The sequence below is a fragment of the Delphinapterus leucas genome, chromosome 5, assembly GCF_059928025.1.
Source record: "Delphinapterus leucas isolate spDelLeu-1000000601 "Yukka" chromosome 5, BTC_Dleu_Yukka2, whole genome shotgun sequence".
NCBI classification, from domain to species: domain Eukaryota; kingdom Metazoa; phylum Chordata; class Mammalia; order Artiodactyla; family Monodontidae; genus Delphinapterus; species Delphinapterus leucas.
In genome coordinates this window covers 6,530,691-6,602,779 of record NC_143133.1, presented here as the reverse complement: position 1 = coordinate 6,602,779, position 72,089 = coordinate 6,530,691, and the positions used below count along the sequence as shown (strand labels likewise).

Genomic DNA, 72,089 nt, shown 5'->3' with positions numbered 1-72,089 from the left:
TCATAGAGTGTTCTGCCTATGTTTTCCTCTAAGAGTTTGATAGTTTCTGGCCTTACATTTAGGTCTTTAATCCATTTTGAGCTTATTTTTGTGTATGGTGTTAGGGAGTGATCTAATCTCATACTTTTACATGTACCTGTCTAGTTTTCCCAGCATCATTTATTGAAGAGGCTGTCCTTTCTCCACTGTACATTCCTGCCACCTTTATCGAAGATAAGGTGTCCATATGTGCGTGGGTTTATCTCTGGGCTTTCTATCCTGTTCCATTGATCTTTCTGTTTTTGTGCCAGTACCATACTGTCTTGATTACTGTAGCTTTGTAGTATAGTCTGAAGTCAGGGAGCCTGATTCCTCCAGCTCCTTTTTTCATTCTCCAGATTGCTTTGGCTATTCGGGGTCTTTTGTGTTTCCATACAAATTGCGAAATTTTTTGTTCTAGTTCTGTGAAAAATGCCAGTGGTAGTTTGACAGGGATTGCATTGAATCTGTAGATTGCTTTGGCTAGTAGAGTCATTTTCACAATGTTGATTCTTCCCATCCAAGAACATGGTATATCTCTCCATCTATTTGTATCATCTTTAATTTCTTTCATCAGTGTCTTATAATTTTCTGCATACAGGTCTTTTGTCTCCTTAGGTAGGTTTATTCCTAGATATTTTATTCTTTTTCTTGCAATGGTAAATGGGAGTGTTTTCTTGATTTCACTTTCAGATTTTTCATCATTAGTATATAGGAATGCCAGAGATTTCTGTGCATTAATTTTGTATCCTGCTACTTTACCAAATTCATTGATTAGCTCTAGTAGTTTTCTGGTAGCATCTTTAGGATTCTCTATGTATAGTATCAGTCATCTGCAAACAGTGACAGCTTTACTTCTTCTTTTCCAATTTGGATTCCTTTTATTTCCTTTTCTTCTCTGATTGCTGTGGCTAAAACTTCCAAAACTATGTTGAATAAGAGTGGTGAGAGTGGGCAACCTTGTCTTGTTCCTGATCTTAGTGGAAATGCTTTCACTCTTTCACCATTGAGGATGATGTTTGCTGTGGGCTTGTCATATATGGCCTTTATTATGTTGAGGAAAGTTCCCTCTATGCCTACTTTCTGGAGGGTTTTTATCATAAATGGGTGTTGAATTTTGTCGAAAGCTTTCTCTGCATCTATTGAGATGATCATATGGTTTTTCTCCTTCAATTTGTTAATATGGTTTATCACATTAATAGATTTGTGTATATTGAAGAATCCTTGCATTACTGGAATAAACCCCACTTGATCATGGTGTATGATCCTTTTAATGTGCTGTTGGATTCTGTTTGCTAGTATTTTGTTGAGGATTTTTGCATCTATGTTCATCAGTGATATTGGCCTGTAGTTTTCCTTCTTTGTGACATCCTTGTCTGGTTTTGGTATCAAGGTGATGGTGGCCTCGTAGAAGGAATTTGGGAGTGTTCCTCCCTCTGCTATATTTTGGAAGAGTTTGAGAAGGACAGGTGGTAGCTCTTCTCTAAACGTTTGATAGAATTCACCTGTGAAGCCATCTGGTCCTGGGCTTTTGTTTGTTGGAAGATTTTTAATCACAGTTTCAATTTCAGTGCTTGTGATTGGTCTGTTCATATTTTCTATTTCTTCCTGATTCAGTCTTGGCAGGTGGTGCATTTCTAAGAATTTGTCCATTTCTTCCAGATTGTCCATTTTATTGGCATAGAGTTGCTTGTAGTAATCTCTCATGATTTTTTTTATTTCTGCAGTGTCAGTTGTTACTTCTCCTTTTTCATTTCTAATTCTATTGATTTGAGTCTTCTCCCTTCTTTTCTTGATGAGTCTGGCTAGTGGTTTATCTATTTTATCTTCTCAAAGAACCAGCTTTTAGTTTTATTGATCTTTGCTATTGTTTCCTTCATTTCTTTTTCATTTATTTCCGATCTGATTATTATGATTTCTTTCCTTCTGCTAGCTTTGGGGTTTTTTTGTTCTTCTTTTTCTAATTGCTTGAGGTGCAAGGTTAGGTTGTTTATTCGAGATGTTTCCTGCTTCTTAAGGTGGGCTTGTATTGCTATAAACTTCCCCCTTAGAACTGCTTTTGCTGCATCCCATAGGTTTTGGGTCGTTGTGTCTCCATTGTCATTTGTTTCTAGGTATTTTTTTATTTCCTCTTTGATTTCTTCAGTGATCACTTCATTATTAAGTAGTGTATTGTTTAGCCTCCATGTGTTTGTATTTTTTACAGATCTTTTCCTGTAATTGATATCTAGTCTCATGGCGTTGTGGTCAGAAAAGATACTTGATACAATTTCAATTTTCTTAAATTTACCAAGGCTTGATTTGTGACCCAAGATATGATCTATCCTGGAGAATGTTCCATGAACACTTGAGAAAAATGTGTATTCTGTTGTTTTTGGATGGAGTGTCCTATAAATATCAATTAAGTCCATCTTGTTTAATGTATCATTTAAAGCTTGTGTTTCCTTATTTATTTTCATTTTGGATGATCTGTCCATGGGTGAAAGTGGGGTGTTAAAGTCCCCTACTATGAATGTGTTACTGTCGATCTCCCCTTTTATGGCTGTTAGTATTTGCCTTATGTATTGAGGTGCTCCTATGTTGGGTGCATAAATATTTACAATTGTTATATCTTCTTCTTGGATCAATCCCTTGATCATTATGTAGTGTCCTTCTTTGTCTGTTTTAATAGTCCTTATTTTAAAGTCTATTTTGTCTGATATGAGAATTGCTACTCCAGCTTTCTTTTGGTTTCCATTTGCATGGAATATCTTTTTCCATCCCCTTACTTTCAGTCTGTATGTGTCTCTAGGTCTGAAGTGGGTCTCTTGTAGACAGCATATATAAGGGTCTTGTATCCATTCAGCCAATCTGTGTCTTTTGGTGGGAGCATTTAGTCCATTTACATTTAAGGTAATTATTGATATGTATGTTCCTATTCCCATTTTCTAAATTGTTTTGGGTTCGTTATTATAGGTCTTTTCCTTCTCTTGTGTTTCTTGTCTAGAAAAGTTCCTTTAGCATTTGTTGTAAAGCTGGTTTGGTGGTGCTGAACTCTCTCAGCTTTTGCTTGTCTGTAAAGGTTTTAATTTCTCCATCAAATCTGAATGAGATCCTTGCTGGGTAGAGTAGTCTTGGTTGCAGGTTTTTCTCCTTCATCACTTTCAGTATGTCCTGCCACTCCCTTCTGGCTTGTAGGGTTTCTGCTGAGAGATCAGCTGTTAACCATATGGGGATTCCCTTGTGTGTTATTTGTTGTTTTTCCCTTGCTGCTTTTAATATGCTTTCTTTGTATTTAATTTTTGACAGTTTGATTAATATGTGTCTTGGCGTATTTCTCCTTGTATTTATCCTGTATGGGACTCTCTGTGCTTCCTGGACTTGATTAACTATTTCCTTTCCCATATTAGGGAAGTTTTCAACTATAATCTCTTCAAATATTTTCTCAGTCCCTTTCTTTTTCTCTTCTTCTTCTGGAACCCCTATAATTCGAATGTTGGTGCGTTTAATGTTGTCCCAGAGGTCTCTGAGACTGTCCTCTGTTCTTTTCATTCTTTTTTCTTTATTCTGCTCTGCAGTATTTATTTCCACTACTTTATCTTCCAGGTCACTTATCCGTTCTTCTGCCTCAGTTATTCTGCTATTGATCCCTTCTAGAGTATTTTTAATTTCATTTATTGCATTGTTCATCGTTGCTTGTTTCATCATTATTTCTTCTAGGTCCTTGTTAACTGTTTCTTGCATTTTGTCCATTCTATTTCCAAGATTTCGGATCATCCTTACTATCATTATTCTGAATTATTTTTCAGGTAGACTGCCTATTTCCTCTTCATTTGTTAGGTCTGGTGCATTTTTATCTTGCTCCTTCATCTGCTGTGTGTTTTTCTGTCTTCTCATTTTGCTTATTTTACTGTGTTTGGGGTCTCCTTTTTGCCGGCTGCAGGTTCGTAGTTCCCGTTGTTTTTGATGTCTGTCTCCAGTGGCTAAGGTTGTTTCAGTGGGTTGTGTAGGCTTCCTGGTGGAGGGGACTAGTGCCTGTGTTTTGGTGGATGAGGCTGGATCTTGTCTCTCTAGTGGGCAGGTTCACGTCTGGTGGTGTGTTTTGGGGTGTCTGTGGCCTTATTATGATTTTAGGCCGCCTCTCTGCTAATGGGTGGGGTTGTGTTCCTGTTTTGCTAGTTGTTTGGCATAGGTTGTCCAGCACTGTGGCTTGCTGGTCGTTGAGTGAAGCTGGGTGCTGGTGTTAAGATGGAGGTCTCTGGGAGATTTCCGCCGTTTAATATTATGTGGAGCTGGGAGGTCTCTTGTTGACCAGTGACCTGAATTTGGCTCTCCTACCTCAGAGGCAGAGCCCTGCCTCCTGGCTGGAGCACCAAGAGCCTTTCATCCACACGGCTCAGAATAAAAGGAGAAAAAGTAGAGAGAATTAGTAGAAGTATGAGGAAAGAAAGAAGGAAAGGAGGAAAGGAAGGAAGGAAGAAAGAAGCAAAGAGGGAAAGAAAGGAGGGAGGGAGGGCAGGAGGAAGGAAGGAAGGAAGGAGGGAAAGAAGGAAAAAAGACAGAAGATACAGTAAAAATAAAATAAAGTATAATATAGTTATTGAATTAAAAAATATTTAGAAAAAAAAAAGGGACGGGTAGAACCTTAGGACAAATGTTGGAAGCAAAGCTATACAGAGAAAATCTTACACAGAAGCATGCACATACACCCTCACAAAAAGAGGTAAAGGGGGAAAAATCATAAATCTTGCTCTCAGAGAGCACCTCCTCAATTTGGGGTGATTCGTTGTCTAAAGGAGGGAAGGAAGGAAGGAAAGAAAGAAAGAACGAAGGTAAAGTATAATAAAGTTATTACAATTAAAATTAATTATTAAGAAAAAAAATTTTTTTTTAAAAACCATGGACGGATAGAGCCCTAGGACAAATGGTGGAAGCAAGACTATACAGACAAGATCTCACACAGAAGCATATACATACACATTCACAAAAAGAGGAAAAGGGAAAAAAATCATAGATCTTGCTCCTGAAGTCCACCTCCTCAATTTGGGATCATTCCTTGTCTATTCAGGTATTCCACAGATGCAGGGTATATCAAGTTGATTGTGGAGCTTTAATCCGCTGCTTCTGAGGCTGCTGGGAGAGATTTCCCTTTCTCTTCTTTGTTCTCACAGCTCACAGGAGCTCAGCTTTGGGTTTGGCCCTGCCTCTGCGTGTAGGTCGCTGGACGGCGTCTGTGTTTTGCTCAGACAGGACGGGGTTAAGGGAGCCACTGATTCGGGGGCTCCGGCTCACTCAGGCCGGGGGTGGGGGGCGGAGGGAGGGGCACTGCGTGCGGGGCGGGCCTGCGGCGGCAGAGGCCGGCATGACGTTGCTCCAGCCTGAGGCCCGCCGTGCGTTCTCCCGGGGAAGTTGTCCCTGGATCCCGGGAACCTGGCAGTGGCGGGCTGCACAGGCTCCGCGGAAGAGGGGTGTGGAGAGTGACCTGTGCTCGCACACAGGCCCCTTGGTGGCGGCAGCAGCAGCCTTAGCGTCTCCCGCCCGTCTTTGGGGTCTGTGCTTTTAGCCGCGGCTCGCGCCCGTCTCTGGAGTTCCTTTAAGCAGCGCTCTTAAACCCCTCTCCTCGCGCACCAGGAAACAGGGAAGAAAAACTCTCTTGCCTCTTCGGCAGGTGCAGACTTTTCCGCGGACTCCCTCCCGGCTAGCCGTGGTGCACTAACCCCTTCAGGCTATGTTCAAGCCGCCAACCCCGGTCCTCTCCCTGCGCTCCGTCGGAAACTGAAACCCGAGCCTCAGCTCGCAGCCCCGCCCGCCCCGGCGTGTGAGCAGACAAGCCTCTCGGGCTGGTGAGTGCCGGTCGGCACCGATCCTCTGTGCGGGAATCTCCCCGCTTTGCCCTCCGCACCCGTCGCTGTGCACTCCTCCGCGGTCCCGAAGCTTCCCTCTCCTCCTCCCGCAGTCTCCGCCTGCGAAGGGGCTTCCTAGTGTGTGGAAACTTTTCCTCCTTCACAGCTCCCTCCCACTGGTGCAGGTGCCGTCCTTATTCTTTTGTCTCTGTTTTTTCTTTTGCCCTACCCAGGTACGTGGGGAGTTTCTTGCCTTTTGGGAGGTCTGAGATCTTCTGCCAGCCTTCAGTAGGTGTTCTGTAGGAGTTGTTCCACGTGTAGATGTATTTCTGGTGTATCCGTGGGGAGGAAGGCGATCTCCGCGTCTTACTCATCCGCCATCTTCAAGCCGTCCTTAACACTCTATTAATACTATTTTTGAGCCTGTAGATGCCCTTCACTATGCCTTACATTATGTCACTTAATTGCCGACATTATATGATTGCCATTATTATGAACTCTATTTCATAGATGAGGAAATCAGTTCCTAAAGAAATTAAATGACTAGCCTGAAATCGTAGAGCAAGTCAATGGCCTAATGCAATTTAAAGCCAGCTCTGTCCAACCCAAGAGCCTTTGACTTTAATCCCCATATTGTACTGCCTCAACGTTTACTCATTTACGCCACAGAAAACCTGGATGTGTTAGGAGGTGGAGATCCATAGTGGTTACAGTGTAGTTTCATTGTCAGGTTCAAGTTGCTCTTTGTGAACATAAGCCTGATGGTTTACTTCTGCCAGTTTCATTTTCCTCTTGGTAAAGTGAAAACAATAGGAATACATTTCTTCCCCCAAAGGATTGTTGTGGGGTTTAAAGGTATAAAACTTGTCATTTGCTCAATCTATTCAGCCAGTACTCATTAAACAGCTACTTTGAACCAAGCCTTCAGGGAGGGCCTAAAGATACAAAGATGAATCAGTGTAGGAAGAGAGAAAAACATTAATTAATACTTATGTAAATACTTATGTAAATCAGTGCATGATTACCAAAAGTGTTAAGTACCATGAAAAGAAAAATAAAAAGGGGGAAGGATCTTAAATAGTTCAGGGGGTAGAGAAGTCCTCCCCAAGAAAGTATTGCATCATCTGGTATCTGAACTATGAGTAGATAATTGTTAAACAGAACGTGTGAGGGAGATCTCCTGGCAAAGAGCAGCATGTGTTAAGAGCCAGAAGCAGGAAGAAGTGTGTTTGAGGAATCAAAATAAGGCAAATAAGTGACATTTTGCCCCTGAAGCTGAGAAGCTGAGTAAAATGATACTTGAGAGAGAAGCAAGGGTTAGATAATGACGAGTCCTTTAGACCCTTTAAAAGATGTTGTTCTTTTGCCTAAGAGTAATGATAAGCTATTCAAAGGTTTTGAGTAGAGGAGGGACCTATTCAGAATTGGGTTTAAGAAGAGTTGAGGAACTGTGGGAGATGGATGTAGGGAGCTAAAATTGCAGACACAGGGGTTGAAGTAAGAGATACAGGTAGTTTGGATTAAGGCTAAATTCTGAGGATTTCCAATATTTAAATGTTGGCTAGAGGAGAATGAGCCAAACAAGCCCCTTGACAAAGAGCAGCTGAGAGGTGAAGGAGCTTCAAGGCTGGCCAGGGCAGTTAAGCCAAGGGCGGGGTTTCAAGGAAGCAGTGGTTAATGCTGCCAAGTGCAGTTTAAATGTCAAGTGAGACTGGAAATAAAAAGTGCCGTTGGATTTAGGGATGTTGAACTTATTATAATGGAAGATGACTTCTTTGTTTTTATTATTCCCAAGGATTTAGGTTTTGGCTCTGTTAAAAGATAAATTGATGCATAAAAAGTTTTAAGTATCTGTTTCAGCAAACATCGATTCCAATCAGGCAGTGCCAAACTGTAATTGGTTCACAGCTCTCCACCAACAGGAGTGAGGGGCAAGGTGTTTTAGAGAAGATGCAAAAGCAAAGAGAGGAAATTATTTGATTGGTTTTAGCTTAAGGAGTTGCATGATTCGGGAAAGCCTAGTGGGCTACTTGTGATTGGTTGTTCTTCTCAGCCTTGAGGCTTTTACAGGAATTGACTGTGGTTTAGGTTTCAGTTTGCTTACTCAGGGTACCAAAGTACTAGAGCCACCTCAGTCTGATGGCCTTCTTGTTAGATTACTTCAACAGTTCTGCTTCTGATCTAAGTTGTTTATTTCTTCCACACTATTAAGTAACAGTGGACTGTCACCACTGAACTTTGGAGTAACTTACAAGGGCATTCCTTTTTTAGAATTTTTTTTTTTTTCGGTGCGCGGGCCTCTCACTGTTGTGGCCTCTCCCGCTGCGGAGCACAGGCTCCGAACACGCAGGCTCAGTGGCCATGGCCCACGGGCCCAGCCGCTCCGCAGCACGTGGGATCTTCCCGGACCGGGACACGAACCTGTGTCCCCTGCATCGGCAGGCGGACTCTCAACCACTGCGCCACCAGGGAAGCCCCGTTTTTAGAATTTTTAAGCCTTTCAAGAAGTAATGAAAATAAAAGGCATTTGGTATTAGCAAAGGCAAATCAGTTTCTACTGAGAGTTTGGATTTTCCCTGTAATTTGCCAGCTAGACACATTATTATTTTCAAGGATGACTAGCTATTTACTACTGTGGAAAGGGAATGTTGCCTGTCATCCCAGTAAATGAAGAATTTTGCCAGCCATTCCAGTCCTTCAAGGATCAAGCCACCAGCCCCTGCAGCCTCCCCACTACTTCCCTAGGAGGGGCCCTGATGGGAATTCAGAATGGAGAAAAACTGGAAGCATTCTGTGTTTTGGATACTGGCCCTAGATAGCTAAGATGCATATCTAAGGAATAATTTCAGTGAGCGCAGACTCTTGCATCTTCCCGTACATAGATAAAACCTTAAATCATTAACTTGAGATGGCTGCTTCTTGTGATTAGCAGCAATCTTTTGATGTTTGACTACATTTTTTTTTTTTCCCCAGCAAAAACCTCCTATAAATCCTGGCTTCTCCCTTAACCCTGTGGAGCAGTTCCTCAGGGCTGAGAGGCTGTCTCCTGGACGACAGTCCTCAGTAAGATCCCTCAGCAAAACTTAACTTGCAACTTTTAGGTTGTGCATTTTTCGTTAGTCACATTACTTACAAAGATGACTCCAAAGCTTTCAGTATATGAACTAAGATGACTGAGATTTAACTCCAGAAATTTAGGCCAAGGACACTGAACTGAGCAAAGTTCCTTTGTTCTCACTTATTTTCAAAATTAGCTCTCAGGTTACTTTATAACTCCTGAAATGAAATGCAGTCTTATGACCAGATGGATAAATTAAATTCAAACTGATATCCGTGCTTTCTTTTCTGGGAATTCCAATCCTTAAAAGGTTTTTATAACACTTACATTTGATTCTATTGTTTGGTTCTAAGAAATATTGTTTTCTGAAAAGAAACCCCATACCTCTTATCTATAGAGACCATCACTTATTTCTTTACTCTCTGAGTTAATAATTAACCAAGTTAGCAACTCTTTATGAGTTTTTTAATCTTATTTTCCCTGTTTGTACAATTGCTTACCAAAACCAGGGTGTTTTTCTTCCCATTTTAATTCTCTGAAGAAAAGTATCCCCCAAATCATAAGTGAATTCAAATTTTCTTTGCAAAAACATTTTAACAGAGGGAGACCTTCAAGATGGTGGAAGAGTAAGACGTGGAGATCACCTTCCTCCCCACAGATACATGAGAAATACATCTACACGTGGAACAACTCCTACAGAACACCTACTGAATGCTGGCAGAAGACCTCAGACCTCCCAAAAGGCGAGAAACTCCCCATGTACCCAGGTGGGGAAAAAGAAAAAACAGCCAAAAGAACAGGGACAGGACCTGCACCAGTGGGAGGGAGCTGTGAAGGAGGAAAGGTTTCCACATACTAGGAAGCCCCTTTGCGGGCGGAGACTGCGGGTGGTGGAGGGGGGAAGCTTCGGAGCCACGGAGGAGAGCACAGCAACAGGGGTGCGGAGGGCAAACGAGAGAGATTCCCGCACAGAGGATTGGTGCCAACCAGCACTCCCCAGCCTGAGAGGCTCGTCTGCTCCCCCGCTCGGGCTTCGGTCAGAGCGCAGGGAGAGGACTGGGGTTGGCGGCGTGAACACAGACTGCAGGGGGTTAGTGCGCCACGGCTAGCCGGGAGGGAGTCCGGGAAAGAGTCTGGACCTACCTAAGAGGCAAGGGGTGCGCGAGGAGAGGGGATTCAGAGCGCCGCTTAAAGGAGCTCCGGAGACAGTCGCGAGCCACGGCTAAAAGCGCGGACCCCAGAGACGGGCGTGGGACACTAAGGCTGCTGCTGCCGCTGCCAAGAACCCTGTGTGTGAGCACAGGTCACTCTCCACACCTCCCTTCCGGGGAGCCTGTGCAGCCCGTCACTGCCAGGGTCCCGGGATCCAGGGACAACTCCCCTGGAAGAACGCACGGCGCGCCTCAGGCTGGTGCAACGTCACGCCGACCTCTGCAACCGCAGGCTCGCCCCGCATCTGTGCCCCTCCCTCCCCGCCGCCTGAGTGAGTTGGAGCCCCCAGTCAGCTGCTCCTTTAACCCCATCCTGTCTGAGCGAAGAACAGATGCCCTCAGGCGACCTAAATGCAGAGAGGGGGCCAAACCCAAAGCTGAGCCCTGGGAGCTGTGCGAACAAAGAAGAGAAAGGGAAATCTCTCCCAGCAGCCTTAGAAGCAGCGGATTAAATCTCCACAGTCAACTTGATGTACCCTGCATCTGTGGAATACCTGAATAGACAACAAAGCATCCCAAAATTGAGGTGGTGGACTTTGGGAGCAAAGATATATATTTTTTTCCTTTTTCTCTTTTTGTGAGTGTGTATGTGTATGCTTCTGTGTGTGATTTTGTCTGTATAGCTTTGCTTTCACCATTTGTCCTAGGGTTCTATCTGTCCATTTTTTTTGTTGTTTTTTTTTTTTAGTATAGCTTTTAGCACTTGTTATCATTCGTGAATTTGTCTTTTGGTTGGGGTGCTCTCTTCTTTCTTTCTCTTTTTTCTTTATTTTTATATATTTAATAATTATTTTTTATTTTAATAACTTTATTTTATTTTATTTTTTTTCCCCTTTTTTTCTGAGCTGTGTGGCTGACAGGGTCTTTGTGCTTCAGCTGGGTGTCAGGCCTGTGCCTCTGAGGTGGGAGAGCAGAATTCAGGACATTGATCCTGAACAGACATCCCAAAACACACCACCGGACTCAGACCTGCCCACTAGAAAGATAAGATCCAGCCTCATCCACCAGTACACAGGCACTAGTCCCCTCCACCAGGAAGCCTACACAACCCACTGAACCAAAGTCACCCACTAGGGGCAGAAACCAAAAACAACAGGAACTACGAACTTGCAGCCTCCGAAAAGGAGACCCCAAACACAGTAAGTGAAAAAAATGAGAAGACAGAGAAACACACAGCAGATAAAGGAGCAAGGTAAAAACGCACCAGACCAAACAAATGAAGAGGAAATAGGCAGTCTACCCGAAAAAGGATTCAGAGTAATAATAGTAAAGATGATCCAAAGTCTTGGAAATAGAATGGAGAAAACACAAGAAATGTTTAGCAAGGACCTAGAAGAACTAAAGAGTAAAGAAGCAATGATGAATAACACAATAAATGAAATTAAAAATTCTCTAGGAGGAATCAATAGCAGAATAACGGAGGCAGAAGAACAGATAAGTGACCTGGAAGATAAAATAGTGCAAATAACTACTGCAGAACAGAATACAGAAAAAAGAAGGAAAAGAATTGAGAACAGTCTCAGAGACCTCTGGGACAACATTAAATGCACCAACTTTCGAATTATAGGGGTCCCAGAAGAAGAAGAGAAAAAGAAAGAACTGAGAAGGTATTTGAAGAGATTATAGTTGAAAACTTCCCTAATATGGGAAAGGAAATAGTCAATCAAGTCCAGGAACTGCAGAGAGTCCATACAGGATAAATCCAAGGAGAAACACCCCAAGACACATATTAATCAAACTATCAAAAATTAAACACAAAGAAAAAATATTAAAAGCAGCAAGGGAAAAACAATAAATAACATACAAGGGAATCCCCATAAGGTTAACAGGTGATCTTTCAGCAGAAACTCTGCAAGTCAGAAGGGAGTGGCAAGACATATTTAGGTGATGAAAGGGAAAAACCTACAACTGAGATTACTCTGCCCAGCAAGGATCTCATTCAGATTAGATGGAGAAATTAAAACCTTTACAGACAAGCAAAAGCTAAGAGCATTAGGCATCACCAAACCAGCTTTACAACAAATGCTAAAGGAACTTCTCTAGGCAAGAAACACAGGAGAAGGAAAAAACCTACAGTAATAAACCCAAAACAATTAAGGAAACAGTAATAGGAGCATACATATCGATAATTGCCTTAAATGTAAATGGATTAAATGCTCCAACCATGAGACATAGACTGGCTGAATGGATATAAAAACAAGACCCATATATATGCTGTGTACAAGACACCCACTTCAGACCTAGGGACACATACAGACTGAAAGTGAGGGGTGGTAAAAAAGATATTCCATGCAAATGGAAATCAAAAGAAAGCTGGAGGAGCACTTCTCATATCAGACAAAATAGACTATAAAATAAAGAGACAAAGAAGGACACTACATAATGATCAAGAGATCAATCCAAGAAGAAGATATAACAATTGTAAATATTTATGCACCCAACATAGGAGCACCTCAATACATAAGGCAAATGCTAACAGCCATAAAAGGGGAAATCAACAGTAACACAATCATACTAGGGGACTTTAACATGCCACTTTCACCAATGGCCAGATTATCCAAAATGAAAATGAATAAAGAAACACAAGCTTTAAATGATACATTAAACAAGATGGACTTAATTGATATTTATAGGACATTCCATCCAAAGACAACAGAATACAGTCTTCTCAAGTGCTCATGGAACATTCTCCAGGATAGATCATATCTTGGGTCACAAATCAAGCCTTGGTAAATTTAAGAAAATTGAAAATGTATCAAGTACCTTTTCCGACCACAATGCTATGAGACTAGATATTATTATAGGAAAAGATCTGTAAAAAATACAAACACATGGAGGCTGCACAATACATCACTTAATAACCAAGAGATCACTGAAGAAATCTAAGAGGAAATCAAAAAATACCTAGAAACAAATGACAGTGAAAACACGATGACCCAAAACCTCTGGGATGCAGCAAAAGCAGTTCTAAGAGGGAAGTTTATAGCAATACAATCCTACCTCAAAAACAGGAAACATCTCAAATAAACAACCTAACCTTACACCTAAAGCAATTAGAGAAAGAAGAACAAAAAACCCCAAAGTTAGCAGAAGGAAAGAAATCATAAAGATCAGATCCAAAATAAATGAAAAAGAATTGAAGGAAACAATAGCAAAGATCAATAAAACTAAAAGCTGGCTCTTTGAGAAGATAAACAAAATTGATAAACCATTAACCAGACTCATCAAGGAAAAAAGGGAGAAGACTCTAATCAATACAATTAGAAATGAAAAAGGAAAAGTAACAACTGATATTGCAGAAATACCGAGGATCATGAAAGATTACTACAAGCAACTATATGCCAGTAAAATGGACAACCTGGAAGAAATGGACAAATTCTTAGAAATGCACAACCCTCCAAGACTGAACCAGGAAGAAATAGAAAATATAAACAGACCAATCACAAGCACTGAAATTAAGACTGTGATTAAAAATCTTCCAACAAACGAAAGCCCAGGACCAGATGGATTCACAGGCAAATTCTATCAAACATTTAGTGAACAGCTGACACCTGTGCTTCTCAAACTCTTCCAAAATATAGCAGAGGGAGGAACACTCCCAAACTTATCCTACGAGGCCACCATCACCCTGATACCAAAACCAGATAAAGTTGTCACAAAGAAAGAAAACTACCGGCCAATATCACTGATGAACATAGATGCAAGAATCCTCAACAAAATACTAGCAAACAGAATCCAACAGCATATTGAAAGGATCATACACCATGATCAAGTGGGGTCTATCCCAGGAATGCAAGGATTCTTCGATATACGCAAATCAATCAATGTGATACACCACAGTAACAAATTGAAGAATAAAAATTATTTGATCATCTCAATAGATGCAGAAAAAGCTTCTGACAGAATTCAACACCCATTTATGATAAAAACCCTCCAGAAAGTAGGCATAGAGGGAACTTATCTCACCATAATAAAGGCCATATATGACAAACCCACAGCCAATATCATTCTCAATGGTGAAAAACTAAAACCATTTCCTCTAAGATCAGGAACAAGACAAGGTTGCCCACTCTCACCACTATTATTCAACGTAGTTTTGGAAGTTTTAGCCACAGCAATCAGAGAAGAAAAGAAATAAAATGAATCCAAATCAGAAAGAAGAGGTAAAGCTGTCACTGTTTGCAGATGTCATGATACCATACATAGAGAATCCTAAAGATGCTACCAGAAAACTACTAGAGCTAATCAATGAATTTGGTAAAGTAACAGGATCCAAAATTAATGCACAGAAATCTCTTTCATTCTGATACACTAATGATGAAAAATCTGAAAGAGAAATTAAGGAAACACTCCCATTTACCATTGCAACAAAAAGAATTACATACCTAGGAATAAAACTACCTAAGGAGACAAAAGACCTGTATGCAGAAAACTATAAGACACTGATGAAAGAAATTAAAGATGATACAAACATATGGAGAGATATACCAGGTTCTTGGATTGGAGGAATGAACATTGTGAAAATGACTATATTACCCAAAGCAATCTACAGATTCAATGCTTTCGTATCAAACTACCAATGGAATTTTTCAGGGAACAAGAACAAAAAATTTCAAAATTTGTATGGAAACACAAAAGACCCCAAATAGCCAAAGCAATCTTGAGAAAGAAAAACAGAGCTGGAGGAATCAGACTCCCAGACTTCAGACTATACTACAAAGCTACAGTAATCAAGAGAGTATGGTACTGGCACAAAAACAGAAATTTAGATAAATGGAACAGGATAGAAAGCCCAGAGATAAACCCACGCACATATGGTCACCGTATTTTTGATAAAGGAGGCAAGAATATACAATGGAGAAAAGACAGCCTCTTCAATAAGTGGTGCTGGGAAATCTGGACAGCTACATGTAAAAGAATGAAATTAGAATACTCCCTAGCACCATACACAAAAATAAACTCAAAATGGATTAAAGACCTAAATATAAGGCCGGACACTGTAAAACTCTTAGAGGAAAACATAGGCAGAACACTCTATGACATAAATCACAGCAAGCTCCTTTTTGACCCACCTCGTAGAGAAATTGAAATAAAAACAAAAATAAACAAATGGGACCTAGTGAAACTTAAAAGCTTTTGCACAGCAAAGGAAATCATAAACAAGATGAAAAGACAACCCTCAAAATGGGAGAAAATATTTGCAAATGAAGTGACTGTCAAAGGATTAATCTCCAAAATTTATAAGCAGCTCATGTAGCTCAATATCAAAAAAACAAACAACCCAATCCAAAAATGGGCAGAAGTCCTAAATAGACATTTCTCCAAAGAAGATATACAGATGGCTATCAAGCACATGAAAGGATGGTCAACATCATTAATCATTAGAGAAATGCAAATCAAAACTACAGTGAGGTTATCACTTCACACCAGCCACTATGGAGAACAGTATGGAGGTTCCTTAAAAATTAAAACAGTATGGAGGTTCCTTAAAAATTAAAACTACTACCTCACACCAGTTTGAATGGGCATCATCAGAAAATCTACAAAATACAAATGCTGGAGAGGGTGTGGAGAAAAGGGAACCCTCTTGCACTGTTGGTGGGAATGTAAATTGATACAGCCACTATGGAGAACAGTATGGAGGTTCCTTAAAAAACTAAAAATAGAACTGCCATACGACCCAGCAATCCCACTACTGGGCATATACCTGGAGAAAACCATTATTCAAAAAGACTCATGTACCACAATGTTCATTGCAGCTCTATTTACAATAGCCAGGGCATGGAAGCAACCTAAGTGTCCATCAACAGATGAATGGATAAAGAAGATGTGGCGCATATATACAATGGAATATTACTCAGCCATAAAAAGAAACAAAATTGAGCTATTTGTAGTGAGGTGGATGGACCTAGAGTCTGTCATACAGAGTGAAGTAAGTCAGAAGGAGAAAAACAAATACCTTATGCTAACACTTGTATATGGAATCTAAAAAAAAAAGTGGTTCTGAAGAACCTAGGAGTAGAACAGGAGTAAAGACGCAGATGTAGAGAATGGACTTGAGGACACGGGGAGGGGGAAGGGTAAGCTGGGACCAAGTGAGAGAGTGGCATGTACATATATATACTACCAAATGTAAAACAGATAGCTAGTGGCAAGCAGCCACATAGCACAGGGAGATCAGCTCGGTGCTTTGTGACCACTTAGGGGTGGGATAAGGAGGGTGGGAGGGAGACACAAGAGGGAGGATGAACTACTACATGAATATGTATATGTATAGCTGATTCACTTTGTTATACAGCAGAAACTAACACACTTTTGTAAAACAATTATATTCCAATAAAGATGATTAATAAATAAATAAATAGAGAGATAGATAAATAAAAACCATTTTAACATCCGAACTATACTCTCAGACCTGTGAATATATTCTCATAGCCAGTCGTTGTCCTATGGGCAAGTAGTAGTTATTAGGATTTGTGAGCAAATAAATGTATAATGAACACTATAGTAAGAGGTTTCTGATTTCAAAGTGGTTTTACCTTGTATCTTCTATATAATGTCAAATGTTAAAGAATAAACTGCTAAAGTAGAAAGAAAACAACAAAAAGAGGACATGAATTTAATCATTCAGACATTTTAGTGCCTTGAGGAACTAAATTATCTCATCCTTCATGAACTGAATGATATTTGTGAAAGTGCTGCTCTTTCTTTGGGTCCTAACTGTTTTTCCTCATCAGCTTTCCAAGTTTTGAAGAAACTGGTGCTTTTGTTGTTGTTGTTGTTACTGTTATTGTTCCAAAGAAGATGATGTCACGTTATGTGATAGACATTAACTCAGACTAACACATTCTTACAAGTTAGTTTCTAGTTTAATGATACTTGCAAAGGACTAAGCAGAGCTCTTCCAAAGTTTATAAAGTACTGAAAACTAAAAGCGAGGGCATATTAAAATCTGCCTTCATGTGAAAGTATGCTAATATTTATGCCCATGTATTATAGGTTTAGAACCTGTATAATTAGAAACGGAACATCAACATAATGTCAACTTAATTATCAATAAACAGCACAATTGTGAGCTATATTAAAATTTTTTTGTATTTGTACAAAGAGGTTACTACTTCATGAAGAAAAAAAGATAACCAAAGGAAAGAAAATACCTGCTGTGTCAGTTGTTAAAACTGATATTTGGGATAAATTTCTTCAGTTTTGTCCTTCTTATCCTTCCTTTTCCCACTTATTCTAATTCTGAATTTCTCAATTTATGTAGTTTATTTTTTGGGAGGTTGAGCCTGCTGTTTCATTTACTATGTTTTTTCTTTTTTTTCTTTGGTGGTACATGGGCCTCTCACTTTTGTGGCCTCTCCCGTTGCGGAGCACAGGCTCCGGACGCGCAGGCTCAGCAGCCACGGCTCACGGGCCCAGCCGTTCCGCGGCATGTGGGATCTTCCCGGACCGGGGCACGAACCCGTGTCCCCTGCATCGGCAGGCAGACTCTCAACCACTGCGCCACCAGGGAAGCCCTCCTTTACTATTTTTTGTGCAACAAATACTGTGTAGTATTTGTCAGGTCTTCTCCTAGGCTCTGGGGACACAACACTGAGCAAAAACCAACATTGGCTGTACCTTCATGTCACTTACAGTCAGGTTGTAAAGAAAGAACCAATCAAATCACCTCTGAAATAAACTACAAATTGTACTTTTGCAATTGTTGTAGAGGAAAGGTATATATGGGAACTTGATGTGACCGAAGAAGTCAGGTAATGCAGATCAGCTATACTAAGTAGGGGTGGAAATCATATCTGACGCAGAAGTTGCTACAAAGGAGTAGAGTAAGCACAAGTGATTCCAAATAATTCTGCTTTGACTGGAGCAGGAAAAAAAAAAAAAAAAAAGCAAACATCAAGCCAAAGAGGTGATTAAGCATAGACCGTGTAGAGTCTCCTGGGTGAGGTTAAGGGTGTTGCTTTTATGCTAAGAGAAATTGCAAGGCTTTGAATTACGTTGAGCAGCTGATAGTTTTGAAAGGCTTTGTGACTACCTAGTGGAGAGTGGATTTTAAGAGGACAACATAGGTATGGGTAAGCCAGTGGAGGTCAGTGTTACATGTTATCCAGGTGAAATGTAATGGTAACGAATCAGGGTGATGGAGAGATCTTTAAGGGATATAGCAGAGAGGGTGATGGATTAGATAGAAAAGCTTTCGATAAATATCAATGGTTCCACGGTTACACAATTGTTTTGGGCTCTGTTATTCAGCGAGATAAATTAGTCTAGCTTCCTAAAGTTGGGTACGGTAGTTGGATTTCGTACATATGGAGCTTGTTTAGCATCAGGGAAAGTAACTGTTCTCGAGAGCAGGGGTCAGAAAACTATCAATGCATCCATATCCAGATGACTGCCTGTTTTCGTAAATATAATTTATTGTGTCACAGCACCATCCATCCATTCGTTTATGCATCGTCTGTGGTTGCTTTCACACAATGTTAAAGTTGCATAATTGCAGCGAAGATAATATGGCCCACAAAGCATATAACATTTACTACCTGGCCCTTTACAGAAAAAGTTTACCAAATCCTGCTCTAGAAGATGCAGATGGTTTTATTGTATTTTTATTTTTCTTGTTATACATCTTATTAATGTTTGTGGCCGAAAAGGCAATTCTTCCTTCTAATCAGTCACATTAATTGGTTTTGTTTGTTCATGTCAGAGTTAATTCTTAAATTTCCTACTACTTGGAGGCACTGGTGGTGTTTGGGATCCTGCTTCTAGTTTAAGGCAATTCACAATTGCATCCAGTCAGGATGAAAATGCTACGTGATGCAGCGGATCCCTTTACAAAGCATCTTTGCCCAAGGAATATTCCCCCAAAGCAAAACAAAGAAACACACAAAGAGTCCAATTATTTTATAACTTTTAATATTTTAGGAAATTACTGAAGCATAATAATTTTACTTCTTTGCTTTAGTATCTTTTGTGTTTCAATAGTATCTTTTTCTCCACCTTGTCAGATAAACTGAGGCATGAAATATGCCCGTGGTCACACATCCTGACAGAGCCAGGATTCTAACCCACAGTGTGTATTAAGAAACTGTTGTCTTGAACCCAGTCTATTTCATGTACTAGAAAGACCACTGTAGTAAAATTCTAAATAAAGGTTTAACCATGTATGAGCCTTGTAACCCTGTTGCCTCATTCAGTCCAATCAATAATAATTAGGATAATAATTTCAAAATATTTAAAAACCTAGTACATACAATAAAGCAATAGCTCTCACTTCTAGAAATAAAGATTTTTTTGAAGGCATAAACCATTAAAACTGTTTTTGAATTCTCTATAGCAAAGATTGCATTTCTAAAGTAAGATTTTTCAAATGATTATGGAATGAAAAAATTTGCTGACTCATTTATTGATGACAGCTAGTCCAGTATAGCTTCTTAAAGAGTCAAAGGGGTGAACTAAATTACCTTTCATGTAGTACTTTTCTATAAACCTTTATCAGTGCCATGCTGCTTCCCTGGGGTGCAAATGTGTGTCAAACACAGGAAAGAGAGTTGTGTGAATAATATTGTATGGGATAGTTTCAGCATTATCCTTTTGTATAAACAAAACATGTAATTGAATACAATTACATAAACAAACAACCACTTATTCCGGAAACAACTGGAAGGAAATACACCAAAATATTAATTTGATGCATTGTTTGTTCTTGTCTAATTCCTTTGTCTTCCAAATACACATTAGTGAAAATTGCACTGCCTTTTCAATAAAAATACACGTCATATAAAAAAGGGTAAAATATATTATTAGATTTTCTTCAGAGATTTGTACACATTAAATTTTATCTCCATTGCATGTCTATGATAGAAAATAAAATGATCAATTTGTAAATTATAAAGAAAGTACACTTTCAAGGCTAGTAGCTAGAGGCAAAAAATAAATATTAGCAGAACCCAAATCTTCTGATTTTTAATCCATGAATCCAATGACATGAACTCTCCTTGATAATATAGCATAGTGTTGTACACTTCATTTAATTGTAAATAAGTAATAATTAAATTATGCTCACCAGCCTATTAGTGACGAATGGCATTATGAAGCATGTTACTGGGCATGAAAATGTGTTCATGACAAAGCATCATTGTTCCTAATTTGTATCTTAACTGGGAGGTTAAATGATCTTAGAAAGAGCATTCTCACAGAGAGGTTTGGAGTAAACTAGGTCTCTTTATTTCTCTCTTGTTATTCCCAAACGTTGTCCTGACTTCTTCATCTTTAAAAGTGTGTTTAAAATCTTTTACATTACCTGCTAAGTATTAATTTGTAACAACAATAGCTAAATTTTGCTAAATGTTTCCCATGAGACAGGTACCTTACATCAACTAAAATTACCTATTCAAAGTGGATCCTTGTTTACGGGTAAGGTGGTTGAGGATCAGAGTGATTCAGTAACTAGGTGAAGGTCTTATAAATACTAGGAGCGTAGCTGGGAATCACACCCAGTCTCATATTTGATTTCAAGCTCCTAACAACTATAGATAACATCCTCCTTTTCTCAGAGAAACTTGGTTTGGCTTTCATCTCAACTGATCTGCCAATGCTAATACTTTGGTTTCACTAATTTCACCAGGTTTTGATTAACTCTAGTTTCTTTTCTATCAAAAAAATGTCTTCAGGCTTTCAGATGCAAAGAGATTCATAAATTTAGCCAGTCTTCCACTTTTGATTACAAGTATTTCTCTTTGACTTATCTACAAAGAAATCCCACAAATGATTTTGTAGCAAAACTCTGTTGTTTGCTGATAATTTTATTTGAAACAAAGCAAAAAAGAAGGAAAGCTTTTTTTTGTTCTTAATTTTTTGACTTATTAGTCCTCACAAAGTACATCCTGCTAGGAAGCTGCAGGGTACTTTAAACCAGGTCGTTTTGACTAAACACAAATACAGCACAAATTGGATGTCCCCTCAGGCCTTTGGACTGACTTGAAGCTAAGACTGTACCCAGACCTTGGGCTTTTTACCTATGCATGTCCTTGGAGTCGAGCCCAGTTCTCAGCAGAAACACAAGTTTGTGGGAATAGGAACAGCTGCAGTAGGTTTTGAAGCTCTCAGCACTAGCAGTTTCTAAAGGCTGAAAATTACAGACGATCTCTGAACTTTAATTACTTGACTTCTCCAAAGGCACATGTAGAAACTCCTGATGTCTTTGCCTTTTAAACTATTCATTGCTGTGGGGTATGATGGGGACAAAAAATGGCTTTGGACCTTGACTGGCTTTGCAATCCTGGTTTGCCACTTAGTTGTAGCAAATCACTGAAGTTTCATCCTCAGTTGTATCATACCTTAATGGGTTTTTTGTGTGCATTCTTGGAATAGAGAGGCATATCAACAAATGGTTTTATCACTGTTATGTCAAAGCTGACCACTTTGCATTACCAGCACCCTGAAGTGTGTCCCTTTAGATATTCATAAATTTAATAAAGTTTAAAACATCTTTCTCCTCCTATAGCTTTCTTTTGTTTCCCAGTGGAAAACAGTCTTCCACCGTAGCCGTCTTTCTAATGACTATATCATTTTGTACCATCATTGTATGGAAGGTCATCTTTTAAAGCAAATAAAACGTTCAGATTTGTGGAGCATTCATGAAATAATCTCTCAAACTTATTTAATCTGAAGTGATATGGCCTCAAGTACCAAATTCCTAAAAAAGACTTGAAAGATTCTGGAGTTAAATGGGAAGAAAGAGTGCTTCCCAAGTCTTACGAAAAGAAATGCCTATAAACATTTCAGTTAGGAAAGACAAAATAGATTTGCTCTTTGAAGTATGACAGTAGAAAGAGGCATCTTGCCAGGTGATGTCTTCTGAATTCAGGCACATTTATTGATTTTTTTTTCAAGATTAGCTCATCTTACTGAATCCTGCAACTGTATCCTATTATATCAATATGCTGCCCCAGTTTAATGGCATCGTGGATGTGTTCCCTTTCCTTAAGAAAGGATGAATAGGCTGAAGGGGATTGTTATTGCCGTATGTCCAGAAGTGGAGAGAGGACCAGGTCCTGCTTCAGCAATGTGCACATTGCTCTCAAGCCTGCCTGCTTATAGTACAAGTAAAAATAACAAATATTGAAATTGGAAGAATACAAAAGGAATGAATTTGTAGTAAACTATAGAAAGCTGTTTTCTTTTTCTGGGTTCTTTCTTATTTAACAATAGGTGCTAAACATGCCCTTCTAAGTCTCCTGAAGGCCTTTCAAATTAGTCCAATAATTCACAGTCACTTAATAACTTAAGATACCTGAACAGTTATTGATTAAAAACATTGGCTTCCAGCTGTGCTCAGTGTTCTGGGGTTAACAGAACTTTCTAGCATATACAAAAGACATTCACAGCTGAAACTCCGGGACATAGAAAAGAAGACCTTCAAAGTCTGATGAATGATACGCCAACCCAAGGCCCTTGTAGCAGCAGACTGGCTCACACTCTGAGGGATAAATCAAAGCATTAATTGGTCTTGTCAGTAAAGCAGGTGTTTTGATGGCCTTTATGGTTCATTTTCATGCAAAAAGGTTGTGGGATACAGAAATCACAGGGGATTGCCAATAAATGGCACTGACAGGATTGATCCCTCCAGGCGAGGGGGCCCAAATCGGCCTGTCTTTTCATATTATGAAATATACCTAATAGCAGTGCCTCCTTAAGCTTGAGCTCTACAACAGCCTGTTTTGTGAGCTCAGGATTTTTCGTCTCTCTTTTTTTTTTTTTTTTTTTTTGGTATGCCGAAAGCATTTCTTTTCTTTTCATGATAAACCGTTCCAGCAGCCATAGCGGGTTTAGAATGTTAAAGAACTGGGGCGCACACGACTTGACAAAAGGATTTTTGTTTTTAAAAGATTTTAAGATGGATATACAAACTGTGTAATCTGGTTCCAAGATGAAAGGTGAGAGGAGGAGAGACAAACCCTCTGTCCCACTCCCACTTCAAAATTCAATAACAGAAATATTATCAAAAAAGTCCAGGAACTTAGACAACTCTCATGATACTGGCTTATTAGAAATTCCATATCGTAAAGTGTGGCTAAAGTTGGAAAAATAACTAAAAACAAAATTTCAAGTAAATTTATGGTCAATCTGGCATCTTGTAGAAAGACAATTTTGATTTATTATTTTGGGATTTTGCTAGATTTGTTAAGTGAACAGTCATCAATGTAGTAGAATATAAGTTGAAAAGCATAACTAAAATTACATTTGTAAATTCTCTAGTAGGTTTCATCATTTTTCTTCTGTAGAGCAGTATACTTCTGGATAAATCCCAAAATTACATGTCAACTAGTTAATAGGCAAGTGTTGAGTATTTACTATGTCCTGGAAATTATTCTAAGTACTTTATATGTGCAGTACTCGTAAGTGTATGTGGCAAATAATATTATTATCTCCAGAAGGAAACATAAACACAGAGAAGGTAAGTAATTTGTTCTAGGTCATATAGCTTCTAGGCTGGAATTTAAACATAGTTCATCTCCAGAGCCCTGATGCTCATTCATAATACTCTTCTGCCCATAGAACATAACTCATTAAATTTGTTGTTCTCAATAATACTAATATTCATATTTTGAATTGTTACACTAAATATATAGGTCTTTTGCAATGCAGATTTCTTTTATTAAAAAAACAAAGAAGTGAATTCCTTAAGCCAAATTATGTTTTCCACATGATTTTACATGGAACCTTTAGTTCATAATATAGAATAAAATCTTGCTGGAGAGTTCATACTATCTAATAACAACGTTGAAGAAAACCTAATAATTTCCTCATTTTCCTGAGTGTTCTAGAACCTAGCATTTAGGAACAGGAAATGGCTGTGGGTGACAAAGAAGCTGAAAGGTGGCTTGGAGAAAACATTACCTTAGTTTACAATCTGATATAAAGCTTGTTTAATCTCTGTGTTGTGAAACTGGCAAGAACTATCTGAATAAGATTTATTCGCAGACTTTTAGAACTGTACATTTCAAAGGGAATGGAATTGGTCACATCATCTGGCAAGTGCATTAGTGCCATGCAGACAATCTTCATGAGGAATCTGCTCAAAGCCAGGAATTTGTTTGTTGACCATAGATTCCCAGAGCAAGAGTAAAGTTGCCTAACACAAATATTTTGTGACACCAGGTTAAGAATACCCCATACATCCATCACCACAGAAGGGAAATGGAATTCTTCAGTAAGAGTGATTTCTTTTAGTGTTTAGTGTTTCCTGGGTGATTCACCTTTCCTTACAATCTGAGGTTAAACCGCTTTGATCGATATTACTCTTTGAGCTGTATACCACAGCGTATACAATCATAGAGCAGTCACAACTTACTGGCCTAGACACATTTTTGTTCATCTGGAAAGAATTCTTAATACAAACATTCATGCTTAGATCTTGAAGGCCCTCTGTTGAAATTGCATACTGATTAAATTTAAATATTGAATTTGAATGTTAAGTTTCCATGTAACATGGAAAATAGGTATTTTTTCTAATAATGTTCTTAAGTCAGCAATGTGACTGTGGTTTTAATAGAAGTTAATCCTTTGAGTAAAAAACAAAGGTGAGAGTATATTAATTTGCAAAGTCTAAGAGATTAACATAAAACTTTAGTATTATTGAAAAAGGTGTTATGCTCATTCTTTACTTTGTAAAGTTTTGTACTATTTTAATATCTAATCTAATTGAATTACAGAATGAATCCTGATTTAAAAACAAAAGAAGTTTTTCTTCACTAATGACAATTATTATAGAAAATGTGAATAAAAGTGGAAAGAAAGGAAAAAAAAACCATAAGCTTATCCACACCATCTCAAATTATGCTTTTAGGTGATGTTGCAACAATTAAAAAATCTGTTCCGTATAAACGTTGTACCTTAACTTTTCTGCCAACTTCGTATTTTATGCCAAAAAACTAAAATTCATATTCACATCTTTATTTTAAATTATTTTAAAGTGCACTGTGGACACCTGGGTTGTTTTTTTAATCATTTAACAAATATTTATTGAAACACATGATGTGTCCTTGTACTGTAATTATTGCAGAAAATATTTCCACTCTTTATTGTTCATAAAGCACACAAAATATGGATATAAAGAGAACAGATCAAGCATTAGTTTACAATGTATGATAATGAAGTGAAAGCAACCCTGAGAATTTCATGGCAGCATATTTATTTCTAAGTATGATTTAGAATGCTTTCACAGGATTGCATATGGACACTTTCCACAATTAAAGTTGGTCAAGGGGCTTCCCTGGTGGCGCAGTGGTTAATAGTCCGCCTGCCGATGCAGGGGACACGGGTTTGTGCCCCGGTCCGGGAAGATCCCACATGCCGCGGAGCGGCTAGGCCCGTGAGCCGTGGCCACTGAGCCTGTGCGTCCGGAGCCTGCGCTCCGCAATGGGAGAGGCCACAACAGTGAGAGGCCTGTGTACCGCAAAAAAAAAAAAAAAAAAAAAAAAAAAAGTTGGTCAAGAACAAGATTTGAAACTTTGCTCCTCTAGAGCCTGTTCCAGAGAGTAGCTTTTAAGATGCAAGGTGGCATAAGGAAACGACTGTAATGCTGTAGCATTTATTTTTACAGATGGGCTTCCTGCACTCACGGTGACTTCCTAACCTTATTTTTATGTAAAGGCAAATTGATCAAGGCTGTGGGAAACAGAGTTCCTAACTCTACAAATAACATAAATAATGCACCTAGGTAAATTCAACTCCAGGTTGTGTAAGTGCAAAAGAGACATACATTGACTTTTCTTCTAAATTTGAACATCCAGAGAGTAATATACATGTATTAAGAATATTAATATGAATGACAATGAGTTAAAAAAATCTAATCCATAACATCCATTCAACTGGGCTACTGAAACACATTTTCTAGCAACATTGATAGCCAATTTCAAACAAAAACAGTCCTATTGTTAGCAGAGCAGTTTATTTGGGGAAGGAGAGAATGATCAAGAACAGTTTAGAAACATATTTCCAAATGTTTGGCTTTCTTATGGGGAAATAAAAATTTTTTAATAAAAGCAGAATTTCTCTAGGGGTATTAAAACATCTTAAGTAGATCATATTCATGGCGACCTGCATCCCTGACTGAGTTGTCTAATTCAGTGATCCCCAACCTTTTTGGCATCAGGGACTGGTTTCATGGAAGACAGTTTTTCCATGGACGGGGTGGGGAGGAATTGTTCAGGCGGTACTGCGAGTGATACGGGGGCGGGGGGGATGGTTCAGGTGGTGATGTGAGCGACGGGGAGCAATGGGGAGCGGCAGATGAAGCTTCACTCACTCGCCCGCCGCTCACCTCCTGCTGTGCGGCCTGGTTCCTAACAGACCACGGACTGGTGCCTGTCTGCAACCCAGGAGTTGGGGACCCCTGGTCTAATTTATACAGGTGAAGGAGCTGAGGTTTGAATCCAAGCAAGCTGATTTCAGAACGCTTACTCTTAAATCAACATCTATATTTTGCAGCTTTTCATGTAGCATAATTTGAAGATTATCTGGAAAAAAATCTTATCCCTCTTTAAGAAAATTTCTTACACATATTTCCAGAATCCAGAAAAAGTTTGAGACCACAATAATTTTAACCTTGAGAATTAACCACTATATAACAACTATGAATAATATTGAAAAATGTTAGATTAAAAGAGTCATTTTATCACTGATAGAGAAGGAGCATTTTTCAAAAGCAGAGCCCTAAGTTAATGAAATTTCCTGAGTAAACTAGTAATTCTAGAGAGAGACATCATCAATCTCCTGCCTGACTTACAAGCCTGTTTTCTTTCTCTTTTATATATTTGCTAAAATAATATATATATATTTGCTAAAATAAAATGAAATAAAATAAATTTAAAATAAAGTTAAAGGGAATGTGGCAGATCTTTTTGCTCCAAAAATGGCTTCACCAATTTGTATCTCACTCCACACCCTCAAACATTAACATGGTTCATTAAGAGGTGGTGTCTTTTACCTCCCTGGAGCCTGGGTGGAACTCATAACTGTCTCAACCAATGTGGCAGAAGTGATGATGTGGGATTTTGGAGACCAAGTCTTAAAGGCAGTATAGCTTCCATCAGCAGTCTCAGTCTCTCTCTCTGTTTCTCTCTTTCTCTTTCTCTCTCTCTCGCTCCCTCTCTCCCTTGTGATATTTGCCCTTGGGATGCAGACACTATACTTTGAAGAAGCCCCAGCTGTACGTAGAGGCCGTGTGTGATTGCTCACGTTGGCAGCCCCTGCCAGGTCCTCAGCTGATACCCCACATCAACCGTCAGACCTGTGAATGAGGAAGACTTCAGGTAATAGCAGCCCCAAGCCTTTGAGTTTTCTCACTGAAGCTCCAGACAGACAAGCCATTCCTGTTGTATTCTAAGTTCCTGAGCACAGGACCGTGAGAAGTGATAAAAGATTATTATTGTTTTATGCTGCCATGTTTCAGGGTAATTTGTTACACAGCATTAGATTATTAACATAGAGGAAATGCCATCGTGCCCTTTTTTTCTATATTACATATTAGTTTGCCTTTTAACTTATCCGTTTACTATTTTAACTAGTCAGGTTTCCATTGTATAGCCTTTCGGGCGTTAAATAAAGATCTATTTAGCATCTTCTATGCACCAGGCCTTGTGGTAGCCCCTAGTGATGTGATGACAAAGGGGACAAAGTCTCTGCTGTTACAGAGCTTACATTCTAACCTGGTAGAGATGCAGTTCTTCCACTGACCCTACAGCACTCCATATCCAAATCCAGAGACGTGGGACAGACTCTGACAAAGGAGAAAATTCTAGTCACCTTTTGTGTCCTAGCCCAAGTTCCCTGGGAGCAGAGACTGAGATGTATGCTTGTTTACAAGTAGTAATTTATTAAGGACAGAGTCCCAGGAAAAACCACAAAAGGAGAGGAAGAAGCAGGAAAGGGAAGCAGAAGAAGCCAAGGAATGGTACAGGTTAAAACTTCAGGCAGCGTCCCAGGCTCAGCCTGATTGATTCAGCCAAGTAGATTGATTTAGGTGGGTACACTGCACCTACAAGTTTATCTCCAGTAGGTGTGGCAGAGCTGGGCTTTTACACGCTCTGATCAGTCGTCATCTTTTACAGGGGTGTAAACTGCCCGACACTCTGTTCTTTCTGAATTTGAGTAATGTAATTCCAGCAACGCAAGGGAAGTTTTGGGAAGAGACCAGCACAAGGTACTCAGGGGAAAGATACACAGAAATAATAAAAGTTGTCTTAAGAGATCTGGGATGAGCATGGATATTGTCTCCTTAATTTATCGAGGATAAATAATTTGGGAGACAACAAAGATAAAGTAGTTAATGCATAAAACTTGCAGAGTGAAAATTAAGAACCAAGAATGTCAATACTGATTTAGAGTTCCAGAAAGTGAAATATTTTGCACCCCCACAGTAAAAGCATAAATTTCTCATCCCAAATGTATTTATTACTGCATAGATTGTTTCATTTCTTTATTTTTAAAGTTATTTAGTAATATGCTATTATATGATATGATAAAGTTATTTAACCATATGAAATTATAATATAATAATTTTCAAGGAGAGTCAAAGATAATATAGATAGATGAAGGGATGGGGCAAGGAGAACATCAATGTTTGTATATACTAGATACAGATATTATTTGTTCTTTTTCCCATTTGGACTAGGCATGGATAAGTCTACTGATTATAATTAGTGGAACTCCTGCTTCTGCTACCCTCTGACTGCTCTCCACCAGCTGGAAATTTTTTCCCTCTCCATAATCTATGTGCAGGCAAAACCAAGGACTCCCTCTTCTGAGTTTGTCCCCCTGGATAGAGAAGAAGGACCTTTGAATGTGTGTTTTATGCATTTATGTACTTATTTTAATGGGAAGAAGATTGTTAAATGTCAAGACAAGTTTAAATTGAGAGGTAGTGCTTGAATATAGGATATTTAGAACTCTCTTTGTTGATTTCTAACTGTTCCTCTAGTATGGTAAGAAGAACCAGACTCAGTGCTAATATTAGAAAATTCATTTGATTTTCTAACAAAGGGCTTAACTCCTATTCTTTGCTCTTTGAGGTTAAATGAATGAAAAAGTCTTCATGTCTGACGTTGTTGAATAACAGATATTCTTTTTTGACTATTAATTTGCATCCATTAAGTTAAAAAGTTGGTATCAATATAAATCAGTCATTTCATAAAACAAACACAGTAGATGGAGCTTAGTGTGAGTAAATATGTATAGTTGTATTAATTATCTATTGCTGCATAATAAATTTCCATAGTTTTTGTGGGCCAGTGATCTAGTCATGGCTTGCATGTGTCCTTTGCTTCAGCTTCTCTCACAAAGCTGCAATCCAAATGCCATCCCCATGCGGGCTGGGGTCTCATCTGAAGCCCAGGTGAGGAAGGGCTCATTTCTAAGCTTCAGTGTTCTTTGGCAGGATTCAGTCCAGTTGAAGACCTCAGCTCTTTCCTTGCTGTCACCTAGAACCCCCTCAGTTCTCTGCCACTTGGGCTTCTCTGTTTGGCAGCTCACTCCATCAAAGCCAGCAAAAGCCAATAGAAAGGGTCTGCTAGCAAGATGGAAGGTACTATCTTAGGCAACATAATCATGAAAATGACATCGCATGGTCTGTATCATATTCTGTTGGTTAGCCACGAATCACAGATACCACCCACGCTCAAAGGGAGGGGATGGTACAGAAGCATGAACAACAGAAAGCAGGGAAAACTGGGGGCTGTCTTGGAGTCCGTCCACCACAATAGCTTGTGTGGTGACATAATGTAACAGTGAATAACTACATTCAATGAATAAAACAGTTCTTTGTTCTAAGAGTTTAAAATCTAGTAATGAAAATATGACAGTAAGCAGTAAGCATTGCAACATCTTAGTAATATCTTATATGTTGACATATTCTAATTTCATTTGCGATGTATGCATAATGGGTATAATTTCTGAGGAATGTGCAGCACAAGCACAGCATCTTACTTATCCAAACTGGCTATGAATCAAAGAGGGAAGATTAAGTAACAAACAGGCACATGAGACCTGAAACAGTGTTACTGGGGAAAATAAAGAGACTGGAGCACAACAGTTACATCATTTCCCTGTTGCCTATCATACTCTAAGGCTGCACATAGTGAAATAATGGGACAAGAATTTAGCTTCTGGAAGAGAGATCCAGTGTTCTGGGCTGGGAGCTTATATAATCTTCATATTGGAGGAAGCACAATCACTTCCACCAGCTTGATCAAGAGTGAAGTCCAAGATTTGAGCCTGCAGCTGTGTGATGTGCTATACCAGTGGCTGTACCAGACCAGATCTATCACCTCAGCACTTACTAGAATGGATTGTCTTAGCACTGAAGTCTACAGCTGGCTTCAATGCAGTAGATTTCAGTTCCCAAATATTCTGCAAGAGGCCAATTCCCTCTTGGTTAAGCTAATCCTTAACTCTGAGTCAACACCCCAGATTCCAAAGGATGGCCTGTATATTTCCTACCCCCTCAGTAACCCTTGCCATTTCAACTCACATGAGTTATTTGCTAACATAGCAGTGATGCAGCATTCTCACTGATACACATGAATCTGAGTTCAATTTAAAAGCAGGTTATTTAGTTCATGTTTAGAAGGCTCCATATGATTTACATTTCTTTATGATTATTTTATGGAGGAAAATTTTAATTTTAGAAGTTTTTATCATTCTTCTATAAAATCATGAATCACCTAAGTATTAAATTTTCCCTTTAAATTCTATCCCTTTTATTAGACTCCACAATTCCTTCTAAAAGAAATCTTCTAATTTAACTTGAAAAATATATACAGATGGTCCCTGTCTGGTGATGGTTCAACTTAGGATTTTTTGACTTTACAATGGGGCAAAAGCAATATGCATTCAGTAGAAACCATACTTTGAATTTCAAATTTTGCTCTTTCCCTGGCTAGTGATATGCAGTAAGATACCCTCTTGTCATGCTGGGCAGCTGCAGACACACAACCACAAGGGTAAACAGCCCATACACTTACAACCAACTTGTACCCAGACAACCATTCTGTTTTTTACTTTCAATACAGCAGCGGTCCCCAACCTTTTTGGCACCAGGGACTGGTTTCATGGAAGAAGGGAGTGGGGGGATGGTTTGGGCGGTAATGTGAGCAATGGGGAGCGGCAGGTGAAGCTTTGCTCGCTAGCCCGCCGCTTACCTCCTGCTGTGCGGCCCGGTTCCTAACAGGCCGTGGACCGGTACCAGTCCACGGCCCAGGGGTTGGGGAAGCCTGCAGTGCAGTATTCAAAATGTTACATGAGTTATTCAACACTTTATTATGAAATGGGCTTTGTATTAGATGATTTTGCCCAACTGTAGGCTGATGTAAGTGTTATGAGCACATTTAAGGTAGGCTAGGCTAAGCTATGATGTTTAGTTGGTTAGTGTATTAAATGCAATTTGGGCATACAGTATTCTCAAGTTACGATAATTGGGAAGTAACGCCAGCATAAGTCAAGGAAGATCTGTATCTTTAACTTTTCATGTCATCTTATTTCATAACTCTAGATAATACTTTTTAATACATTTTATTGAATGCGGTTACCTTATAGGCAGGAGTGTTTTACTCTGAAGTTTTATTAGTTTCTGATGAATAGTACTGTTTTTAGTTGCTCCAAGAGATATGCTACTTATTCCAGGTTCTTTTGGAAGCCAGTAATACTAGAACAAAGTTCCAGTATATTTCTTTTTTTGTCTTTCTTAAAGGTTAATGATCTAGTTTCTAAAATAGCCATTTAGGAAATGTTAACTTTATGCTAATTCAAATTAGTCTCCAAAAAATCTGCCCTGAAGTAACCTCTTGCCATTTTTATTCTACCCCTGGAAGAAAATAAAAGTGCTAAGAGTCCCATGGTGGATCTTGCAAATGGAAAGAAAATGCATTAAACGTATATTACTAAGCTGGCTAAAGGAAAGTTTGGTTTTTTGCTAGAGCTACTTTGGCGTATATCTTGACTGTTTCTTTTAACTGGAGAAAGTTAAAAATAACCATCAGTGCACAGAGTCAACATTTTCGTCTTGGTATTTGTGTCAGAAGAAAATAAATCTACTTAGAAAACAAAGAAATGTTCAGAGAGGGAATGTGGAGCCTATGGTTTAAATAAATCTACTTAGAAAACAAAGAAATGTTCAGAGAGGGAATGTGGAGCCTATGGTTTGAGGGATGAATACATCAGCTTCGAAGTATAAAACTGAGAGAACTGATGACCCGGGGCTGGTTTGGAGAATAAATTTAAAACTTGTGTTCTTAGAAAATTCACTGAAAAGAGAAAAATGGATCGTGATCTTTTCACAAAGTTTCAGGAATCCAAAATATCAAGGCAAAATATTACCTGAGGGGAAAAGGTTAAATTTTCCAGATGCCTCAGCATTAGAATATTGGAGCAGGGAGGCAAAGGTTTAAACAATAATCGCTAACTACCCTTTTCTCTACTGTTAGACAATTTGTATCCTTCAGGCATTTCCTGTTCCATTCTAAAGGCTAAATGTATTAAGTTCTACTCATTTTCTTTAAGCAAAAAATAGAAATATGAATAATATTTAGTTATTACTTCCTTCAAGATATTGCTGCTTACATAATGTGTAGTGTTCTCAAAAAGCAATTAGCCTTGGCAAGCAGCGTTCTTTAAGTCAGTGCTTTCCAAACTGCTCTAGACCATGTCTCATTTTGAAAAACAGACAACAGAACTTAAAAAGTAAAACCTACTGGTCTCTTATAATGCTTTGAAATTTCTGATTAGAATAAATATTGTGATTATGAACAAATAAAAGTAAATAAATGGGGAATGTATGTTTTATAACCATGCATGCCCCTTCTGTTAAATCAAAAATCTGTTATTTTCCCCCAACTCTTCCTGGCTACCCCAACCTGGTGGCCCCTGGATGAGAATCACTGTGAGAATACTGTTAGCCTGGTTTTCTCATTTTAGATATACAAATCTAAACTACGAAGATAAGTTGTGTTTTCCTAAGTTTAGATATCTATATATCATAACACCAGGATAGTATCTGTGGAATGGACAGATAGCCAAAGAGCAACTGGAGCCAATCTCTGAGGTGCACCAACACTTCATTGGTGAGTAGAGGAGAAGTGAAGAAAATGTACTTAATGGAAAGGAGGATCCACAAAAGGGACCTTAGAATGTTGTGATTAGAGGGCTGCAGTGGTTTTAAAGTAAGTCCTCAAGTTATTTGATGCTCCTTTCTTCAAGAAGTAGACTCTAATTCCTCTCCTCTTAAGTGTGGCTGGACTAAGGGATTCACTTCTAATGATGAGAATGACTGGACTAGTCAATAGGTACTGTGGCTTTTTGGGTCACTCACTCTGAGGGCAGCAAGCTGCCATGTTAGGAGGAATCTGCAGAGTAAGGAACTGCAGCCTTCTTCAAACAGCCATGCAAGTACCTCCATCCAATAACCATGCAAGTCAATCATCCATCCTCAGTGAAGCCTTCAGATGACTGTATCCCCAGCCAACCTCCTGACTGCAACCCCAGGAGAGGTCCTCAGCCAGGACCACCATCTCTGCCACTGCTGATTTCCTAACCCACAGAAACTGAGATGATAAGTATTTGTTGGTATAAGTCACTAAGTTTGGGGATGAGTTATTACACACAATATATAATTAATACAAGAACCAAGAGAATAATATGATTTTTGAGAGATGGTAGCATTGATAATGTTAACTGTGATACGAGGCCATGTAAAATGAGGACCGAAAAGCATCCACTGGCGTTATCAACTTAAAAGCTTGTCATATCCTTGGTTAGAGCAGTTAGATGGAAAATTGAGAATGGAAGGTGAGAGACCATCAGGAGGCAGAAAGTTAGAAAATGTGGCTAGTGAGTATGAAAAAATGTATTTAAGAAATTTGGTTATGGAGTATAGGGGAAAGTAAGGGTGGTAATTGGAGTAGTGCCTGTGTTTCAGAGAAGGTTATTTAAGATGAAATGGACAAGATAATATATTAATAGTGTACGATTTGACATGTAGAGAGGATGAAAATGCCAGGGGAAAAAATGGGGCAATATCCCTGTGGAGGGAAGGTTACAGTAAAGTGGTGGTGACATAACCTCTTCACGTTTATTCATTCTTAATAAAAAGGGAGTGTAAATTAAGGTTGCAGGTGGAAACAAATTTGCATGCAAAAAGTTAAAGTATGTTTATTTGATTGATTATATTACCTCTGTAAATTTAAACTACATGTTAAATGAAATGGAGACTAGGAATTTTAAAATAGTGGCATAAAGACACAAGTTTCCCTCTTTTTTGCATACCACCCCCAAATCAACAAAAAATAATAAGAGAGGGAGTCTTGTCAACAAGGTGGTGGACTAGGAGACCCTGGCCTCCGTCCTCCCACAAAGGACAACAATTAGACAGTTATCCATGAATGAAATAGCTCTTGGAGACCTCAGGATTCCATATAAGAAACTTCAGGAAAATAGCAGAGCAGAAACTCCAAAAACTGCCCAAAAGACTAGGAAGAACAGTTTTAATTTGCCTGCATTATCCCAGCCCCCAGGCCGGCACTGCTCAGAACCAAGAGGGAGGGACTTCCCTGATGGTGCAGTGGTTAAGAATCTGCCTGCCAGTGCAGGGCACACGGGTTCAAGCCCTGGTCCGGGAAGACCCCACATGCCACTGAGCAACTAAGCCCACGAGCCACAACTACTGAGCCCGTGTGCCACAACTACTGAAGCCTGCACGCCTAGAGCCCATGCTCTGTGACAAGAGAAACCACCGCAATGAGAAGCCCGTGTACCACAACAAAGATTAGCCCCCACTCACCGCAACTAGAGAAAGCCAATGCGCAACAACGAAGGCCCAATGCAACCAAAAATAAATAAATAAAATTGATTCTTTAAAAAAAAAAAAAAAATAAGAAACCAAGAGGGAACTCCCCCACGTGGGAGAGTTCCCCTAACTGGGAAAAGGAGAGTCAGGTGAGCAACTAGCCACCCCAGCCTTTCTGGACCCAGCTCACTTCCACCCCACCCAGAGACCGCCAAAGCTGACATGCCTAGAAATGGCTAGGAACAAGGAAGAAGGGCAGGCAGTACCAGTTTCGGCCACTATGTAGCATGAGTGACCTCAGTTCCCAGCCTTCCCCACTGAGGACGTCCATAACCCTTGCTGATGCTGCAGACCATCCTCTGAGACCACCAGCTTTCATCACAAAGGACCTTGTCATGGACCAGAGCAGACTGCTCCACAGAAGACTCCAGCAGCTTTTGCCACCAAGGAAACCACTGAGGAAACCATAGTCTCCCCAGAGCCCCTGCAGGTTTCACCACTGAGGTTTTGGCCCCACAGGTTTTCTTGTTTGCAGATACCACCTGCCTGAGTCCCTTCCTGTTCCCTCTCCTGCCCTCACGCTGGAGCCTGGAATCAGCACCAGCAGTGAGTCCAAGCCCTGTGACCACACGTGCAAGACAACAGCTGACCCCACTGTCATGTGTGCTGTGGCTAGCATTTGCAGTTGTACAAGTCCATGCCAACAACCTAGGCCCCCAGAGCTTCTGTGGGCTTGCATCTGGCCCCAACTCCTGCCACTGGCCTGCCCTACAACACATGCCAGCAACTAGCCCCCCATAGCTACACACTTCTATGCTGCTGGTCTGACTCCCATCACTGGCCCCCATCACAGCGTGTGCCCCTGCAGCTAGCTCCTGTAGTCACTCAAGGTCACACCGACGACTAGGGCTCCCACAGCTACTCATACACCCCCAGTTGGCCCTACCCCTTCTGCTGGCCCCATCCCTTGCCACCACACAGGCACCTGCACCCTGTCCCCACAGCCAAGTATGTGACATCGGCTCAATTTACCAACACCACCTGCCGTGGCCCCTAGCCCTGGATCTGAGGCACCACTGAGGACCTCAACAGCCCTCGCAGCCAAGTTCATGAAGCCCCTAGAACAAATTCAATTCAAAAAGATTTTCCCCAAGACATGTTATAATAAAACTGTGAAAAATTAAACGTAGAGAATCAGCAAGAGAAAAGAAGTTAGTCACTTACAAGGGAATTGCCATAAAGCCATCAGTGGATTTCTCAGCAGTAACCTTGCTGGTCAGGAGAGACTGGGATGTTATGTTCAAAGTACTGAAAAAAAAAATGTCAAACATGAATACCTGGCAAAGTTGTCCTTCAGAAATGAAGAAGAAATAAGACTTCACCAGAGAAACAAAAGCTAAAAGAATTCATCACACCAGACCTGCCTCACAAGATGCTGAAAGGAGCTTTTCAAGCTGAAATGAAAGGAAGCCAATTGGTAACGTGAAAACATGTGCATGAAAACATATGGTAAAGGTATGTACAGGTCAAATTCAGAATATTCCAGTACTGTAATATGGTAATGTGTTAATCACTTAACCCTAGTGTAAAAGTTAAGGGACAAAAGTATTAAAAATAACTATAGCTACAATAAATCTTAATGGATACACAATATAAAGTATGTAAATTGTGATTCTAAGAGCATAAAACGTGGGGGAGAGGGAGTAAAAAGATAGAAATTTTGTATGCAATTAAAGTTAAGTGATCAGCTTAACATAGACTATTTCTAGAAGACATTTTATGGAAGCCTGATGGTAAATATACAAACAATCCACATAGATACACAAAAGATAAAGAGAAGGAAATCAAAGAATATCACTATGGAAAATTATCAAATCACAAAGGAAGACAGCAAGAGAGGAAAAAAGAAACAAAGGAACTATTAAACATCCAGAAAACAATAAAGAAGATGGCATTAGTAAGTCCTTACCTATCAATAATTAATTGAATTGGGGATCTACTGTGCACAGTGTTGATGATAACTAATCATACTGCAGTATATACTTGAAAGAGTAGATCTTAAATGTTCTTACCACAAAAAAGAAGTGGTAATGATATGATGGGATGGAGATATTAGTTAATGCTATGGTGGTAATCACTTTTCAATATATAAATGTATCAAATCAACACATTGTACCCCTCAAATTTATACAATATTATATGTCATTTACATATCAATAAGACTTGGGGAAAAAGTAATAAAAAAAAACAAAAATAATGCTCATGTTTTGATAAAACATAGAGATATTTGTAACCTGAAACCATAAATTATGAAGAAACGACCATTTTTGCCAAAGTTAGAAAGGCCAATAGAAATCTGTTAAGTTCCTGTAGTTGATTGAATAGCAGCCCTCAAAACAATAGGTTCACTCAGAACCTGTGAATGTGACCTTATTTGGAAAAAGTGTTTTTGCAAATGTAATTAAATTAAGGATCTCAAGATAAGATTATTCTGGATTAAGGTGGGCTCCAAATCCAGTGACACTTGTCCTTTTAAAAGAAGGGGAGAAGGTAAGGAAGAGAAGGTCATGTGAAAACCCACATGAAGATAAAGGCTAAGACTGGAGTGATGCTGCCACAAGCCAAGGAATGCCAGGGGCCACTGGAGGTTGGAAGAGGCAAGGAAGTGTTCTCAAGAGCTTTCAGAGGAAGCATGACCCTGCTGACATCTTGATTCAGACTTCTGGCCTACATTACTACAAGATAATTTAATTCTGTTGTTTTAAGCCACCAGTTTGTAGTAAATTGTCTTGGCAGCCCTGGGAAATGAATGCAGATCCCCTTGCTTTTAAAATTCAGAAAAAGAAGCAGAGCACATTCACCAAATAAGGGCCCACTCTGTGAACAGTTCATCAACAGTTCAACAGTTCATCAATTCAACAATAGTTTGGAAACCTGGTTGAACAGTGAGACCTCAGAGGAACTGCTTTGGATTAAAGCCTCAGGATTCAGAGACAACAGGCCTGAAAAAGGAGTCACACGCACATGATATAACTCCAAGGAAGAATTCTCAAGTTTGGCAAAGTGACCACCTTAATAAAAACAAAAACACAAAGTATAGTTCTAAAAGCTCAGGTACTTATGGTGAGAATTCAGAAGGAAATAAAATATGAACAGGCAAAGCACAGGAAGAAATCCTAGAAAAGCAGAAACATGGATCCACACATATTCAAAACCATCAAAAACATGAAGCCTTATTAGATTTAGCAATTAATGAATTAGACACTGTTGAAAACAGTCACTGACATGGAGGATAAAATTGGGAAAAAAACATAGATGTATGATAAAATGAAGACAAAGTGTTTTTAAAAATAGAGAATAATGAATGATAGGAAAGACAGGCAAATGGTATTCCATTTTGCAAAATTAGTGTCCCAAAAGAAAATGAATTGATTACTACAAAGGAAAACAATAAAACTTCTAAGATAAAACAAAACTTTCCAAAATAAAACCATATAAACTTTCTAAAAATAAAAGATATGAATCTATAGATTAAAAAAAAAGTCACCTGTCACAAGAAAAACTAACAATACATGAATACTGAAATATAGCCTGGTAGATTTTACTGCACTTTAAATAAATAGAGGGAAAAAATTTTAGGAATCTAAGCAAAAAAAGTCAAGTCATCTATAAGGGAGCAAAATTATTCTTGTTCCCCTATTCCTTGTTGCATCATTTAACTCTGGAAATAGGAGAGCATGTTTATAAAGCCTTCAAAGTAGGAATAGGCAATATAAATATTCTATGTCAACTTATTTAAGTATCAAGGCACCTATGACAAAAGAACTGACAGTGGACATTAAATTAATTTACATGAACAACTAGGATAAAGACAAATGTGAAGAACAAGACTAATAATGAAAATACTATATGCTCTGAAAATGTAAAAATGGCATAACTAAAACTCTGCTAGGAGGAAAATAATGGGAACTATGATGAATGGGATGATTGTCTAATCTTTTATAAATACAAGTTGAATAAGCCATTTAATGGTATAAAGAAAGTTACAAGTGCATACTTTAATGTGTAAAGCTAAACAACAAAATAGGGTACGAGGGAATAAAAGGGAGAGAAAAGGAAGTAGAAACACTGAATTATGCCCTTGTCCATAGCAGGAAGTTAACAGACATTGTCAAAGAAAAAGGATTAAAATTTTTTATATAAAGTTAGAATCATAAATGTATAAAAAAAGAAATTAATCAAAAATTACAAAAAGAAACAATAAATAAGGTAACCTAAACATAGAATTTGAAGGGACAAGGGAATAAAAACATATGTCAAACCACTAAATGTAAATGGACTATACTTATTTATTAAAAGAATAAATTCTCAGGTTGGACCTCAAAGTACAATGTGGTATAATAACAAAACATTCTTCACACAAACATATTTATATTGCCTAGAAATTAATAAATGGGCAAAGGTATACCAGGCAATTATGCACCAAAAAAGAAAAGTTTCAACATTAATGGAGCTAAATCTACAGAAAAAACAGAGAATAGAAACACATAGTAGGTATAAAGTTTGAGTTACTTCTCAATAGTATGAACATTATATATTAATATATTCTATATTAAATGTACATGTAAATATGTATGTGCATGTGCAAGAGATGAGAGAATACACATTCTTTTCAAATTCCTAAGTAATGTTCACAAATTGACCTTATATTGGGCATTAACCAACAGCTTAATCAATTCGAGTTAAAATAATATGACCTTAATGCAATAAAGTAAAAATTAATAACGTGAATGATCTTTCTACCAGGAAATGTAAATTTTCTCTTATACATCTCTTATATAAAACAGGAAATCAAACTAAAATAGAAAATGATTTAGGAAATTATGTCAATTAAAAGATGTATATTTCTAAACCTCTGAAAAACACATCTAAAATAGTGCACAAAGGAAAACAATATATATCAAAAGCAGCATGCATTCAACTTTTAAATGTCTGAAAAAAGACAAATAAATATAAGAGAAGAGTGAATAGTAAAGATAAAAGCAAAAAATGATGAAACATAAACAGTTAAATGTTAGAATCAATAAATAAAGCTTATTGCCCTTTTTGTTGTGAATAAAATTGATAACATGAATAAAAAGAATAGTTATTTAATCTTACCAATGACAATAAAGAAATAACCACAAACATTGTAGAAATTAGTAGAATTCTAAACAACTAATCTTTTCAAGTCATTGTAATTTAGTTTGAGAACATGGATGAAATGAATGCTTTCCTTGGAAAATATAAACTACCAAAACTGACTCCAGAAAGTGGGTCTGGAAAACTGCACACATGATTTAATATTCAAGAGATAAGGTTGTCTAATAGCTATTTCCCAGGTGGTTTCACAAGGGAATTCTTACAAAACTTCAAGTAATAGATAACTGCAATTAAACTTCAATTGTTCAAAGCATAGAGAAGAAAAAGAAAATTTCCTACCTCTTTTAAAGTTAATGTGCATCACATTGATACCAAAATCCCATTGAAGAAATACACATAAAAGAAAACCACAGAACATTCAAACATATTAAAATAAAAACATTTAAAAAATAACTAGCAAAATTCAGCTCTTTAATAAATAATAAAGCAAGTACAGTTTGTTCCTGCAATGTTAATGTGGTTAAATATTAGGATAGCTATAAATATAAATCAACATACTTAGCAAATGAAAAGAGACATATAAATCTACCTATAAAGAAATTCTTTTAATAAAATTCAATGTCTATTCTTGATTTTAAAAATCATAATAAGATAGTTTCCATATGACCCTGTTTTATATATGCAGAAATAACACGCATATGCTAATTGAGAAAACATTAGAAACATTCTCCATAAAATCAATAATAAAGCAACAAAACTTGGTATGAACATTTTGATTATAAAATTTTCCAGAGGCATAAGCCAATGATATTGTGGAATACAATGGGAAATAAATTTAGAAACAAAAATTGGAAAGCAGAATTTTAAATTACTACCACTTGAGAATAATATATATTTTCTCCTTGCAAAATCTAAAAGGACCAGTTGGAAAACTATTATAAATAATAAGACAAAACAGTTACAGGGCTGGGCACAAAATTGATACATGGGGAATAAATGGGTTTCTCATATGGGTGATAACAATGTATGAGAATAAAACACCAAAAGATAAAATACAAAACCTAACAAGAAACAAGTAAAATCTTCTGTGTAGAAAACTGTTTCTGCCACTGAGAAACACAGAGGAGGACTTTAGCATAAAGAAAGACACATTCTTGGAAAAGAAAATGCAACATCATAAGAATGTCAGTTCTCCCTCAAATTAATCTATAAATTTAATGTGATCTTAGTAAAAATACCAACAGTATATTTTTGGAAACTAGACAAATTGGTGCCAGTGTTAAAATAAGAATGAAATAGGAATGTCCTAAAAATAGACAAAAGGAGAGAGAGAGAATTATGATTCTCTATTCTTATCATTTTAAATTTGTAATAATTAAAACAGCATGATACTGAATAGAAAGGCAATTTAGGTACTGTCAAGCATTACAAGGTTGATATTTTTACATTATTTTTTATTAGTTTTATTTTTAAATTTGAAACGAATCAAGTGCTCAACATCGTATAATTCATTTTTTTGTTTTCAGTCAAAAGATTCAGTCAAAAGATTACAAAAAACACAGCTGAGAGTTCTATCAAAGAAACGTATAATACAAATTGAAGGAGAACACTAGAGCTAAATAAAATAAGAAAAGTGTGAAGAGTCAAGGAGAGATGTGCTTAAATCAAATTTTCTCATAGAAGAGGGTACTATTCAAGATATAATATCCTGAAGAGTGGTTAACTTTTTGAGGGCATGGTAGCAGAAAAAAGAAACTCGAAAAACACTCAGAATAAAAAATAATTTCTTTAAGAAAAGTTGATCTATCATGGAGTAAAATGGATTATTCTGAGTCACATTCTAAACCACCATCAAAACTATGAGTAATTAGCACTTTTGAATTTGGATATTTTCATTGAAGCTGAAAGTTAAACACCAATGGAAATTTTTCATGCTAAATGAGAAGAAAGCATCCCTTCACATTAAAAGAAATTATGGAGTTGAGAGATTCTTTCTGTGGAAAGCCAGATAGTCTATAAATCACTCACATTATGTGTTCCTTCATCTGGAACATTAACGTCTGGCCTGTCTTTGCTTTTATCAAAGTGGATGCATTATAATAAATGAGGGATATGGAGAAGGACATTATGCTTTTGTTTTGCTATTTGTTTATTTTAATAAAAGAGCTAATGCTGTGAGTCACAAACCTTCAACAATGACTCACTCAATGGGAGAGGAAGTTTTTGCAAACACTTCCCAGGGGTGAGTAGCATCTCCCTTAATTTCATGTGCACCGCCTAATACGCTGTGGGCGGGTTGGATGCCTGAGGCATGGTATAAATTCTAAACTGACAGGTCATCATCAAAACTAAGAGCAATTAGTAAGTACTTTTGAATATTGATATTTTCATTCTGACAGATTTTCTGGCCGTTTTAATAGAATTTTGGAGCAACAATCTTGTTGCTCAAATCTTCATGTGATAGTTCTGGTTAAGTCTCAGATTTCTCTTATAACTGATGTGAAATATTCCAAAAGTACTTTCAGAAAAGTTAGTAAGAATTCTGTTACATACATTATATATATTGCACTACACACACACACACACACACACACACTCTCTCTCTCTCTCTCTCTCTCTCTCTCTCTCTCTGCTCAGGTCACCCAAGAGGGCTGTTCTCTTGCTCTTTCTACATCTCCTGCCTGCCTGCTTCACTTACACCCTAATCACAGGACTGACCTTCCTGCATACTGGCCGGGCCCCAGCTAGTGATTGTTCTGACTTTTAGATTAGAACATCTCCACCTGATAGCTTATCAGGGGGATGGTGAGGGGCGTGCTCCTCTGCTGGTTTCCCTTGAAACTGATGAGCCAAGCTGATGTCAGTTCCCTCTATAACGGGTAACCTCCCTCTCCCCCCAGAGTGAAGACTTGCCACCACGTCCTGCGCCATCTGCGGTACACGGTGGGGAGTGGCCCCAGGACCTTGCTTCAGACATGTAAGCTCCCCCTTCCATTAAACCATGGATGTCTCTGTCGCCGACTCTGGGCTCTTTCTCTGGTCTCGAGGAGCGGCAAGTACAGGGCTTGTAGGCCTGCTCCTGGCAGAGCAGCCAGGAGACAGAGGAAACTCCCGTGAGCCCCGAGATGTCAGGAAATAAGAACCGGCAGTGGAAAGTTGTGAGGGTGATCCTGGGGTTTCCATCCGCTAATGTGGAGTCCAGAAGCTGCAGGCGTGATCCCGAACGTTGCAGGGGAAATTCTGGGGTGGCTGCCCACTAGCATGTGGGGTCCTGTGGTGTCTGTCCTTGATGGATGGGGTTCTCCCAGAGTACGGAGATCTCATAGACATCCCTAAGGTTGCTGCAGAGATACTGGCCGCCATTACAGTGGGGAAAAAGAAGTGGCCACAGCTGTGGGCTGGCCATTGCTTTTGAAGAAAGACCACAGAGGCTGAGCCAGCAGCTGGGGTGAAGATTAACTTGAATGCTGACTCATTCATGTTCCTCTGAAAATGAAGCCGTGAACGTGAGTGAATGCTATGCACTATTGTCTATTATTGTTATTTGTTTAAACTGAATTGACGATTGAAAAACTGAAAAGCATCCCTGAAGATGTCCTCTTTTTGACATTCTAAAACTGGTTTCTGCATATACCATTAGAGGAAGTTTCTAGAAGGAATCGGTATTTCTCTTCCTTTGCCTTTGAGATGTAAATGATGTCCCTGGGCTCTCAGGAACTTTAATCATCTGTGATCTCTAAGAGTGAAGGAAGAAGGACTTTTTCAAACTCTGTAGAAATAACTATGTTTGGGGCATGTCTATCTAAAATAGTCTCTCCAGATTTTGGTAGCTTGAAACTAAACTAAGTTAAATGAAGAGAGTTCATTGACTATTTGCGTCATTTCAAATAGAATAAAATATTGGAACATTAATTGCTGGGCTGGTCTAAGTTTACCTACCTTTTCCTTCTTAGAAGAGGAAGACTAAAGCATAAGTTTTCTAAACAGGAAATGCTGGTATGACAAGGAGTTGACAATTAACTTGCTTCTTGGTTTTTGCCACAGATTAAGGTTTTTTTAATGGTTAAGATTAAAATCAGTCATAATTCTAGTTATTATCACCAAGTTTCTTTATCGATTACATTGTAACCAAGTATTTAACTGTGGCTTTTTAAGTCTTTTGTCATTTATAGACAGTTATTGTTGTACTCTGATGGTTTTGCAAAAGCGCTTCATCTTCAAGGAGAGTCAAGGGCTTTTGAGAAGTACAGGTCTCTGATAAATTTCAGGTCATACTGCTGAACTGGGTAAGGAATTAAAGAATCTTAAGGGAAAACCTGATGGTTTCATAAAAAGTTAACAGAACAAGTGGTTACTGAGTGAACTGGTGAATATGGTTATAATTTTTATGGTTTTTATCCGGAATATTATTACTGGTTTTTGTTTTGTTTTCTTTGCCGTACGCGGGCCTCTCACTGTTGTGGCCTCTCCCGTTGCAGAGCACGGGCTCCGGACGCGCAGGCTCAGCGGCCATGGCTCACGGGCCCACCCACTCTGTGGCATGTGGGATCTTCCCGGACCGGGGCACAAACCCATGTCCCCTGCATCGGCAGGCGGACTCTCAACCACTGCGCCACCAGGGAAGCCCTTATTACTGGTTTTGATCTGTGTTTTCTGGATATAGGGAAGCCCTCCCCCTCAAATTAGTTATGACTTACAGCAATTTGGTAAACTACACCTGTGGGTAGAATTGAAACATTTTTCTCTCTGCCTGGAGACTCTTGGATTCTGAGCAGCCTTATCAGGTGAATGGGAAAGACTGTCTCCTAGCAAGTGCAGGAATCTCAGTATTTTGGGGACCTCTAGAAAAGAGAAATCCGCCAAGGTGGAGCCTGATGGCAGGCCTTTGGCATGGCTTTCCTGGCCTTTAGAGGCTTTTTGGGAACTTAGTCTGAGACTCCTTATGAGGAGTTCTACCAAAGGCAGTTTTGAGGAGCCTATGTGGTCAATTCACCAGACTAACTTTGCAAACAAATTCTTCTTGATTTGGCTTTGTTTGGTGGAGATGAGGCTAATTTTAGAGAGAAAAATATTTTGGTTCAGTGGATTCTAGTTCTGCTAATTGAGGTCTGTATTTATGAAAGTTATTGTGTTAGCCATACTTTTTCTCTGATGTTCAAGATGGAAAGAAAATTATCTAGCGAGGTTGTCGCAGAGTATAACTACTCATGACGTGTCACTGCTTGCTGTAAGTCTGCCACTAAAAGGACATGAATGATGTTTGTGTAAAAATTTGATGCGATAAAATGTGATAAATTGTATAATTATAAGTGATAAAATATATAGCCTATAAAATGTTTCCCCATTAACATACCTCTGAGCTTGTTCACAATATCTGATCAGTTTTCCCCCAGTGTGGATAAGTAGGCAAAAATAAAGGAGGCCTAGAACCAAGGCACATGGTCTGGACTCAGGGCAGCCGACATTCACCCTGGCTTCAAGGGACATGTACTTTGGTCTATCAGAAGATTTGCAATCAAAAGGGGAAATGATGGAAAAATCTTCACATATGGAGGTATAGGGAAGTCATTCTGGTTTATACATGGTTTAACTTAAACTTTACTGACCAGGGTGTCCTGTTTTGTGGCCTGTCGAGTATGCATTGTACATCTACTTTGGCCATTGAGGAGGGGAATACATTTGAAAGTCAAAATGGAGTAGCTGTGGTTCAGAAATCCAAGGTTAAAACTAGGTGGCCATTGTAATGTGATTTGCGACATGTTGCTGTATTACTGAAAACTTGAGTTTTCTGAACTCTGTTGCAGACTGGGACAAAATCCACAGGTGGGTATGGTATGACCTCAGAATGCGGGTACTGCTAGTATTTTGCTGAATGGTCATGAACCCCCCTGTGTTGTGTCTGTTAAATGTTTTGCACATTATCCCTAGCCTGAGTAAAGGAAATCTATTTGAGGGCTGGGCAGCAACCATGGCCTCACTGCAAACTGGGTCTACAGTGAGATGCCATTGTTGTCCTCCTCTGGACCTCCAGGAAAAGTGGACCCGGCTAATGTGACTATGTGGGGACGGCCGACCTTAAGGGGAAAAGACCCTCACCATCTTCCTGCCCTGCCTGCCAATACGTCAGAAGGACCCTCATCGGTAAAACCTTACTGTACAACCGACTGCCCATGAGTCCCCCTGGGCTCTGCTGTGTGGGGTGGAATAGGGTGACTTGTGGACACACAAGTCCAACTAGTGGGTTAACTGTTTTTTGTTTGGAAAGGCCTAACGGGTCCACCCCTAATGACACTCAACATAACATGGGGTGGAGACCTGTACTGTGACTGCTGACTCCTGGCTAGGCCACCAGAATGTTTCCTTTAAAGCCAGGGCCTTCTCTTCCCCTTAGGGGTGGCTCTAGGTTTATGAAAACCAGGGGTGGCCTTATCTTCCTTTTAATTGGACAGGATGCTGCCGCCATTGACTCGCTATTTGACCCAGTAAGCGCTTGGCTCCAACGTTTGCCCACATTCTTGTGAATGACTGTTCGGAGCATACTGGGTGTCTCACTCTTGATGCCCTCTGGCTGCTGCTGTCTGTGTTGTATTTGTGGTGTCTGGTTGCAGTGCCCCTGACCCCAGGGATATTGCTGAAGAGGGGTGGGCCAAGATTGTGAGGGTCGTGCAGCGTACGTAGGGGTGGAGTGTAGGATCAGGCCGCCCAGGATGGCTGTTCTCTTGGGCTGTGTCCATCCCCTGCCCCAAGACCTTGCTTCAGACTTGTAAGCTCCCCCATCCATTAAACCATTCTTCAGTCTTGAAGTTGGGCAAGCACAGTGGGGTACAGCCCAACACAAGCACACTCACGATATATTTGCCGGCGGGGGATTGCGGGGTGGATATATTTACTTTCTCACAATATTGCTACCCTGGTCATGCACACAGATTTCTCTTCTGTGTTACAATTTGGGTTTCTGTTAAAACTAAACCAGATCATAAGGTTTTTCCTAAATATGGAAAGCTCCTTAAATGAAGTTGGGTGTTCAGGGTTCATGGTGGTTTCTTCAGTACTGCTTCTCTTGTCACAGCTGATGGTGTAAAGTTAAGATGATTAGATCTAATTAGCTGTTCTCTTCCCTAAGAAACCTAAAGTTGTAACAGGAAGACTAGCAGCTAGGTCACAGAGCTGAGTCACTGCTAATGTGACATGGTATAGAATATCGTGCTGGGGGCTTTCTCTGAACTGACTACCCGGGGAATTAGAGAAGATTTGATTTGATTCAGTGAGCAGTCCACATCTTCTCTAGTTTTGCTTTTCAGCTATGATTTAATGGGGATTTTTTCCATTTTATTGAGATATAATTTACAAATAAAATGCACAGATGTTAAATGTACATTTCGGTGAGTTTTGGCAAATATAACGCAATCAAGATAAAGAACATTTTCTTTACCACCAAGCGTTCCCTCTCTGCTTTGCAGGCGGGCTCCACTCCCGCCTCTCCCTACCGCCACAACCAGGAAGCACTTTTTTGATACCTATCAAAATCTGGGTAGAGTAGTCATATTTATTTTGGAAAATGGGTTGATTCTGATAATAACTGTATCTACCAACCCTTCCCCGTCCCACTCCCTGCCCTCCTGCACCCCCGCCCACCACAAAAGATAACTGTGTAGGATTTAAATGTTATCTTTTTCCTTTTTTTTTTTTTTTATGTTGGGGGTAGGAGTTTATTAATTAATTAATTTATTTTTGCTGTGTTGGGTCTTCGTTTCTGTGCGAGAGCTTTCTCTAGTTGCGGTGAGCGGGGGCCACTCTTCATCGCAGTGCGCGAGCCTCTCACTATCGCGGCCTCTCGTTGCGGGGCACAGGCTCCAGACGCGCAGGCTCAGTAGTTGTGGCTCACGGGCCTATTGCTCCGCGGCATGTGGGGTCTTCCCAGACCAGGGCTCGAACCCGTGTCCCCTGCATCGGCAGGCAGATTCTCAACCACTGTGCCACCAGGGAAGCCCTATCTTTTTTCTTGAGTTTAATTATTTGTAGATTGAGTACCTTCGACAGGTCAAAAACTACACCAGTCTCTGGAGACACAGAAATGGATCAAAACTAAAAACATACAGTTTCTTTGTTCAAGGTACTGAGATTCTAGTGTGAGAATTACAACAATGAACTGCAAGTGACTGTAGAAATTATACTGATGACTTGTTGTGACATTCTGAGAGTGCAGGCACTCCTAAAGACTGTGTGGTAGAGACTGTGCTGCTGACCAAAATACAGCAGGCAGCCTCTCATAGCCTCCCTCTGTGGTCATGTGACTGTTTCTAGCCAATGAGCCATCAGTGGAAGTGACTTATGACACTTTCAGGCTTGGTTTTTAATCATCTCCTAATTGCACTACTCCATAACCATTTCCTTCGTGTCTGTCTGGAAAGGAGCTCCCTCCCTGCAAGGTAACCTTGGGAATGACGGGTTAATGATGGTAGAGTCTTCATGAGGCTGCTCTTCAAATGACCTTCACTTTAGACCGACTGTTACATGAGAAGACAGGAACTTTTGCTACATTTGAGAAGTTATTCATTTTGAGTTTATTTTTTGCACCTGTTAGCCTTCCCCACTGATAGCATTATAAACCATAGTTTCTTTTCTTTAAGTAAAATTAATTTTTTTCCTTTCAAGCCATCTGCTGAAATCTCAGATGTCAAAGGAACGTATTATTTAATTCCCCATATCTGCACCGAAACTGATGAGCTCTTCTGTAGAAAAATAACACAAGAAAACAGATGGTTCCTGTTATAAATTCCCTTGCGTTTTCCTCTTCTAATTTAAAGGCTTCATTATTTGTTTCACTTGACATGAATGTGCTATTACTATTTATTAACATTGTAGTACAAGTGTGGAGACCAAATCTTTCACTGGTCATGTGACTTATTAAAAGCCATATTGCCAGAAAGGGGTGGCTTTCAGATTTGAACTGCAGCACCCAATCTAGACACAAATGCCCAAAGAAAAGGACAAAATATTCCAAAATATCTAAATGTTCCTTAGAAAGGGACTTCCCTGGTAGTCCAGTGGGTGAGACTCTGTGCTCCCAATGCAGGGGGCCTGGATTCAGTCCCTGGTCAGGGAACTAGATCCCACATGCATGCTGCAACTAAGAGTTCACATGCTGCAACTAAAGATACCGCATGACACAACTAAGACCCGGCACAGCCAAAAAAATAAAAAAATGTTCTTTAGAAAAAGCAGAAAAGAAATAGACATACACAATCATATTTGGTCTCAGTTTTTCTTGATTTCCAATTCATGCTGCTAGGAGAAAACACTGAATTTTATTTCGTTACTGCTATCTTAGTTCCTTGGGGCTTAAAACTTAAGCATGCTTGGGTCATAACTGAGATTTTTAATGGTAATAATGCAATATTTTTTCAGTCTTTCTCCCTGGGTAGCATACAGGTTCAAGGAGAAGCATAAAGTCATCCCTGCATTCAACAAATATTTGTTGAGCATCTATCACAGGTCAGCTGCCGTTTTAGGCACTGGGGGTGTATTGGTTAACAAAGCAGGGCCTCTGATCATTTCTCTTTCCTGTTGCAAATTACACCTGATATGAAGTGTCTGCCTGCTCTGATGGTGTGTGTGATCTGTTCCGTCATGACTGTTATGGTCTGGGGCTTTCTCTCTGCTGGCTTTTCTCTTTACCCCTCTCGCTCTCTTTAAGGCTTTATTACTTTAGAGCAGTTTTAGGTTGACAACAAAGTTGAGAGAAAGGTACAGAGATATTCCATATACTCCCTGAACCCACATGTGCAGACCCTCCCCCATTAACACCATCCCTCATGAGAATGGTACATCTGTTATAATTGATGAACCTACACTGACCCATCATAATCACCCAAAGTCCAAGGTTTACATTAGGGTTCACTCTTGGTGTTGTACATTCTATGGGTTTGGGGAAAATGTATAATGACATATATCCATCATTATATATTTACAGACTATTATTATATTATAGTTATATATATCTGTATTATACAGAATATTTTTACTGCCCTAAAAATTCTCTGTGTTCCACCTATTCATTCCCCCTACCAGGCCTCTGGCAACCACTGATCTTTTCCTTTTTTTTTTTTTTAAGCAGATATTTATTCTTTTTTTTTTTTTTTTTTTTTTGCGGTACGCGGGCCTCTCACTGCTGTGGCCTCTCCCGCTGCGGAGCACAGGCTCTGGACGTGCAGGCTCAGCGGCCATGGCTCACGGGCCCAGCCGCTACGCGGCATGTGGGATCCTCCCGGACCGGGGCACGAACCCGTGTCCCCTGCATCGGCAGGTGGACTCTCAACCACTGTGCCACCAGGGAAGCCCCAGATATTCATTTTTAATTATTATTTATTTATTTATTCATTTTTGGCTGTTTTGGGTCTTCGTTTCTGTGCAAGGGCTTTCTCCAGTTGTGGCAAGTGGGGGCCACTCTCCATCGCGGTGCACGGGCCTCTCACTATCGTCGGCTCTCTTGTTGCGGAGCACAGGCTCCAGACGCGCAGGCTCAGCAGTTGTGGCTCACAGGCCCAGTTGCTCTGCGGCATGTGGGATCTTCCCAGACCATGGCTCGAACCCGTGTCCCCTGCATCGGCAGGCAGACTCTCAACCACTGCGCCACCAGGGAAACCCAACCACTGATCTTTTTACTGTCTTCGTAGATTTGTCTTTTTTCAGAATGTCATATAGTTGGAGTCATACTGTACGTGGCCTTTTCAGATTGGCTTCTTTCGCTTAATAATGTACATTTAACGTTCCTCCATGTCTTTTCATGACTTGGTAGCTCATTTCTTTTTGACACTGAATAATATTCCATTTTCTGGATGTACCACAGTTTATTTTTCCATTCACATACTGGGGGACATTTTGGTTGCTTCTAAATTTTGACAGTTATGAAAAACATCAATAAACATCTGGGTGCAGGTTTTTGTGTGGACAGAAGTTTTCAGCTTCTTTGTTTAAATACCAAGGTGCACAATTGCTGCATCATACGGTAAGAGTATTTTTAGTTTTGTAAGAAACTCCAACCTCTTCCAAAGCGGCTGTGCCGTTTTGCATTCTCATCAGCAGTGCGTGAGAGTTTCTGTTGCTCTGCATCCGTGTCAGCGTTTGGTGTTGTCCGTGTTCCAGATTTTGGCTGTTTTAATAGGTATGTAGTGGTCTTCATGTCTTTTTTGTCTGTTTTGTTCAACAGTGTATCTCAAACACCAACAGTGTATCTCAAACACCTGGATCGTTATCTGACAGTAATAAGTATTTGTTGAATTAAGGAATGATTTACATACTGCGTCTCTACTCAGATGCCACCCAAGGAGAAAATGAGGAGAAAGGGGTGGGAGAAAAAGCAGTGAAGGAATAAGTCATTTGTAGTGGTTGGTCCTTTGTAGACTTTTCCTTCAATGATACTTTGCTTATTGCTATGTAGACTTGTCATATAGTTGCCGCCTGTACTTTCGGCAATTACCGAAAATCTCTAGAGGAGGTTCACAAAATCCACACTGACAGCCTCCAGGCATACGTTTGCAGAAGAGATACAAATCACAAGGCAGAGACTGGCAAAATATTTTTCTGGTGAGAATTTATGAAATATTCTTACTTCCATTTCTGGATGTTGCATCTCAGTGTAACAAGATTTCCTGGAAGTTGTATAGATTATTTGGAACCTAAAACTCTAACACGAAGGTCTTCTTCCAAAGGAAAAGTCTATGCTTCTTCTGCCTAGACTATTTTGTGGTTAGTGATTTTAAACTGCAGAATGTATCTGTTAATAAGGCAAGAATGCACCTGGGGTTTTTAGAAAGGTCTCCTTCATTTAGATAAAAGCACTTTGAAAGGTAATACAGTCGATACTATCAGTTTCTCCCCCATTTTGGCTAAGGAAGAAAGTCTGAATCTCCTGCAGGCCATCCAAAGGCAGAGAGGAGGAGAAGTGCTGCCCCAGAGGCATACATACACACCTGCACCTCTTCCTTCCATGTCTGCACTCCTGAGCAGGGAGGGTCTGGGAAAGGAGGAACACCTTCCCCCAGAGGTATTGCTTTGTTGTACAGCTTCTTCTAAAGATCGCTGGAGGTGGGAATAGAGACACTAAAGCCTGACATTTTACCCTTCTCAATTTATTCACCTCTAGGGCTTTATACTCTCAACTGTTGCCTAACTTATCTTTCTTTTCTATGGTTATGGACCTTTCTTACTTAATATTCATTCTCTTGCGCTTAACTTTGGCTCATAGTAAAACTCCAAGCTCACCCTTCCCAGCCTAACCCTTAGTACATAAAGAGAAGTGTTTTATATTTAGAAAAAAGAACTTCCTCCCTCAATAAAAGTCAAATTTTCTATGCTAGTATGTCTATAAGCACTCAAAACCTTTTAAAACATAGAACAAATGAAATGACCCCTTTGTTCTTAATTGTATAAATTTACCCTTCTATTAAACTAGTCAATCAGAAGAGCAAGGTTTATTGAGAATGAAAAGATATTGGATTCATATTTCAAAAATATGATCCCTGTAATATTAATAACAAAGGAAAGACATGAAAAGATGGATAAAAAACCTAGGTGGTTGTATAAAGAACTATATCCATGCAAAAATTTGGAGAAGATTGTTATAAAATATGGACGGTAGGATAAATTATCAAGGAGGAGTACCATAAAATAAATAAGTTGAAGAGATAAAATCTGAAAAAGCAAAGAAGAATTAGGAGCAACTTTCAGAAGTCATAAAAGGAGATAGAAAACTATTATTTTTAAGTGCCAGGGTAGGATGTGTTATTGCAATTTTAGAAGTCAGGAAGTCAGTAAATTCTGGTAGCAATTTTTGCAATACCAGCTCCCCATAAAATTCTTTTAACAGCCCCACAAGTTGTATAAGCTATCTTGTAATAAAAGGTTAAATTAATGAGAAGTATAGACTATCATTTTCACATCTATTATACAGTGCCTACCTGTTAATTATTTTCTGGTTTAGATTATATTAAAGGTCCTATTATTTCTGGTATACAAAATGTATGTACTTAACTATGATTCCAGTTACACAGATGAAGAATGAAACCACAATTTGGGCAATAAAGTTTTTTTTCCAATTGCAATGTAATACTTTAGGTATTATTCAGTTATTTCAAAAAAGTGACTTACTGCTTGTTCTAGAAACTAAACTGAATGAGATGAATCTTCAGTGGCCCAAATACCTAATTTATTAAGTTAAAATGTTATATAACCACATAGAAATGTTTCTAACATTCACAGTTAGAGACATCCTAACATATTAAAAATGATTACAATCAGTTTGGCATCTTACACTTTCACAATATATAAGGCAGCTTATAAATGTATGATAGCTTTGTTTTATGAATTTAACCTGCAGTTAAGGAAGTCAACATGCTGGCTTTAAAAAAAAAAACCCTGCATTTTTTTTCCTTTTTAAAACTCAACACAAATCTTTAAGACTTTCATATGGTTTGACTTTAATTTTATATAGCAATATTTATTGCCTATTCGGTGTGTCCTTTTATCTTTTATACTGTGATGATGTTTAATCAAGATATATTGAATTGGAACAGAAACATCAAAACTTTTTGATAGTTCGGCAAATTGCCTGAATTGTCTTGGATCAGTTCTGTGAGTTCATGCAGGATTGCAGGTTGCTATGTCAGACAATCCATTTTTCACCCACACAACTAAATTTTACATAGATTCACTATTCTTTGAATTTTAATGTATCAGTAATTCAAACTCAGTTTTGAATATTTTCTGACATTAGCTGCTATCAAATGGATGAAACAGGGAAGCTAAGCTGATTTTCACAAATGACACTTCTTCAGTGACTCCAATAAGACAGTAACTTACCTATCTTTTGCCTTAACAGTTATCTATTGGTAAGTGGTAAATTTGATATATGTGTGACAGGAGGAACAAGAATTTAAATGCTTAACAAAGTTATAAGCCCCATCTGCCAAATACCAAGAAAGAAAGAAATGATAAGTGAATAACCGTGTTAATATAGTAACTTATAAGAATCTAAAGAAAGCCAATTCTAATCATCCTATGAGCATTTAAAAGGAAGATTTGTTAAGCAACAGATTCAGTGTCAAATTACATTATTGGAAGATGATTCCCTTAATGGATGATTATCACTAAAGAACATTTAAGGGAATCCATTGGGGCCAAATAGAGAAAGGGATATCCTTGACTGAAGTGCTTTTTGGTTGTTTCATTCTGAGGAAGGGCATGGTATCAAAGAAGAGGAAATATAAATTTGATGAGAAGTTAGGTTGCTATCATGGCACCAGACACTCCAGCCTTTACTGAGATAATATTACCTATGAAAAGAACAAGAGTGAAAAGTGAAAAGCTTGCCCTAATATCCCTTAATCTGGGGCATGGGAAGTAAGAAGAACGGGGAGGGTGGAGAAACAAGGAGCCTGAGACACAGAATGCTTCCTGTCCAGACAATGTACAAGGTCTTCTGTTTAACACAATATTGCATTTTATTTACTTTACATCATTCGAACATTGATTTCCAGCTTTGCTTCCTAAATTACGGTTGGTGCTTTAAGTTAAGAACAGTGAAGTTATGAAAGTCTTTTTCTTAATGATAATATGTACTGAAGGGAAGTGAAGTTGAAAAGCAAAATGTACTTCAATGTGGTGAGCATTGGTGTGTGTAATCTACTGAAAAATAAACTGAAATTTCACTTGTAATTGTAATCCCTTCTACAAAGGAAAATGTGCCTTTTGAAAGACATAACACATCTATTTGATGTGGTATTCATTTGAGAATTAAAATATCTGAGTTTCCTCCATTTTAAGGTTATTTAACTTTCCTAGTATTTCATTTCCCTACTAGTAAACCGAAGAAGATAATATTTTCACCTCTTGGAAACATTGTAAGGGTACACTTTTTTTCCTGACACAACACAAAATGTTTTGAGAAATAATCTGAGAAATGTTCAAGTGGTTACTATTGATTATTCCTTTTTCTTTACACTTCAAATGCATTTCAATTCTTTAATCAACTGGAAATATGGTAGACTGCTTTCATTTCCATTACAGATCTCAAATGCATTCCTTTTCCATTGTGGTTTCTCTTGTTTCCAAGCCAGTTGAATATTCCCTCTCTACTATTCAAAACCCAACTCTGAATTACCCTCTCATGAGGGGTATGCTTCATGCAAAACTTTTGAACATATATGTAGGAACAGGGCTCTGATGTATGGACAGTTCTTCAACTTTACTTCAATTTTCCTTTTATTTTCATTGACAGTAAAATTTTCTGGAGAGTACAATCAAGATAGTGTATTCATAGAAATAACATTAATAGAAGCTAGGTCATAAATGAGAACAGTCATAATAACAACGATCTCCCTTTCCAAGGCATTCCACACAGAGAGATAACAGCACAATAAATAACGAATTTGCCGTTTGTCACACAACAAGTAAAACAGAATTGCAATAACAAAAACTGTAAATTTATAAATGTTCTTATACTAAAAATAAAAGCAAAAATATGAGCTCATGCACTAGAGACAAAAGCTAAGAGTGAAGAGCTATAGCAAAAAACATTACAAAAGATAAACATGTTCAAGTATTGTGAGAGGAGAGGGGAAGATTCAAATAGAAGAGTTTCAGGATAAATCAATTATATTTACTACCCTGGGAGGGACACCGACATAATCGTTTTTGTCCATTAATACTTTAGGCTATTAAAATACACACTGTTATCCATTTAAAAGACAGATTCCATTTCCTTGGGGCACCTCTCATATTACAAGGATGGAATAAAATTCATTGTTTACCTTGATTATAAATAGATGATAATACTTTAGGAGAAATATTCTCAAGAACAGGCCAGTGTGATGCCCTGGAATAGGAGCCTGGGAGTGAGAAAACGGATTCTAGTCCTGTTGTTTTACACCATTGTCTGTGAAAGATACTTCCCAGTCCTGAAATAAAATTTCACCTCACGTTTCAATTTTACGGTAACAGTTGAACTACCAGAACGAGCAGAGACCAGTAAAAATAATGACAACGATAATAATAAAAGAGTCAAACATTTTTCTTGATGCTTACTTTTTTAAAAAAGTTAAAGAAAAAAGAAGCTGGATCACTTAACAGAACTAAGAATTGAATAATGCTTTAGTGGGATTGTTCCTTCAGCGTAACAATTTCTTCCCCAACATAACTAATCTAAGCAGTGCCTTTATACTTTGTGGTTGAATATTATATCAGATTTGAACAGTGGCTAGTTTCCCTACACGATTAGGAGACGCATGTTTGTCATGGGAGTAAAAAAATAAAATTTGTCTGTTAAATTACACATAAATATAAGGTACAAATGTATTTTTAAAATACAGATTAAAATAATCACACTTGCATCGTGTACATACGAAAATACAGTATTTAATATTCAATATACACAGACACATTTATGATAAATGCAACTATGTGGCAATGCCAGTTCTTTCAGGGTTTTCGCTGTCCCCTGTTTCCACATATATGGAAACAAAAATGCTTTGCTATCATTTCCTAGCTCTGGCGGACATCTTGAAGCAGTTTGTTAATCTCAGCCACTAGCTCACTGGCATCCATGAGTTCATGTCTGCCATCACCGAGGTGGCTGAGCACGTTGTCGAAATCATCCTCTTCATAATTTTCAGGGATCTCCTCCATGGCCGGCAACCATTTTGAAGAAGGCTGCACACTGGAATGAGTTCCAAGCGGGGGGCCAGAGTTGGTGGTGGGGTTTTGAAAATGCGTACTGGCCGCCCAGGCCGCCACCCCTTGTGGGTAACCCACAGTCTTGGCTGACAAAGGTCCCTTCCGGCGTTCCAGAGAGTTGGATCGATCCATCTCACTGCACTCAGAATAGGTGTCCAGGGAAGGGGGTAAGAGGCGCTGGAACACATTGCTCATTTCCGAGAGCAGAGAGGACGTGCTGGTATCCCCAGAGTCCTCATCGTTTGGGGAGTCCTTCCCAAAAGTGGAAAAACTCTTCTTCTTCTCACCAGAATCTACTGGCTGGGTGTCATCCTCGAGACTCGGATGCGGATGTTGCTGCTGGGGCTGTGCTGGGAATTCTTCCCCCGGAATGAACATGTTACTCCTATAATCAGAGGAAGGTGAGGGCAGAGGTGGCATCCAGCACTGGTCAGAGTGTCCCAGGACCCTGCACTCTTCCGTGCACAGCCTCATAGCTGCACTCAAGGAAAGCAGTGGGGATTCGTTATTATACTTCGTGTGACTCAAAATAATAGAAAAAAATTATCACTTTATTTCTTAAAACATAGAATAAGACAATTTTAAACTATGACCATGATACTAACCCATTATTATACATATGAGGTGGACTACAGTTACAACTTTGATTTGACTACTGGTTTTATGAACCTGGGATATATATATTTTTGTCTCTCAGATAAGCAAAGGAGGGTTATGACTCATGTACTTCTCAGGGATATCGTCTGCTACTCATGTAATGAGAAAATGGATTGGCAACTTACTAATGAAGAAGTTTGGAAAAGAGCTAAGGTGTGGGTGATGAAATATTTGCTGAACATAAACTCTATAAAAACCCAGAGCTGTAAGGGGAAATCCATAACTTTAGAATGCCACCAGATAAACCTTGCGTAATACCATTGAGTACCTTCCAGATATTGAGGTCTATCTGACCTACTTTACTTTTTAATGGAGGCACTGAGAATATAATAAGCTATCAGGTAATTATACTTATCAATCTCTCTTACAAGTATGCTGGATTATTTATCGACTTGTTCCTTAAAACAGCAGTGCAAATTATCCTCATATACCAGGCATCTGCAGTTACCCTGTTAAGAAGTCTTTTAGAGGTTTGAAATTCAAAGAGTTGGAAAAGTCATCAAAAGATGAAGAATATGAGAAACCATTGGTTAGTTCTTCCAGATGTTATGATGCACTGCTGGAATGTGAGTGGTTACGCTCATAGAAAATAATCGATGATGTGAGAAAAGCAGAAAAATGAAGAGGGTAAAACTCTAAATTTGGCAAATGTGATAACTAAACTACAGAACCACCAAGAAATGTGGAGATGTAAAATATACTCCACAAACCATCCATCTTTTTCAGTGACAGCTTAGGTCTCTTCAATATCATGATTTCATTTTAGAGCAAATGACCGAATTCACAAAATGCAAAGTAATTATCTTAGATTTGAATGAAAATTGGATTGATATCAGCCATACTTACATACTCAGAGCTAATTCTGTAGATCTGGCTGCTTAAGAAAGATTTCTCTTCCTCCCAAGTTATTGCTTAAAAAAAAGGCTGACTCTTGAACAATGCCAAATCCCTGGTCAGGGGAAGCTAGCTGTCCAGTATGCTTATTGTTGTACCCAGAGCACCTGGGAAAGGTCTAAAGTGTCTGCATAGAGTAGGCATTCACTACACATTTTCTAATCATCAGGGAAATGCAAATCAAAAAGCACAATAAGAAATCACGTCAAACCAGTTTTCTTACAGGATGCCTGTAATAAAACACAAACCAAAAACCCCAAACAATAACAAGTGAGGGGGGGATGAGGAAAACTTGGGAACCCTTGTACACTGTTGTGGGGAATGTAAAATGGTGCAACCACTATGGAAAATAATATGGAGGTTACTCAAAAAATTTAAAAAGAGAACTACCATATGAGCCAGTAATCCCATCTTTGGATATTTATCCAAAAGAATTGAACTCAGGATCTCGAAGAGATATTAGCATTCTTCTGTTCACTACAGCACTGTTCACAATAACCAAGATGTGAAAACAACCTGAATGTCCACTGAATGTTTAATGGAAATGTAGTATATGCATACAATGGAATATTATTCCACCTTAAAAAAGAAGAAAACTCTAATATGTGATAATGTGGATGAATCTTGAGTTGAGGACATTAAGCTTAGCGAAATAAGCTAGTCACAGGAGGACACATAACTGCATGATTCCCTGTATATGAGGCATCTAAAATGGCCAAATCCATAGAATCCAGGAGTGAAATGGCGGTTAGCAGGGATTAGGGAGAGGGGGAAATGGGGAATTTCTGATTAACAGGCATACATTTCCAGTTAAGCAAGATTAAGTTCAAGAGCTCCGCTGTACAACACTGTACCTACGGTTAATGATGCTGTATTGTACAGTTAAAACTTTGTCAGCAGGGTAGATCCCGTATTTAGTGTTCTTATGCCTTAAAACAAAATTTTGGAAAAGATTTATGCACAAAAAAGAAAAGTGAAGAATAAATGTTGCCTTTCAGAAAAGGAGAAGTAAAGGACTTTGTTCAAAGGTGTGGAAGTCATTGCTTTTCATCATTTGAGCCTTGAAGATAATTCTGTCCTTATACCTCATCCATTCTGGGCCTCAATTTTTTATAGAGAAGGGGTAAGTTGAGGGACAAAAATGAGAGCTAGAACTGTGAGAAGAAACGTCTGCTTGCCAGGAAGGCTAGAAATTCAAAGTAGGGAAGATGGTGGATAGTGTAAATGTCAATCCCATGGGAATCACAAGGGCATGAGAGAGAGACAGCAATATTGAGAACCCTTGTGTCATTTTGCTATGAAGAAGGGTTAAATTTAAATAAGCAAGAATAAAAAGATGTTTAGATGTGCTGACTTAATGCATTATTACTCTTTGGAAATATTTACCAACTATTGTTGTTCATCATTTAAATGTGGACAGAACCAAAATGTGTTGAAAGTAACTGGAATACCTTCATAGCAGTGAGGTTTTCTAAGTGCTGAAATAACTATCAAAGTGGTAATGAATTTTTTTTTCCTAATTCCCTGAGTCTCTGAATTTGGAAAGGAGACCTGTCCATATTGTCTTACTCACATCCTTTCAGAAGGAAGGGGAACAGACCTGATGACACCTCTTCATTTGTTTTCTGGTCTTTAATTCTGTGGGAAGGACTTAATTGTTTGATTGGCTTTGTTTTGTTTTAATGTTTAATGACAGGGGGAAAAGGGAAAAATTACACAAGCTTCTAAGAATTCTGAACATGATCAACTTTCTAGAGAGCTGAACATAATGAAAATAACCATCAGTACCATCTGGGTGATTCAGAGAGTTCATATTAAAAATAAATTTGGTCATAGGAGTTTTTAGACAGGGAATGCTATTTTATAACTTCACAGTAAATAAATGGGGCTTTAGTAATAAAAAAGTTAATTAACATAAAATTTTTAAATTCAAAAAATATGAAAAATTGATGAATAAAGACTAATGGAGAGAAGGAGGGCCAAAATAATAGAGATGGAAGAGCAGTGACACAGAAGAGGGCATTTCTTAATTTCATTGGTATTTTCAACCATTTTCCTGAGACTCAACTGTTCGAAATCATCCTCAGTGTACATGTAACTTAGTGCCACAGATGTTCCACACCGTATCCAATGAACCAGAACTTGCTGGCTAGTGGTGCAAGTGGCCAACCTTCCTGTTGCTCCTTGAAAACTGTCAGGTGGTTAAATTTCCTCTGGAAAGGGAAAGTCATGGAGAAATAGAGAACTCTTTTTTCCCACAGCATGATGGCCAATTTTGCCCCTGTGCTAGACCTTATAGGTAGGGCAGGAAGCAAGCATGGGACATTAGGAGAAAAACATATGCCTAACATCTATCAAGCCATTAGTCATTGAGTAATCAATCAGTTATCTATTAAGAGCCTGCCATATGTAAAGTGCTATGATAGCTTCCTGCCCTCAAATGGCTTCTGGTATAAGAATAATCAAGTGTTACAAATGAGGTCATAAATGCCCAGTTAAAGTGCCAAACTGTACAATGATGAGGGCATGTTAAAAAAAGAAAAAAAAATACGATGTTACTTATATGTGGAATCTAAAAAACTACAACAAACTAGTGAATATAACAAAAAAGAAGCAGACTCACGGAGGTAGAGAACAAGCTAGTGGTTAACAGTGGAGAGGGAAGTGGGGAGAGGCATGATAGGGGTAAGGGATTAAGTGGTACAAACAGGTATAAAATAAATAAGCTACAAGGATATATTGTACAGCACAGGGAATATAGCCAATATTCTATAATAACTGTAAATGGAGTATAACCTTTAAAAATTGTGAATCACTATATTGTACGTCTATAACTTATATAATATTGTACAGCAACTCTACTTCAGTAAAAATAAAATTTAAAAAAAGAAAAGAGAAAAGAGTGGAGGCGGATGCTGAAGTAGTTAAAGAAAGAGCAACCTGAAACAAACTTTGAGAGATGAATAGAAGACAAACTGAAGAGAAGCCAGTTTTTCAGGTAGAAAGGTGACATGAGCAAAGGATTGGTGTGTTACGTGAAGAGATGGCTCTGCCTATTGCAAAAGATAAAAAAAAAAAAAAAAGTTAATAAGCTAGGAGTGGATTTCATTGGCCTAGGAATGCCAAGATAAATAGCTGAATTAGGTGTTTCCAGGCAACAAAAGTCAATTATTGCTTTCGAAACAAAAAGTATAAATTAAAATGTTCTGAAAAAGTTGTTCAAGCTGTATGAAAGAAAGATTTGGCAAGGAAAAAAGCTACTGGAGAGTGAATATCAATTCATGTGCTGGTACAGAAAACCAGCCATGGAAGAAAGGCCGGAAGTAGGATACCAGCCATGAGAATGATGAGGACATAGAATTAAAGACAAATGTTTGAATTAATCACAGATGACACAATGATAAAAAAATGGAATGCGCCCAATCAAGGAGGAGTATCACAAGAACATCCTGGTGCAGCTGACACTTTGGGAAAAGCGAGATTTTGCAAGCGTATATGTAGTGTTGTGGTTCAAAGTTGACTGAGTAAGGAAGAAAGTATGTTGACAAACGTGAGCCAACAGACAAAAATGCGCGCTGACTTTACTGCTCAGAATGCAGGATCCTCCTGTGGGAATTAATAGCATGAATGACCAGAAATGACCCTGTTGGCAGGCAAAGCAACATAACATAATCTATATTTGATCACAGTCTAATGCAGGAAAAACATTGTTGGAATAAGACCCTGAGGTTCTAAAAATATTCATGCTTTAGAAAAACTGTGCTGATTTCTGTTAATGGCATTCAGATGTGGACTTACTTTTTTTACTTTTTTTTTTTTTTCTACTTGGGATATTTCCTGGGAATATAAAGTTTACAAATCACAAATTTTACACCCTAATGTGCCAGCAGAAGCTGCCATGGTGAAGAATAAGCCAGAATATGGGTGATGTATCATCAGAATGATGTTCATAATTAAGGGATGGTTATCTTTGTACAGATATTTGATTATGCACATTTCTAATAGCCAACCATGCATAAAGCTTAAGATATTTTATGGATCATTGGTGATTTCCTGGTGCCCTATGCCTCTAGAATACTTTCTACAACACCCCACGTAGAGACAGTTTGCTAGTCAGGCAGAAGTGTATGCACTCTGATACAATCTATTGCAGTACGACGCCATACCCCAGCTCTCCCACCGCACACCCAGATTAAGTACGATTGTGTAAATATGGAATTGTTTTGTAAAGAATTGTCTATATATTCCCTGGTGTTGGTGATAATATAACGGTGAGCCTCTAACTTTGAAAAGAAATGTAACTTAGGAGGAGACTCAAGTTACTCACTAAATAAGACTCATTATTATCTAGAGTTTATCAATGTCTACCTGTTGTTTCCCAGATGTCTTTATTCTTTAACATTTATTTTAATTACTTTAATTCAAGCATTAGGTAACTCTCCTGCCATGAACATAGCTGGTGGTGGTAACTTTGAAAATATAGGATAGAGTGAAAGAGGCGTCGTGCCCTTTTTTAAAAATTTAGACCATGATTAGCTATTGAATTATACAATCTCAGAATTATAAAAGGACTTTAGGTATAATTTATGCTCAGAAATGGCAAGGTTATCTAAGTAGGAGCAGTTATTCTCCTTTTAGCTATACTGATAGAATTGTGTCAATGAGTCGACTTTCTACAATTGAAAAAATAACATATATAATGAGATAATTGATATTATACCCATGATGTTATGTTTTATGAAATATTGTAATTTGGGAAATCATCTTATTCAAAATTAGGGATCAGTATTCAAAATTAGAGTTCTATCAGGATCACAGAATCATAGAAGCTCAGCCCGCTCTTTCATTTCATGGGTAAGATAAAACTGTTTCTCTTTGAGCACGTTGTCTTAGGCCATAGGTATTCCACTAGGTTTTCAAGGATTTCTCTTTAAATGGGTCTAGGGAGTCTATGCATTAAAAAAAGGAAAAGACACCATGGGTGACTGTAAGTATCTCGGCTCTCAATGTACATTGATTATAGCCCTTCATGCCACTAGAAGTCCTTCCCATACATTCATCCTGCCAGAAATGCAGTATCTGTTACGGTAATAGCATAATTAAATAAGCAGCATTTAATAGGTTACAGACAGTAGTACTGTAAGACTTTAGAATGTAAGAACAAATATGACATTCAACATACTACAAAAAAATGAAAACCTGTTACTTTATATTATCCTTGATAGATTAGTGTTTAATGAGTAGAGGGATAGGTTCAAATCTCACCTCTATCATGTACAAATTGCTTGATTTTGGATACTTTTTTTTTAACCTTTATAAGCTTCAGTTTTCAAATCTAAAAAAAAAATATGAACACTACTGTTATTACCGCCACCATTAATTCCTATGTCAAAGTGTTGCAAGAGGTTGCTCAGGTATAGAATTCCTCACGGGCCCAGAGTAAGTACTAGGGCGTCGCTGGTAACCACTGCTGTGACTGCTAGGACTAATATTAATACTGCTGAAGCTACTGCCGCCACTACTACTCCAGTTTACGAGAGAGAGAGTTCCTATGTACTGATTTCCACTGAATTTCTCTGGCTCTCTGAAGCTCTCCCATGTCTATTTCCTAAACTCTCTTATTTATCTGTACTTAGACAGCAGTTGTTCCATGGACTCAGCAAGGTAATATAGTTTTGTTCTGCCTTTCTTTCATTTATCACTTATTCATTTGTCAAGTGACAGTTATTTGATCAACATTCTGTGGAATTTAGAAACGTAAGTAGCCAAAGGAATATGTTCCTAAGGGTTGATATATTATTACAGTCTTTAGTGACAGGGTTGCTACAGTGATGCAGTCAGTATTTACTCTGCGGGATCTGAGAGTTTCCACTGCACGATGAGAGAGAAGGGAGTCTAAGGAAAACATAGCTCGTAACTTAATAGGGTCTCCTCCATCTAGCTGTGTAGTTATAAATTCCCCTCTTGGACTTCTGTTCCTCTTCCATTTACAGTGGACACATAAAATGAAAGGTGGCAAAATTATTCCATGCCTACCACCTACAAAGATGCATTCTTTCTCCTATTTTTAGTGATTAAAGTGTACCATTCCCTGGTGTATTTTAATCTCTGATTATGCGAGTTGGTTCCCATCACAGGAAATGTGTCCTTCAAATTATAGTCCAGTTCACCACTAGGCACCAAAACAGGCTCTCTGAATAAAAACAACCACCCAGTAATTTTACAGAGTTGCTCAAGAGTGTCTTATGGCGGTAGTAGATGGGGTAGAGAGAGGAGGGGAGTGGGGTCGTTTTCTCTCCTCCTTCTCCCCACTCCTTCCTTCTTGTCCTCTTAAGCTCTCCTGCTTATTCCCTTTCTCTACCAACTGTTTACTATGAATTTTAATTAAACAATTTAAAATTGTTTCAGTCTGTGTTCACTGCTAATGGTGTGTGTATTACAGATACTTTAGTGCAAAGAACAAAGAAGAAATAAAAGCACGGGAGAAATTGCTCACTTCACTGGTGTAGTCGATCTGAAAATAAGGATTCATCTATCACCACACTCTTACCTGCTGGAATTCTTCCATCTGTAAGAAACAGGTCGCTGAATCCTTCGCCCAGCAACCTGTCTATTGGAGAATCTCGCCCCAAATCATAATCACTGTCTCCTGCTTCACTGTCACCACGGCCACTGTCTTTCAAGCTAAATTTGTCCATGTCTTGAAGGGCATATCTAGAAAGAGAAATCAGAGAAAGTATAGTTTTTAGTCTTCAGCATTCATGTTATCTGAGACTTAATAGGTAGCACAAGGGTAATTCATACCTATAGCTCCTGGAATATTTGTTTCCTCGAAAACTTGGCCTTGGTTGATATTGTCCCTGGTGAAGCATTGAAAGAAGCTGGGAGACCTGCTGGAAAGGAAACAGACAGTACTGATTCCTAGAAACAAATCCCCCGATACTCAAAAGCTTGAAGCAAGCAAATACAGTTACTCACTATTTCATGCTAATTATCTAATTCTATCTTCTAATACTGTCTCCGTTTTAAAGATTTACATATGCTGGACTCTGAAGGACCACGTAGCCAGCCACCAAACAGAACTGAAATACATCCCAGAGAAATGTGGACGCTCTCATACAGCTGACATTCTCTTTTTGAGAGAGGACTCCTTTATAGAAAACTGATTGATTCCTTCTATCTTATAGTTCAGATTAAAGTGATCAGTTATAAAAATGCATGGAAAATGCTGTAAAATACATTCTAACACATGTAGTTAAAATAATGTCAGAAAGGTTTCAAAAGCTGAACAAATACACATGCACTGAGATGGGATTCTGGAGACCCCAGCTTTTTATTTTTCTTAGAGACCACAACTACTGAGAATAAAGCAAGCCTGTTTATTTCTAGCTTGAAGTATCATAATCTGAGGATAAGGGGACTCTAATTAGATAGTCCTTTGCTAGCTTCACATTTACTTTTCAATATTACACATGGTACATGCAAGTAAATTCTTTATGAAAAACTTAAGACAGTATGCAAAAGGTGTGTATACTTGCTATACCTACATAACGTAACTGGTATCCTCTTTAATTTGCATATCTTTAGTATTGTTACTTAGTAATGGAAACGTTTAAGAACTAACACATACACAACTTCTGATCACTAACAGCTGACTTTGTCAGTGAATAGGTGGAGGGTATGATCTTACCTCAACAGCAGGGGTGGCATGGGTGAGTTCTAATGAGAAATTCTCTGGCACGTGGTTCGATGAGATTGTCACCAAACTGTTGAGGGACTGGTGACTGTTGTGACTCTGCCGGCTGCCCATTTGCCCTCTTTCTAAGGTAGGAGATGAAGAAGGAGACGGTCTGTGATGAGATCTGATGGGCAGAGTGCCGTTGACGGTAGGCACCAATGTGATGTCCCCTTTGTGGATCTGCCTGGAGGGTCTTTTTGGGTGATGCTGGTAAGTTGATTCCGCTACCCTGCAGTTGTAGGATCTAGTGTCTTTCTTTTCTCGGTTACACCTAGTTGCAAACAGCACCATAATAACCAACAGCACTGCACAAATTGCTCCTAAGGAAATAATTATAATCATGGAGACATCCAAGGACGCCTGGCTTACTGAGGTCATTGCTGTACTTGTCACTGACTCTGCATATTCAAAGATCACACACTTCAGAAGGACTTTGGTATGCAGCTGAGGGTTGCCTTTGTCCTGGATGACAACTGAGAGCTCCCATTCTGTGTAGGGAACAGATTCCATGCTGACGTTGGTATGGATGTCACATGATCGTGGATCAATTACAAAGATATTCTCCTCATTACCTGCTACTATGGAGCAGCTGAGTTCAGCATTCACACCAGAGTCTCTGTCCATTGCCCTTATTCTTGTGACATGAAAGCCGCTTTCAGCCCCTTTGGGGATGGAGATTTCTGCGGTATTATTGTGCAGTGCCGGTCCTATAACCACAGGGATGTTGTCATTTTCGTCAATGATGGTGAGCACAACTGTGGTATTGCTTACGAGTTGCTTTGGACTTCCACCATCTCTTGCTTCGACCACAAAAGTGATCTGACTCACTTCCTCATGATCAAAGATTCTGAGGGCATAGATGGCGCCATTAGATGGGTCAATGGTTACATATGTAGTTATGGAACTTCCCAGGATAAAACTCTCCAAAATGGTATATGTAACTTGCCCATTTTCTCCAAGATCAGGATCTGTGGCTGTAACAGTGGTGATATATGCCCCTGGCGAGTTATTCTCTGAGATTGCAAATTCGTATCGACTTCTCTGGAAGTGGGGTGGATTGTCATTTACATCATTGATTTGAACAGTAAAATGTTTTACTGTTGAGAGACTGGGTGTCCCCTTGTCCTCAGCGATTACAGTCAAACTGTATTCAGACCTCTTTTCTCTATCCAGCGTGGCATTTGTCAAGATTAAATAATTGTTTTCATAAGTCTTCTGAAGTTTAAAGTGACCATGTCCATGAAGCCTACAAACTATTTCTCCATTCAGCCCAGAATCCTTGTCCTGAACCCTGACCAAGGCAACAAATGTGTCAATAGGATCCCCTTCAAAAATATAAGATATTTCTTCTTTTCCAGGGGACATGAGGTTTATGTTAATTTCAGGTTTATTGTCATTAACATCCACAACCTTAATTATAATTTTGCAATGAGCTGGGATTGAATTTGGACCCAAATCCTGAGCCTGAACATCGATCTCATAGGATTTGGTGATTTCATAATCCACTGGCTTGAAAAGAGTCAAATGTCCTCTTTCTGAATCAATCTTAAAAGTCTCTATAATTTTGGGAGACACATGACTGCTGAAGGAATAGACAATTTTCCCATTAGCGCCCTCATCTGGATCAGTGGCATTCAGATCTAGCAGCAAAGTGCCAATGGGGGAGTTTTCTAAGAGCTGTATTATATAAGACTGCTGCTCAAAAGCAGGGCTGTTGTCATTAGAGTCTGAAATGCTGATTTTTAGTATGGATGAGCCAGACCTCTGAGGCACCCCCATGTCCGAGGCGGTGAGCTGAAGCTCATAGCTCGACTTCAGCTCCCGATCCAGCTCTCTAACCACTATGAGTTCTGCATACTTCGCTCCATCCGTCCTAGTCTGAACCTCGATATTAAAGAAATCATTGGCAGAGAGAGAGTACGTGTGGAGGGAGTTTTCCCCAACATCCGGATCAAATGCACTGTCCAAAGGGATACGAGTCCCAACTGCTGCACTCTCTGATATCTCAATCGGTATGAGAGGTCTTGAAAACTGGGGAGAATTGTCATTAATATCCAGCACTTCAACTTCAATATGGAAAAGCTGCAGATGCTCAGTGGGTAGAGTGATCACATCAAACTCTATGGAACAGTTCAAGTTTTTCTGGCATAGTTGTTCGCGGTCAATTTTTGCCCCTATGCTGATTTCCCCGCTATCCTCGTTGACCACGAGTAGAGGAGAATTTCCCCTTTGCATGGCTCGGAAGCGAACGGTAGAAGGATTAGGTAGCTTAACTAAAACATCAGCCACATCCTCTGATAGTCTTGCAATTACCGATCCAACCCTCTGCTCCTCGTAAATCCTGTATTTCAAATTCTTGCCCAGTACATCGGAGTTGAAAGATACCACCAGGAGTGCAAAAACAAATCTAAAGTGCATTTTAGCATTCATTTGGTACATCGGTCAGTTTTATGAGATTCCTCTCACAGAGCAAGTTAAAACAGCAAAGCAATTCCCTCAGCTTCCTTTGGCAACTTAAAGCTAGGCTACATTTGGTACTCGAAACTTGAAAGCGTCTCTTAATAACAGCACAGCAATTAACAGCTCGCAAACTTTTGTTTTATACACACCGTGTCACGACTTCCAGATATAATCGGCATGGAGTCCAGTCCTTGCATTTGTGCGGCTGTTTGTCCTCTTGGCAGGCGAAAGAGTGTCACGTCCGCGTTTTCCCCCTTGTGCAGTCGGCGTCCATCTATCGCAGGGCGCCGGCGGAGGCTGCAGTGGCTCTTTCCCCAGCGATTCTTTCTCCTTTTCTCCGCTCGGCTGCAGACCAAGCGCCCGTGATTGCTGACTCCAGTCTAAGATCTGTACAACTTCACTTCAACTCAGACAAAGCTCTCTTGCCCCGCGTGCGTTGAATCGCTTCCAGCCAATCAGCGTGCTTCCAAATCAGAAGCCGATGGAGTCCGCAAAGCGAAGGCAGGGCGGACGGGTGGGAGAGGGAGGGAGACGGAGCGAGACGAAGGAGGAGGGTCCGAGAGGCTCCCTCCCTCCAACCCTCCCCTACCCTGCCCCCCTCCGTCCCCCGCGTTCACTTTCTCTGAGCGTGCCACGACAAAGGAGAAACAAATTACAGAAGACAAACTTTAAATCAACTTCTGGTCGCCTTTATTTATATGGCATTTTAAATTGGCCTGGTTTTCTTAATTGCCCTTTCTTCTTCCACAAACATGCAATCATCTTGCTTTTCATAGTCCTTAAGTACTGGTTTAACTTAAAATACCTCTAAGTGCATTTTGTTGGTGGAGGAATTTAATAAAATGTGAAAACTTGCTTCTAATTATGCTTCTCAGCCCGCCTCCTTCCCCTCCCCCTCTGTAAATACTTGGGGCTTTCTCCTTCTGTGAGCACAAGCAGATTTTCTTGGGGCTCTGTTTTAAACAGCAGAACAAGAAAAGAGGTTTCATTTTCTGTTTTTCTTTCATCTTTATTCCTTGAAGATAAGAAAGGGGCTATTTTCCACTCTTGATTTCTCTTAATTAGCAAGATTTAATGGAACACCAAAGCATTTGAAACTAATTAACAGTATAGTTCTACCTCATAACACTTCCTTCCTAGAGTTTGGGCAAAATTGGCTGTGATGTTTCTTTGTCCTGTACTTCAAAAAAATCCTATTTACCTTTGGTAACAGACATTTCATGCTGTAGCATGTCAATTTCTACCATAAGGTACTATCGATATGTGGTGAGTCTTCACGATGAATACTTGGGGGGACATGGACTCAGTAGTTTACAAGTCAGATTTTTATGATATATGTATTATGTATGAAAACACTTTTAGGATATGTATTTTAAAAACCCAAAGCTTGTTTACATTGAAGAATAAAATGCCTGAGCTGAAAATTGCATTTTGTGTGCGTCAAAATGCTAAGGAAATATCATGGGAGGTCTGTGCTCTACCCAGGTCACAGAAACCGATATGTTAGTCTTATTTGGAAATATGATTATTTATGATGTTCTTTCTGCTCTGCAGTTCCCTTTAAGTTTATCATCATGGCTCTTTCCTTGCTGCTTTTTTCATACCTCTTGCATTATTCCTCAGCTGTCTTCATCCACTTGCATATTTGCTCTTTCACATAATCTCACTGTCACTTTTTTTCCATTTATTTTCTCCCACTCTCTCTTTTGCCCCCAGAAACATATTAAAAAAAAAGTAATTTTCTGCTTTTTCCACTTTGCTTACTCTCAGCAGAGCTCAGCTAAAGTAACTAAGAAGGTTCTTTCCAAAAAAGAAAGCAGAGGAGTCAGAGTCGTAGCGTGACCTCTCCTTCTTTTTTAGGCATTCAAAAGCATTTTATAAGCCATTGTCTCCCCCACCACCACCCCCAGAAACTAGTGCTGTGTGGCAAATTGTGCAGAATAGAAATGCCTATAATGTATGTATTTAGTACTGGGTCACGCTGGTGAACATTCTGCCCCCATGAATAAACTGTTTCACAAGTTTGTAGCCCTTTCAAATTGCTGATCCCCAAACCCTATAGGCAAACTAGGAAAACTACCACAAGCAACTGGGATTTTAGAAACCCATAGCCATCCGGCATAGACCTCTCAGGGTCTGAGCCAATAATTGTATCGATCCAGGCTTTAGTGAACCCCTTTGCAAACACCAAAAGAGCAAAGAAAGGAATTAGTGACTATTCGAAGTAGGGGTGAGAATTCAAAGGTAATCTAATTCCATTAGTTCTAGGAGAGTTTTCTTTGTGGATTTGGTAAGTCTACCCCCCAAAACCCCAAGAGCAATGGATTTGATTACCTTAATGTGAAAGAATCTTCCCCTATGCTTAAAAAGTAAAAATATCTTTAAAATCTTTCATTTATTTCTGACAGTGAGCTTGAACAGAATTAATTATTGTGAAAAAGAGCTTCAGAAGTAACTTACTGAAATATTTAAAATAGGTTGTAAATTAATGTAAACTCATAAGGAATGTGTTTCCATGAGGAAATCATTAAAGAACTTTGAATCCTTTCATGCGGAAGGGCTTTTCTCGCTTGCTCTGTCATCCTTACCAAATATTGCTTCATTTTCAGCTGGCCAGTCTCTCCCTGAGGAATCATATATGCCTGCATGATAGTATTTTGCTCTTGATTTCTCCTTAATATATACTACTCTGTTTCTCAAACTTGTTTTCAAGAAGTACAGAATAGAAACTAAATCTTTCCTTCGAACTTTTGATTAGTTCCAGCAATTCAAAATGTCCTTATTTGGTAGCTCTGAGTAGAAAATACTAAAAAAAACTGACTTCCATATCACTTGGTGTTTGTGAAAGGGTTTGTATCAGGGGAGAAAAAAAGGATAAACTTCTGTTAGTTGTTATCTAACGATGATTGGATTGAACTTTCTTCTGGAATTTTACAAAGTCATGAAGAAGGGGTAGACCCTCTAAAACAACTTCTTAGACATCTTACTGAAGAAGCAGTGATAGTATGTTCCTTAAAGTCTGTCCACCTTTGATATGGCAGCCTTTGTTGACCAGAAGGAGGTGGCTTCTCCTCTTGAGGACTATGGCACTCTAGGTGATGATACGTACTGAACTCCTGGAGGAGAATCTCAGCTGCTTCCTTCCTGTTGTGAATATTTTATTCACGAATCTCCTTTTACTGTGTCAGCCCAAGTTGACTGAAAATTGCTAAACTTAGAGAAAAGATACCAGCTGGCATATGCAATATATCCTGTCACCTCTAATAACACTTTTATTGTGCCATTTATTGTGATTGCTTTTGTTTTAAAGAAAACGAAGCTTTATTGTTCTAAATTTTTATTGTTTTCTTTCCTACTGAGGAGGAAAGGAAATGTAAGACTCAGTTGTAAAGCTTGTGTATCTCTCTACTACATGAAGGATAGTGACTTTTTTGGTACCGGAATACAAAATTACAGTCACTAAAATTTCTTACAAGCAGATGTGAATTTTGTTTAAAAATTCTTAGTTATTAATTTG

General features: G+C 38.9%; 1 protein-coding gene across 1 annotated transcript; it reads right to left on the bottom strand.

Moving 5' to 3' along the window:
- Positions 1-54,207: 54,207 nt before the first annotated feature.
- PCDH18 (protocadherin 18) lies at positions 54,208-69,611 on the bottom strand. Its single transcript, XM_022554912.3, has 4 exons — positions 66,065-69,611; positions 65,179-65,267; positions 64,925-65,088; positions 54,208-57,299 (listed from the first exon to the last, which is right to left on the bottom strand). Exons 1-4 carry the CDS (start codon positions 68,549-68,551, stop codon positions 56,632-56,634), a joined length of 3,408 nt encoding a protein of 1,135 aa, XP_022410620.1. The 5' UTR covers positions 68,552-69,611; the 3' UTR covers positions 54,208-56,631.
- Between the last annotated feature and the right edge of the window lie 2,478 nt (positions 69,612-72,089).

What these genes read in the sequence shown, in the direction of transcription:
- PCDH18 (XM_022554912.3), bottom strand. Translation starts at nt 68,551, where the DNA reads ATGTACCAAATGAATGCTAAAATGCACTTTAGATTTGTTTTTGCACTC. An exon ending in ATGCCACCCCTGCTGTTGAG is followed by an intron (nt 65,268 to 66,064) that starts GTAAGATCATAC and finishes TTTCCTTTCCAG; the next exon opens with CAGGTCTCCCAGCTTCTTTC. An exon ending in AGATGGAAGAATTCCAGCAG is followed by an intron (nt 57,300 to 64,924) that starts GTAAGAGTGTGG and finishes CCTTGAGTGCAG; the next exon opens with CTATGAGGCTGTGCACGGAA.